The 60,990-nt window shown below is 46.5% G+C and overlaps 1 protein-coding gene across 2 annotated transcripts; it reads left to right on the top strand.

The window, feature by feature from the left end:
* Positions 1 to 2,238: 2,238 nt before the first annotated feature.
* Positions 2,239 to 55,032, top strand: PTPN9 (protein tyrosine phosphatase non-receptor type 9). 2 transcript variants are annotated; one of them, XM_090028372.1, is made up of 13 exons: positions 2,239 to 2,521; positions 21,719 to 21,862; positions 25,552 to 25,641; positions 26,554 to 26,678; positions 32,839 to 32,944; positions 34,532 to 34,642; positions 37,263 to 37,591; positions 38,342 to 38,435; positions 38,938 to 39,007; positions 41,396 to 41,474; positions 42,313 to 42,463; positions 43,130 to 43,337; positions 44,105 to 55,032. In XM_090028372.1, the coding sequence occupies exons 1-13, from the start codon at positions 2,489 to 2,491 to the stop codon at positions 44,317 to 44,319; spliced, it is 1,755 nt and encodes a 584-aa protein (XP_089884498.1). In that variant the 5' UTR covers positions 2,239 to 2,488; the 3' UTR covers positions 44,320 to 55,032. The 2 variants fall into 2 exon arrangements, with proteins under 2 accessions (XP_089884498.1, XP_089884499.1); XM_090028373.1 differs by lacking the exon at positions 2,239 to 2,521 and adding an exon at positions 21,474 to 21,612.
* Positions 55,033 to 60,990: the final 5,958 nt, after the last annotated feature.

Genomic DNA, 60,990 nt, shown 5'->3' with positions numbered 1-60,990 from the left:
CAGGGAGATACCTCTGTATGTCTCTGAAAAGAAATTGCATCCGGTACAGGACATGATATACACCCTGACAGCAGGAATGATTCTCTACACACAGCAGGTCTATTTATCTTCTTGCCCCAACTCTACAATACCCCCATTCTTCCCAGAAAATGCTGGTTTCTATGCTGGGAGTGTGGGAGGCTCAAGATCACTTGATTGTAAAACCAATGTTCATGAGAGAGATGGGCAACAGTAATGTAGTAACTTCACTGGAAATTGCTTGGAAGAGCTTTGGCCTATTACCCTCTTCCTTCACACACAGCTAGGAAATGACACCCCGAGTGTGTGAACAAATTCAAGTGGCTTGAATGTTACTCAGATGATTTCACACAGCTGGTTATTATTAGTGTGTGAAGAAATGGTGTGTGGCTAAACTACTTGCCTTTCTCTTTCCCTTCATAGTGAGAAGGGGGTGGGGGTATGCAAAGAAGCAAGTTGGCCTGAGATGTGGTGGTTTAAATCAGGTCTGTCCAACTCATTTGGCCCTGTGTGCTGGATCTAGACTACAAGTTTCGGGGGCCAGATGGTCCATCTTCAATGGTAGGGCAGCAGTAGCTCAGTGTGGCTATTGGAGTCACTGCATTGGTGCAAGTTTGGCTGCCACTCGCTCTTCTTTTTCCCCTGCTGTTGATTTGGTCACCAACAGTGACCTAAAACCCCAAACTTAGCCCGGGGCAAGCAGCAGAGTTCATACCTTAGACTCAAGAGCTGCTCCAGTACAGCAGCTCTGACAACTGCAACAACAAGCTCCATGGGCTGCCTGTTGAACAGCTCTGGCTTAAACCAGTGGCAGGAACATCTAGCTTTACTGATTTGGACTGAGAGAGTTCCTATGAGCCCATAATGAACCAAGGGCTTCAGTGTGCTAAACCCTGTAAAAGCAGAACAAAAGAAATGGTCCTTGCCCCAAAGAGCTGACAGTCAAAGTCAAGACAGGAACTGACAAGAGACCATGGGAGATAGGGAAGGAATAGAGATGGTGGTTGTAAACCATGGGGAAGGTATAATCCACATCTATGAGCAACACTTCCCCAAAGGAACAGTCATTCTGTACATCTGAGTTCTCTCTTAATGGCCACGTACCAGAGGGGGAGATAGTGGTGGATTAGAGAAATCTGATTCCTGGATAAGGGTGAGTTGTGCAGTGGCCATATTTTTTGCAGAACCTGAACTTGGGGGCTGAAATGTTCTGCCTCACATCAGATCTGAGTCTGTGGATGCATACCATAGTAGTCTACCCTAAACTCATCTGTGTGTATATTTGAGTGTGGGCCTTTAGATACAGAGAGGAGGCATTTGATTTTTGACAAGAGAGCGCACATAAGGAGGATGGAGGAAGTGATGTGTTCAGAAGCAGCATTCAAATCTGTATCAGATTACAGAATACAGCCACGAAGCAGGGACCTATAGCTGAACTGGTGAGCCAGATCTTTGAGCCCAAGGTGACCTTTCTGTGTTCAGCAGCTGTTTAGTTTCTCAGGACTTCCACTCCTTGCTCCCCAAAATGCATTTTTTTCACATCTGCTCAGCTCTCCTGCAGGCCCTTATGTAAACAAGGGACTTGCAACTACTAGCATTTTAACCACCATATTCTGGAGATCATCTTTGCATTATACAGCCTGGTAGGTAAACACTGACAGCTGCTGGGGCATTGCTTATCCTAGTCCCTGATGCTTCAAGCAGAGTACCCATATTGCATGTACCAAATAGATCCATTGGTCTATCCTGCCTTTAAAAAAAAAACCCTCTATCTTGGCAGACATAGGCTGGAGGGAGGTTTTTTGGGTTTTTTTAAAACCCAACAGGACATCCAACATGGGTCTGTATTTAATCCCCAAGGCCTTGACCCCAGGGCCAATAGCCTCCTGGAAGGAAGATGCAGCATTCGCTGCCTAGCGTCCTGCTCCTCCGCTTGCCGGCGTGGGCTGCCGCCCCAGGGCACGACTTCGCCCGGGCCTGCGGAGCTAAGTCCCGCTCCCCGCTGGGCCGGGACACGCGGGAGGGCCGCCAGGAAAGCCCTTCTCCCCGCCCTACACGGTGCCCGAGGCTGCAGACAGGGCGCGGGGGTGAGCCGGGCTGCCGGGCGCCTCCAGGCTCCGCGGGCGCAGCCCCGGCCCCCGCCGCGCTGTGAATGGAGGCGCGGGGGCTCCGCCCGCCGGGCCGGGGGGGAGGGGAGGGGAGGGGAAGGGGCTGTGGCCGCCTCCTCCCTCGCTCGCTCCGCGCCGCCGCCGCCGCCGCTTGCGAGGCTCGGGGAGCGACGGGGCCATGCGGGCGACGCGCGGCGGTCGCGGCCTGGGGCGCGCGCGTGTGGCTGCACGCGGGGGCTCGGGCGGGCTCTAGCCGCGGCCGGAGCCGGAGCACCAGCCGCAGCCGGCCGCGTCGGGCGAGCGGGAGGCGGCGGCCGAGCCGGGCCGGGCCGGGCATGGGCCGCTGAGGCCGGGGGAGCGGGATGGCCGCGGAGCTGAGCCCCGAGGAGGAGCAGGTAGGACCCCCAGGCCGACCACCACCCCCGCAGGGACCCCGAACCGGCGCGTGCGCAGTGTGGCCCTGGACCCGGGGGGGGCACCCGCGCCTGCTCCAGTGCGTTTGGTTGGGGCGGGGACGAGACACCGAAGATCGTTCTGTGCTCGGGCGGTTGCGTCCCCGCGCTCCGCTTCCTGCAGCCCCGCGCGAAGGGGAGCGGGCGGGCGTCAAAGATCACCCACCCCTTTGCATCCCCTGGCCGGTTTGAATGAACCCACCCCCCTGGGGCACGATAGCTGGACCTGCCACCTCATGTGGTCTTGCGGGGTCCCCCGCAGCGCCCGCTGCTTGTCTCTGAGCCTGTCACAGGCCCTACATGTGACCTTGGGGAGGTGACTTTGTGCCTCAGTTTACCCATGTGTCAGACTGGGATCTCCACAGCAGTGACTGGGTTGGGAGCCTGGTGCCTTGTTACAGATGCCCCGTGATGCCACCCCTTGCTTTGAAACACGCTGGGGCAGTGATCTTTGTCTGGAATAGTTGCCTTGCTTCTTTTAACCTTCCCCCCCCCTTTCCTGTTTTGTCCGCTTGGTTCAACTCTGGAAGGCTGAAGTGGAGATTTTTCTGCTTCCCACGCCCTGTCTCTGCCCATGACGTGCACATCTTCCTGCCACCCTGTTGCGTCAGTGCAGGAGGATGCTGTATGCTTGTAGAAACAGACCCTCTGCTGTGACTTTGCAGGGCCCGGGTTGCTAACCTCATCCTGGCAGTGACCGGAGAGCTATTAGGGAAGTGTAAAGCCAGCCCTGCTTTTCCCAGGGCCCTGTGCCGACTTTTCTAAGCTGCATCTTTAAGTCTTCTACATCTGTGGTTTCTGCCTGCTGTGCCTGGCCCTGCCTCTTTCCCTGCCCTACTGTACTTGCTCCCTCCTACCTGCTTCTCTTATTCCTCTCTTACCCTGGCCCTCTCATGGGATCACCTTTCAGTGCAGGCTGAGACCGGATGGCTTTGAGCAGTTCTCAGACCAGACAAGGAAGTGTCTCTTCTGCTAGTTTCAGGAGTGAGGAAAGGGAAATACTGCTTCCTCTGCTGACATAGAGACCAGAGCTGTTGTGAAAAATCCAGGCCTCCTGGTTCTTGTTTCAGTGGAAATCAAGTCTCAGCCTGGCCCTGGTCTTGCATCTGCAAGCAGATGTTTGTGCTAGGCCCTACCAAAGTCAAGGCCACGGGACTGTTTGTACCTTACAGTAGAAAGTTCAGCCTTGCAGTTGGCTGTCGTATGTGAGTAGAGTGAAATCTCTAGAGTGGGACTGTAAACAGTAGGGGAAAGAGGCTGGATTGTTTAAATATGATTTTTTCAGGCTTACTTTGCATATTCAGAGTGATTTTTCCTCAGTCCACCAGAACACCCTCCAGTGAGAGAAGTGGTATTATCCATGTCTTCAATTAAGAAGTGGAAAAGCTTGGTGACTTGCCCTGGCTCCCACAGGAGCAATCCCAAGGCTGGGACTGGAACCCAGTGTTTGTACCTTCCAGCCACATGCCCTGACCTCACCTCCATCTCTTCTCTTAGATCACAAGAGAGGTTTGTAGTAATGAAATTTCAAGATAAGTTTAATCAGATCTCTGGCTTTAGGGCAAGTAATCCTGTCAGGGAGTGATTACCGTGTCACATCCTCAAGCTGGTGGTCAGGTGCATTATGGTGGTTTATTTGGTCTTCCTCTCAATTATTATGTAGTGCTTGCTGTTTCAGACTGATCACTGTTCTGATATAGTTGATCCTTTGTTGTCTTACTCTGCCGTTGTTTCAGAGCGAAATGCCTGTATAGAGTCCAAGGTGTTTTAAAACTCTTGTGAACGCATGTCTACAGTGAGAGAGACCTTGAAACAACAGCAAAGAAACTGAGGTGGATATTGCCCCTGTGGAAAATCAGAGATTGGTTTAAAGTTTAAGAGCATGGCTGTAGATTATTTTGTTAACCTTCAACTCTGCAGTTGTAGACAGAACCTCATCTGCCTTAGGAGTTGCAGGTAAACCTCCTTCATCCCTGTGTCTGAGAAGAGACATCCTAAATGAATGTTGGGTTTAAGGAGCAAAAACTGTTTAAAAAAATCTGGGCAGTGTTTGTGGGGCAGGGGAACGGGGAAGAAAAAATGGCTTTTCTGAAGGGGGAAAAAAGTAACTTGGTAGTTTATTTGTAGAATTAAAGCTAAAAGTACAGCCTGCTTGTTTATATCTGAGAAGCGATCAGAAGATGCTGGTGTTAGAACAGAGGTCTGGGATTGCTCTGTAGTCACATCACATTCCTGCTGCCTGCCCTTGTAGCAATGCAGGCTGCCATTTTGATTCGCCTTCCTTTAGCCCGTATCATTCCCTCTGCTCGCCTCCCAGTGAAGCTGGTAGGATGGTAGCATTCCACATCGCTCCCAGCAAGCAATTGGCACAGTTTCATTTGACCAGTGCTGACACCCCCACCCCCGGTTGCTGCTCTTCTCTTCCTTTTCCTGATCAGAACCATACAGGGTGCAGGGATCGGTATGTAAAGACAACACACTTTTTATTTTCTTACTCTACTAAAGGAATGGCCAACATGGTCAAACAGGGTACTGAGTCACATTGGGGAAGGTGATAGTGGCAGAACATCACTCATTCTGTATAGAGAACTATAAGGCCCTGTCCAGTAGTATAATGTATATGGTTCAGTGTTAGATCCATTTCCTTACTCTGGATTATATTCTGATGTAATTTGTCCAAGATATGATGATCCACAGGCTTTTCTCTTAAGAAAATAGTGAGAATTTCCTGCCCCTGTTGGATCCTCCATCTCCTGAAAATGGTAGGGTGTGCAAGGAGACTCCCTTAACTCTAGCATTTTATCACAGTTCTCCATTCATCCAAAAAATGGATGAAGTGACCACGCAAGAGAGAAGGAGCAATTGAAAAATATTTTATTTAAAGCAGGAGTGTCAAACATCCCTGGTCTCCCAGGTTGGATCTGGACCATGGGGCTCTTTGCCGGCCAGATCTGGACCTGACAGAGGCAGGGTAAGTGTCAGTGGTGAGGCAAGTGGTACTGTACCAGCACAGCCATTGCTTGTCCTCCTCCAAAGGGTGTCCCTAACAGGGTCCCATAGCTCTGACTTGTGTGCCAGGCCCCGCTTACAAATTCCTAGGTCCAGCCCAGCCCTACAGACCATATGTCTGACACCCTTGATTTAAAGGATGCTGTCAGACTGAAAATGGGACTTCTTGCTGAAACTGTGTCACCTACGCTACTGGGAATAACACTAAAGGCCCCAGTCCCCACCAACATTTTTATGCTTTCTAATTTTAAGTGTGTGATCTGTCCCAATAGAACAGTACTCATGGTGCCTTAAGGCAAGCATGTGTGCAAGTGTGGCGGTAGGGCTGAGATTATTATAGGGATGAGCTTTTTGGGTGGGCGTAGAACTTGAGACTTGAGAATGGAGAGGGACTAGATTTTAAGAGCTAGACAATTGCTTGGTAAAGGGGCAGTTTTACATTTAAAACAATGCACCTTGTGGTCTGTTCTTGCCAGTTTTCAGTAGGTCAACAGAGGCAGTCTTAGTTATGACTTGAATGAGACTTCTAAGAAGCACTTATGGCGTGTTGTTTAGGGAGTAGACAGCATTTTTGTGTCTGAATTGTTCCCACATCAGTGTGCTGCCTAGCATCACAGGGCACTGTGCTTCTGGACATGCCCTTTAGCAGAGGAAACTTTAAAACTTGGCAGATGGAGGTCATGGCAAACCTCAAGGTCACTTTTACAAGAGTTGAGATTTTTGCTCCAATGTCTCTAGGCTAAAAAGTCATTGCAGTCTGCTGGCCTAAATAGCTTCTGGAATGTCAGTGGGATTTATTGTTCACTTCCTGCTTTAAAAGAATGTGTGATGATACTTTATGCTGTTGAAGAATTGCTGTATTTCCCCCCAGTATGGAACGTATGTTAGCTGTGGGTTGTATGAAGCATTTGAGTCTACAGTAGGAAAACGCTATATGGGGGGGGGGTGTAAAAAATGATAGTTCCATAAGCTGTTATAGCATTTTGATGTTATGTAAATGGAGGCACTGTTAGTCTTATCCCTGCTATATTTGTATGGGTTTAGTGGAGGAAAACTGGGTCATCTTGTCATATTGCACTGATTTATAGTCCTATAGCTTAGAACCCTACTATTATGCATAAGAGAAGGGACAGCATTTACATTTGCTCCCTACATGGATTTCTTGTTACTTCGGCTTTCTTGTTCTTGTGCAGTTAAAATGCCACCATTATAATGGGCTTTGGATTTGACTTTTTTTGAGGGGGTGGGCAGGAAGGGATAAAAGACCTGTTGGAATTATTTTCTGAATTGGCCTGCAAGGCCAATGTCCTCTCACCAATATCTCCCTAAAAATGCTCAGCCCCCACATCTGCTGTGACAGAGGCAAGAAGTTGGATTGTTTGAAGTACAGGTAAATTAGGCAAGCCAAAAAAAGGGGGGAGCATGTAACATGTTTCAGTTATAATATGCAAGTAGGCAAGTCCACCTTATATCTTCTTTCCCCCTGCTGTTGTTTGTTAGGTACATGGCCCCCATTAGTGTAAGATATGAGCCCTTCAGTCTGTAGTAGGTTCATCCTCTCAGTGTACCTGTGAGCTAGGGAAAGTCAAAGACACAGAGATTAAGTGATATTTCCATGGTCATATAAGAAGTCTGTGGCAGAGGAATTGAACTCAGGTCACCCCTGGCCCAGGTTAGCTTTCCACTCTTGGGCCATTCTTCTTCTCTCTTCCTAAGTTTCCAAATGTGTGTTTTCTGGGAAAAAGACTAGGTCTCTTTTTGAAAACGAATGTATGTACCTGTACAGCTCCCAGTGCATGCTGGAAGCTAGCGCAGTATAAATACCACTTTAGTAATCATTCCATTTTACAAACATCCCATCAAAAAGTGCCTGCATCTTAGGGATGAGTGCATTATTGTATTTTCTTCATTAAACTGGTAATATAGTAGAGAAATGCCTCAAGACTCAATATAAATGCTAATCAGAGACATTTCTCTATGCCAGCCAAGGATCTTCCTTAAACTTACGGTTTTAGATCTTATGTCTGTGTTACATTAATATAACCCAGATGGTCCTTCAGATTAGTGATCAGGAAATTTGAGCTTTGTCATGCTGGGAGTAAATGTCTGAATTGTTTATATTACTAAACAGGATGCATTTTATGCCTTTTAAATGAAAAAGCTAAACAGAATTTCTTCATGCTCCCCCATCTCTTTTCCAGATAAGCCTTATATTTAGGATGAAAGCAAGCATGAGAAATTGCGGCCCTCAAAAAGTATTGGGGGGGGGGTTAGCTTTGGAAAAGTACCAGACATTAAAAATGAAGCTTTCTAGTAAAAGTGCTGTATCATTATAACTATAAATAAAGACAAAGTACTTTAACGCAAGAGATACAAAACTTGAAAGACAAACAGTCAGGAAATGAAAAAGTTAAAAACTGCTTTCTAGCCACATTTCCTCAGCCCTGGTTTTGAAAAGGAGCCAGAAACTGACCTTCTCTGTTTGCACCCCCAGATAATGACTGGCAAAGTTTTCAGGCCTGTAATTATTTGTGGCTGCAGCTTCTGTCACTTGGATATCTCAGTGGGCTGCCCCCTGTGGAGATGCTGGTGGGGTCAGGGTCTGTACAACACAAAACTGTGTCCTGAGAATTGTATTCATAAAGTAAGGGAGGCCCAGTGAAGGCAGGCTTGGAGCTCAGGCCCACAGTGTGCTAAGCTATTCATTTCACAGCTGCAGGAGCAATCTAGATTTCCACATGTGCAGCAAAGGGGAGTTGTCTTTACCCTGAGCAACTGCAGTTCCTGGCTGAATGGTGCATCCTCACCATTGTAGTGACTTGCATACCTTGAATTCAGTTTCCTTGTTATGGATTTTTGCAGCTCCATAAACTGTAGCAGCCTGTCAGGGCTTTTATTTCCACATGGAAAATGTATGCTAGTGTAAGCTTAGGTATGAATTTAAAGTACTGTCGTTATATAGGTGTAACTCCCTATGTGGATGCTCTTACTCCACTATAAGATGAGCAGGTTTTTTAGGTTAGTCTATCTCACTGTAAAGCAGGTTAAGCTAAGTCTCCAGACAAAAATGTGTCTGGGTGGGGAAGTTGCAGCCATTTAACTATACATGTATAGTTATACTGGGAAAACTTCCTATAAAGGAGAGCCCTGAGGCCAGTGGTTCTCAACCTTTTTAGACCCAAAGCACCCCTCATTAGACTAAAGGCATTTCCCTCCATAACTTCTATGAACTGATCAGCACCCCTTTTTGAAAACAAATGTATTTATTACGGTACTACTTACCTCCTTGCAATGGGGGTAGGGGAATGGCTAGGCAGGGATGAGTCTGCATTCATCTGTTTATGCCCTTGCATCTGGCTTATATCCTTGTACCTTGTGGCACCCTTTAAAGGATCTCATGCACCCCAGGGTACCCTGGCACCCTGAATCACTGCCTTAGGCACACAGATCCTATCCTCTACCTCTGTCTAGTTACCGTATCGTGCGGTTCCACAGGTATTTACCACACTAGCAGCTGAACACAAAACAAAGAACAGATGCAGCGGTATGTATGTCAACGTAGAAACACTTCCATTTGACTGTGGGAAGTCTCTTCTCTGTAAGAACTATGTTTCAGGCAGGCTATGTTTCAGGCCAAAGGTTCTCAGACTTGGCTTTCTGCAGTCCATTTTAAAGCCTCTTTTAATTTAAGTGACAGCAGAGTAGGCTTGGAATTGAGTGCTTTTGGAAATGCCACTTGTGAAACTCTATTTTAGGCTAGCTTATTTTTTTAATTGGATGCATTTTTTGTCTTTTGGCTTTTCTTAATTCAAAAATGCATACATCCTTTAATAGCATCTCCAGCTGAAAGGGGATTGTTGAGAAAAATAGATTGTTGAGGAAAGCGAGAGTGAAAACAGAAGCCCTAATGAAAGGGGTGTTGCTTCCAGAACTATAGAGTGTGCGGTTTTGCAAGCCATAACACTCACGGAGAGACTGTTTCCTGGCAATAATGAGTACAAAGGCAAAGCACGATAGGAAAAGGGTAGAAGTTCTACATAGACGTCTAACAAAGAATTATATCCTTAGCTGGAACGGATCTGTTTCAGCCAGAAACTGCATTGAGATCTCTTGCTTTTCCCAGCAGTTGGCCTGCTTGTTTGAGCTACAGGCCAACCCGCCTCGTTATCATTAGCAAACTTGTAACCAGGCATTTCCAAAGGGTGACCCATTGGCTACTTGTGGCCACAGAGTATGCAAAGGGATGTTTAATGATCGCCGTCCTTGATAGAAGCAGCTGATCAGCAAGACTGTAGGTATTGAGTGTTCAGTAGTCATTTGAGTTTGGCAGTGACACTGGAGTCGTCTTTTTGTATATGTAAAGGCCTGTTCTGTGACCTATATTGAACATCCATTTTGTTATGCACCTATGACCAAAATGTTATGAATCCTTGCCTTAACACATTCAGTGCAAAAGGTGAATGTGCCCAGCTTCCTTATTCTCTGTGAATATTTTCCATTAAAGCAGGGCCTAAGCCCAGCTGCCATTTAAATGCTGGCATTTAAATCCTCTGTTCCTCCTACAGACCCAAGATAGTACAATGGAGTCAGTGGTAATGTAAGATTTCCTGCAGACCTCGAGGGATCAGCTCTGGAGAAGCAGGGATGTGTAGTTCAGGTTCCATCACCATTCACTCCTCCTTGAGTGAGCGGGCCAACAAGGGTGTCTTGTGATGACCTTATCTACTGGGAAGGGAGAGCACTGATTCCTTTCTCAGAAATTACTCAACTGAGTTCCTCTGTGAATCCCAGAATTTATTGATTCCAGGATGCACTGGTACATGTGCTATATCATCTGATTTTGTTACATAAGTTGCTATACAGCAAAAAGTCCCAATCCTTCTGAGAGAGAGACCCCTTCCCCCCCTCCCCCATTCATCACCTAAGTTAATTGGCCCCATGTGCATAAGTATTTCCCTTTTCAACGACTGCTGGGGACTGACTGAAGATTTAAAGAGGCTTATTCTGGCAAGCAGAAAGTTCTCCCTGTATAAAATAAGTTTCTGGCTACTGAGAGAGCTCTGCTTGATTTCAGCTGCCTCCTCCCATCAATTATAACTGCAGGCAGCTAAGAGAATGATCCTCTTGCAAATATCTTTCCCCTTTAGCTGTTCTGAATATTATGCATCAGCATGTGTTTAGCTCAGCAAAGAAAGTAAGATGCTGAGTGTTCTCAGAAAATCATTTTTCAATTGTAGTATAATTTCCAAAGCCACCTTTTGTAAATCAAAGGCATAGCACTATTCTCTGTTGTGGGCCATGCATCTTTCACATTGGTGGTTATGACTGAACAGCACAGGTCTAGATAAGATGTAATCCTGAACTCCTATATAAGCTGAGTACATGCATTATGCTGGTGGGGGGTTCTCTTGGGGTGGGTGGGAGGAATGTAATGAATCTGTTTCTTACAGAGAAAGTCCCCAAGGTGCATTGTGAAAAATAAAAGTACAGATCCCTGCTGTGAGCACTGTGTGTTTAAAGCACTCTGTTGTCTACTTTAACCCCCCAGGGATTATCCACGGTGCAGAGGGCTGTCTACTTGGTACTGAATCATCATAGCACCTCTGTACTGCCTCCTCTCCACGGCCTGCAGTGCTTGGAGAGTAGGGGGAGGAAGGACAAAGATGGGACAGAGCATACTGCTTGCTATTCCCATACAGAGTCTAGGGAAGATGGTTGTCAACCATGGTGGTGTGGCTCCCTGGGGTGCCACACAGCTTCCACACTGTTGGATGTGCAAACACCTACATCTGCCTCATAAGATAAACCCAGAGATTTCATAGATTCTGTAGACATTAGGGCTGGAAGGGACCTCATAAGATCATCGGGTCCAGCCCCCTGCCAGAGACTCCAGGTAGGATTCTGTAGTGTCAAAAACGTTCTGGCCTCTTGTGGTTTTTCACAGTTCTTTGCAGCAAAAGTACTCTGTTTTTCGACAGTCAAGACATGAGAGCAAGCTAAGAGCTGGCATTTTCTGAGGGGCATTGAGTCTAACCTTGCACAGTGCTGCTTGAATCTAAAGGGGTTGAGAACTACTGAGCTAGACATAAATATGAGCAGCTCTGAGGCTACTCTAACTGGCATCAAGGACTGGATGGGCCCCCACTACATCTCTGAAATTCAGCAGAGGACACTCAAAGCTAGCTTTGTCCTCTTCCACTCAGTGAAGGAACAGAGGTCCAAACAAATGTTTAAGCAACCATGTTGTTACTGACTTGTGCTGAGTGAGTAATCCAGATCCAAAACATCTGTTTTCTTCATGGCTGAAAAGTGTCATTTTTCTCCCCTCCCACACAAACAGATAGCTCCAAAATAACTAAATGTGCTTTCTGCAAACTTCTGGATGTGGGGGTTGGGATTCAGAAATCTCTTCTGAGCTGAGCTCCCTGTGTGACAAATTTCAGGTAATTCTCTGAGCAAACTCCAACCTGGTAAGGGTTAAGGTAGAAGCTTCATCTGATAAGGCTGAGGTGCTCTGATATTTCTGTGGATGGTTGGGGTTGGTCACCTGTGCTGCCAGCTTTTGTTGTGTTGCCTGTCCAGTGGGAAGAATTCAAGCTTCCCTTTTTCCTGCCTCCTTCCCTCTCCCTTCTTTCTGCTTATGCAATTGGGCACTCTGTCCCAAACACAAGTACCATCTGCTGGAAACAGGATGTGCCTGTGTCAATAACTGCATTAGAATGTGCTGCTTAGCACCTGTTTGCATCCCTTGGGTCTCCAGCTTGAGGGTTCAGCTGAGATAATTTTGGAGGAGGTGTAGGGGGTTTGCAGGAAGGAAAGACAGCACTACCCCAGCTCCCAGAGGGAATACAAATAGAAACATGCATAGTTAAAAGACAATGATGGAAAGAGGACCATCAAGCATGTGACACTATTGCAAATAGCATCCCCTGGAGAAATGACTTCATGTTACTGAAAGCATGTTTAGGATGGCAGGTTGCAGGCTGCTTGGGCTCAACCTGAAGTCTTGGTCAGTGCTGACTGGGGCACTGCCAGAATCTTTTTGGGAAGGTCCTAGCTCACAGCACTGTTTGGGAAAAGCTCCAGAGTCCTGTAGGGTTAGCTGCTATGGACTAGTCGCTCTTCTGAAAAGTGCTAGCTGCTGGAGTCCCAGCCAGCTTTGATATGTACTGATTGTGAGGAAGTTTTTGCTGCTGGAGTCCTCTCTCAGTGCCAGAAGAACTGTATTCTAGCATGGCTTCTAATGGGTTTGTGGGACACAAAGGCACCTGAACTTAGGTGGACAGAAGGGAGAGACTTCCCACCAGTGCTAATACTGCTACAGCTCCATGGCTGACAGGAGCAGAAGGAGCTTTGCTATAGACCAGCCCCGCGACTGAACACCACTGTATCGTAAAGTTGCAGCCTTGATTGTATGATGGCCAGTACTCTCAGAAAGATGGGGCTGGCCAGGACCTCAGGAGGTCAGCTAGTGCAGGATTATCTCTGTCTAAAGCAGTCCAGATAAATGCTTGTCTAAGCCATGCTCAAAAATGTTTAGTGATGGAGACGCCACCCTCTCGCTCTAATTATCCATTCCTTTAACTACCCTCATGGTTATAAAGATGTTCAATAGGGACCTGGTTTTGGTTGGAGTCTGGGCAGTGGTTCAGTGAAAATAACAACCGTGTCTACACTAAAGCTATGCATTTGCCAGCCTTGGGGGGTGGGGAAGGGAGGTGGTTGGGCGGGTGGTGGAGAGGGGGAAGGAGCATTTCCCTCTCCAGTGCGCTTGTTTAAAAGGCAGCATGTACACAGAGTATACTGTGTGTACGCACTGCTGTAGGAGCAGCTGTGCTTATGGATACCTAAAAAGCGAAGGGTCCCGCTGACTTGTTAAGCAAACAACTTCAGCAGGGTAAAGCAGGGAAGTGAAAATGGAAGGACCCTGGTTTCCTTGCAAGAGCAGCGGTCTTGCCCTCCTGGTGCCCTTTCAGCTGTGTTGGGAATGATGTCAGGCTTTTCTTCAGAGCCCTACATTTTCCCAGCCTGGGCCAGTCACACATGGCTGGTGAAGTGCTGATAAACTCAGGCCCTTCACTTCCTCCCCTAGGAAGTCATTAATGCTGAGGAGCTTTTCATGCTGAATAGCTCAGAATAATTCCAGTTAGTCTGGGGCTTTCAGGCTCTCCAGAGCTGCCTGACACGCTACACTGCCACCTCAAGCGTCCAAATTTTTTCCTGTTCCCTCTGTGATGTTAGTACTTGAAAGCCAGCATTAACTGTGTTTTGTTCTTTCTTTCTTTATTTCTTGTAGTGTTTGTTGTTCTTGCACAATGCTTGGTATCATGGAAAATTCCTTAATTTCAGAATGGCTCTTCCTGTTTGCTGCTTTGGGATGGGTGACTTCAGTTCATTATGCCTGTTTGTTTGGCTGTGTCCTTTCTGCTGGGGTTTGTCTGATGGGGCGGGGGGAGGAGGAAGCATATTTGAATCCTAAATAGGTGAAGAAAACACACCACCACCAGACAGATGGCCTGTGTGCTGGAGCCAAGGGGTCAGCGGCATTGTGAGAGCATCCTTTGTGTGTGCACCTTTTGAAGCAAGAAGTTGCTTGAGGCAGTAGCCATGCCAGTCTTTGTCTCTGTTTGTCTCACAGTCTCTCCCTCTTTCTTTTCTTCTCTATCTCTCTCTCTCATCAGGAGTTGAAAACATGGAGGAGGAAAATGCTAAGGAACTCTGAGCTTCCAGTACCGTGGGACAGTCTGAGAGCTACGTTGCATTAGAAAAGATAGGTCCTACTGGAGCTAGGAGCTCCTTGGAGTTGTCTTACTGCATGCTATTTAACAGCTGTAAAAATGTGGGAGGTGAATTGAGAATTTTAATCTTAATTTTTTCTTTTTACTACAAAAGACATGGTGCTCTGCCATCTGCTGTTCAGTGTGGCAGTCCAAAAAAAAGCCAATAAGTGAAAGTGGAGTGAGAGAAGTTCAACTTTAAAAAGCAGAATCTTTTATTCTCCATCCCCACCCATTATATTTAACCCTTTGTGATCTGATTAATACTCTTCTTTATTAAGCTTTTCTTAATTCTTCTGGCTCTTTCAGGGCTTCTTTTTACCCAAAAGGTAGTTTGGTTTTATGCTGATGTGTGTAGGCCTGCTTTCATTTAAAGGTGGATCTGTGCTGGCACACTTAGCAGGAGTTGTGTGTCCCTAGAAAGTTAAGCTGGAAGGCATTTTAACCCCCAATACAATAAATAAACTGTTTAAGATGAAGTTTAGCTACTCCGGGGAAAATATAAGAAACACTTCTTTTTAGATGGTGGGTGCTACCGAATAAGGCACTGGATTGGGAGTCGAGAGATCTGGTTTCTATTTCTCTTTGCAACCATCCTGATTGTGACCTAGCACAAATTACCCTGTTGTACTATTGATTTGTCTTGGCCACTTGGATTATGAAGTTGCCAAGGCAGCGAGTGTCTAAGTAGCACCCAGGATGGCGAGACTGTTCGTAGTTGGGTCCTCTCTGACACTACTATGATTAGGAGCTCCTTGGAGTTGTCTGGCTGTGCACTAGTTAAGAGCTATGTTTTGAAATTTTGGCATGGATTATTGGAAGTCACTTGGGTGATCAAACGGGCACATTCCTTACACAGACAAACCAGTAAAATTCCGTCTTCTGCTAAGTGCAGTCAGCTTTCATTGACTTGAGTGGGAATTGTAGTCACATAGCTCACATCAGAATTTGGCTTGCAGTTGTTCACACAATACGTGTGTGGCATTAAAAGCACAAATAAAGACATTGTAAAAAAGAAATGAAAACATTGAGTTTAACCTGTCAAGACCCTTGTTGAGAGAGGCCTGTGTTGTTCCTGTGAACGCAGATGTCCAAGTTGCAGCAAGGAGCAGTCATCTCTTAGGCTGCCTGCTTGGAAGGGTTTCCCTTGTCGCCAGTGCCTGCCTGGGAAACAACAGAGCAGTGAACCTTGGGTCTTGGCAGGTAAGTAGAAGAGGAAATGAATTTCAAAGATTTAGCTTTATAAAGTGTGTAAGCTTTTGGCTCACCCCTGGGTTCTGCGAATGAAAAAAAAAAATTAAAAAGCATTTAATTTCCTTTTATTGGGAATTATTTTTCCCCTTCAGAGTTTTATTTAATGTGCGTTATGTCCTATGCTGAATGTGTGGCTGTAATGTGTTTTACACTGCCCTGCTCCCGTAGCTTCATTGTCTAGGTACATAGATAACTTGCATTCTCAGGTTTTCATGCTGCAGGAAAGCCCGGGAGTGTAGCACTAATCCTCTCCACTGCTGACCCAGGCTTAAATGTGCCAATGCCGAAGGAGACACTGGAAGACACAGAGCTGAAGCCAATGAAAATCCAGGGCACTTCCACTGACAGAAGTGTGCAGTTTTGCAATTGTGCTGGTTCAAAACCCCTTATAAATTAACTTGGGCCCTAATCTGACTTTGAAAACTATATAAATAGTCAAAAAACTGGAGCTGTTCAACTCTGATTGGAGTTCTTTATTGTTCATTTGGTTGCCAATTTGTAAAAGTGACTGATTTATCTGGCTTGTTGGACTGGGAGCTTTAAAGGAGATTTAATTTTTAAAAAAGATTTAGAGCTTTATGTTTTCCACCATGGACCATGCAGGTTTTATGAGAAAAAAACACAAAACGTGCCCTATGTGAATCACTTTGCAAGCATATTTATTCTTCAGATGTAAAAGGCTCCTCACTGTTCAAACTTACAGTTTCTTAAAGAAAAGAAAAAAAAATACATCCCCAGCCTACTGGCTGGTTAGGTTTAGCTCTCTCAATCTGTCTTGGATACTTGGTCACTTACCAGTTTATTTGTTTTTGGGCCATCTACTGGGCTATGCATTTTTCAGCTCAACCATACTATGGTCCAAACCCAGTAAATGTTCATTCACATAGACTCATAAAGACATAGGGTCAGAGGGGACTTCAGGAGTTCCTCAAATCCAGCCCTTTGCCCAGTGCCTGCTCAAGGCTGCATTATCCCTGTTTGAATCATCCCAGACAAATGTTCATTTGACCTACACTTAAAACTGCTGCAGTCTCTCTATGTGTTGTGTCCCAGTGCTTGCCTACCCTCAAAGTTAGAAAGCTGTATCTCGTATCTCATCTAAAGCTCCCTTGATGCAATTGAAGTTCCTTACTTCTCTTTCTGTTCTGTGTGAACCCAGAGCCCACGTGTTATTTTCTGCACCCTCCAACAAAACTGAGCCACATGGACAAGAAGGAAGACTTCTGAAGACCAACACAGTACTATGTTCAGTTGTTCTGTCCTTTCTTGATTCCATCCCCTCGCTGCGCCCCTTTCTCCCATCACCAGTGGAGTTACCTGTTTCCCTGCTAGGCATTTCTACATCTATTTGGGAACAATAATTTGCTTCTCATTATTTATACCTATTTGGGAACAATAATTTGGTTCTTATTATTCATTAGACCAAATTTTTCTTTCCCAGGTTGAAACTTCATTAATGTTTCTAGCATCTAAAAATTTTCAAATCTACTTCTGTTTCTACATGTCCTCTTGGCTGTTGTAGAAGCCCATAAAATGCAGGAGGAGGGAAGATCTTGGAAAGAAAACAGTTCTTAGCCTCCTGTGTTTCCCCAGCTCCCGTTGAAGAGCTGCTGCTACTGCTGTGATTATGCTTTGCACTACTTTGGAACTGTCCCAGTTTAAAGCTCTGTCTGAGGAATGCAGGCGCCACCTTGCTAGGGCTCTGGGGCGTGCCATCGTGAGATCACACAGCCAGAAAGGAGATACGGTTCATCTCCTAAACCAGAAGTGTAGCCACCATCCTGCAACTCTGTTCACACTAGTAAGCTCTACTAAGAGCCAGAGTCTGTTGACATATGCCCAGTGCCATGCTATATTACTTCTGGTTCAGATAAGCTCCCAAAATGGAAGAAGCGTAGCCACCTCTGTGTGACATACACAGACACTAGGGCAGTACAGGCAGTCTTGGACTTGCAACACAATTGGTTCCTGAAAACCGCACCTTAAGTCGAAATGTAACTCGGAACCAATTTTCCCATAGGAAACAATGTTATAATGAGGGCTGGTTCCTGAACCAAGGTCTGCTACCCTATTTTCACCAAAAATAACCAGGAATTTTGTACTCAATCGATTATAGATGAGTAATATAGCTACATTAATGTATTTATATTTTAAATAGCAATCATATTGATTTGGAAGGACTTCTTTGAGGTGACTTTGCTGGACTTTTTAAAGGGTTCTTGGCTGGAGTCTTCTCAGGAGTCTTCTCTGCAGGTTTTTCTGGACTCTTGTCTGCTTTCTTAAAGAAAGTGTCCAAGGCAGTTTGGACAAATGTTCTCCAGGGAGATGGGCGACACGGCAAACTTGTTCGCTGATGTGGTGTGGCGTCGGATCAAGTGTTGTAAAGTCGAAACTGAGGTCTGAAAGTTGAAACAGGGTGTCAATTTATAAATGTTGTAACTTAAAACCTTGTAAATGGAGGACTGCCTGTATTGTTCCTGTTCATGCTGTCATAGTGTTGCCAGCTTTAGTATAAATACAAAGTAAGGTCCCTGCTTATCCCACAGAACTTGGCTAATTGTATCCACTTCTAAGGGGTTACTGCAACATTTACAGAGAGGAAGTAGCAGGAGTAATGCCTAGGAGAGGGTGGCAATAAATGTGTCACATCTATGAATACCATGCCATTTACAACAGTAGATTAGATCATTCACCTGCTGTACCAGCCAATCTGTAAAAACGGTTCCTAAGTTCTGAGCCAGGGCAACAGGCTGGCCAGCAGGAGGCAGCTTCAGACTGTTATTTCTCTGGAGTTAGAGATGCTTTCAGAGTTGCTTAGTATTTTTTTTAAAGTGCAGCTGTTCAGTGTTTGTTTGTATTGCAGTATGGTATTGAAGTTATATTCAATCTCTGTGCCCCACTGTGCAAGAGGCTGTACAGACACTTCTTGAGAATCAGTCCTTGTGCCAATGAGCTTCCATGTCTTGTCTCTCTCATCTGTTCATATTCTAAGTGGAAAACGAGGCACGGGGAGATTAAATGGCTTGCCCTTGGTCATGTTTCAAGTCAGTGTCAGAGCCAAGAATAGAACTCAGGATCCCTGAAATAGTCCAGTGCCTTATTCACTAGCAGGTCTTAGGCCACTTTGAAGATGTTAAACCAGTTGTGGTCTCTCTGGTGAACAGTCCAGGGTTTCAAAAGTCATCGTGAGTCAGACCCTAAAAATATGTCACTGTAAAAAATAATGCATTTTGGATTCTTTTTATTTGCCATCTGTTTAAGTTTTGAAGTCACATCCCCAAACTCCTCTTGCAGTGATTAGAGCTAGAAACTTTTAAAATGAAAGCCATATTCACATGACTCCAGGTGCTAGTACTGTAAGAAGGACACCAAATATGATCCTGGCAGTAAAATAATGAGGACTGGCACTGCTGTAGCCTGAAGCAGGACAATGGTGTAGATTAACCAAGCAGTCTTCTGTCATGCTGTGCAATATACCACATTCTCCAAAGGGCTCTTGGCATCTTTCTTGTTTCTCTTCATTGAGACATTGTCAGTTATTTATTTTTTAAATTAAATTATTTTCATCCCAGCAGGGGTGGAAGTTTTTCACTGTGTTTTCACAGCAGAAAACATGGGGTTTTGTTGTTATGGGATCTTTGCAAAAGCTCATCAGGAGGTCAGCAAAAATATTATGACTACAAAAGTGAACCATCATCTTGGAGAGTCCACAGGGGAAAAGACAGCCTCTTAGGCAGCCCCTGCCCAGGGTTACAGACACGTGGGCTTGTGGAATTCACTGGCAACGTGAGGTGTAGCAAGCAGCAGGATCTGGCCTCACTGTGTTGGCTGTAGTTTTATTTCCTCCTTCCTTGCCCTTATTTTCCTTTGTTTGCTTTGCCTGTGCTGTCTAATCCTCAGACCACTACTGACTGCTGCTCCTCTGGTTGTGTAGGGCAGCCGCCTCTTCCCTCATCGGTCACTTTGTTTGTCTCAGTCCATCAAGCTTGTGTCTCTGGTTTGGTGCCTAACTGGTTCCCAGTTAATGTGGTGTTTCAGAGGGTGGGGACAGGGTTACTAAAACCTTCTGCTGATGCCTCTGTCTTTGTCATCCACCCTTTTATATGGTGTGTCTGTCTGTCATTCTTCCTGCTGGGTTTTCAGTGAAGGGATGCCTGGGGTTGGGGCTCTTAGTTGCAGCTGGTTTTTAGGCCCATGTGGCACTCAGCTCTGAGCTGTTGTCTCGTTATCTTTAAAAAGCAAATACCTATGGGATTTGCCTCCCAAACCCCATATAAATACTTCTGATGGGCATGCAGGATCTCCTGCTTGAATATACTTCTTGGCCTGTTAGAAACCCAACCCTTGGATGTGCTGCAGCAGCCTCAAACTCATATATCTTACCTAGAGCTTTTAGTTTCTTGCTGTTCCGTGTCTTTGCCCCTGTATCCAGAAGCCAGAAGCACTGTCTTTTACTTTCCCACAATGTCTCGGGTCTTCTGCCCTTCCTCTTGGCTTTTACTAAGCCATTTGCTGAAACTTTGTCCCTCATTTTCAGTTCCTGCCACCAGGTTGTTTCATCCTTTGCTGTCCTGATACCGCAACTTCCTCCTCTCCTATCTTCTCATTTTTGGCAGCATCCCTTGGCATAACCCTTTTCCCATCCAGAGCTCCTCTGCCCTGACCAGCCTCCCTTTTCCTTGTCTCTGCACTGGCCTTGCCCTTTCTTCCATTCCAGTATGTGTGCCCTCCTTGTGGCCAGGGGCCTGTCTCCAGAGGTCCCCCCTCAGCCTGTTGCTGGGCACTGTTTCCACCCTCTCTCTGCACCCTGCTCTGACAGCTCCTGATTGTCCCACATTTTCACTCTGTGGCCTCTTCCTTACTTCACCTGACTGCTAGAGCAGTCTCCACATCAGAAAACACCTAGTTCCCTCCATTACCATGGAAGGTCCCAATTGCTCCATATAGCACTCAAGTAATTACCAACCTACCCTATGTGGGGCATGTGTTGTATTATTGGATTGTGCCTGGTTTGACATTTAACCTGTAATCTCTGCAGGGATGGTGGTGGTGGAGGGGTAGTATTTGGCATTTATTGTATGGAAATGAGTGTTTCCTTACTGTACCATATAAATAACCATTGTGGGTCAGAAACATAGCTTGAGGCAGAGGAGAATGCAACAGACTTTTGGATCTTAAGACTGAGAACAGCAGAGCAAAGGACTGGGAACATCAGTAGCTGTGTTGCTTTGCCTTACTTTGCTGTCCTTAAAGTAAATACTTTAGGGCAGTGATGAGAGCAGAAAGTTGGTGCTGGAAGGAGATTAACTTGGGTCTGAGGGGGGGATGCCTCTCAGGGCATGGCTGAGAACAATAACCCCTGATGATAAGGGAAGGAGGCTGGGACTGCAATGCCTCCAGCCACCATGGGGCCTGCCAGGTCATTCTGAGCAGGTGTCCAGCAGATCCCCCTCCTTGCTGGCTGCATTGCCACCCTGTGGGCTTCCGAAGCACAGTGGGTTTGCAGGCTCAGCCCAGGGAGGTGGGTATAACTGATCACAGGTAGCCATGATCCGTGTATCTTATAACTCCCTGTGCCTCTTTCAGCTGCCATAGCAAGCAGCCCCAGTTCTGGAGGCCTGCATTAGAGGAGAATAGCAACTGGATGCCTTAGCTCACAGAGCACCAATGAGTGATCCTGGTTCTTTCATGGCTCAGTTACAGAGAGCACTAGTTTGTTCTGACTGGTCTCATTGGCTGGCAGGGTTTGTGATGAAAAGTGATGCTGCAGCCATTGGTACAGCCTGCTGTACAGTGGCCCTGCAGAGTATCCAATCATTTCATGCCTTTTTCTCTCTGGTTTTACAGACTGCTTTTGGCTGGGGATTTGCATTAACCTGGGAGCTCAGCTCCCTGTTCATTGTTTTCATCTTTATCCATCATGTATCACCTCCTCATTTGGTCCTGCTTACATTTCTAGATCCAAAATGGGGTTAGACTGGACTTTGGAATAGTGTGTGTAACAAATTACTCCCTTGCCTTGGGATTTAACGTGTACAAATACTGGTAAGTTTCTGTTCCCTCTCTTCTTACCATGTGTCTCTGTCTCTTTCTCAAATAGGCTACCAAGCAGTTTCTGGAAGAGATTAACAAGTGGACCGGACAGTACAATGTGTCTCCGCTTTCCTGGAACGTTGCTGTCAAATTTCTCATGGCCCGGAAGTTTGATGTCCTCAGAGCCATTGAGCTGTTTCACTCCTACAGGGTATGTGAGCAGAAATGGTCTTGCTGGGAGGAGAAACGGGGGTGGGGAGGTTGGATGAGGCATTGGTTTTCCCTGCTGTTCAGTGATTTCATGCACAGCAGAAAAGCTGTTCTCAAGGGGTGGGGAGGGGGGTTCTTTCCTTGCCTTCTGACACGTGCTGTTTTGGTGAAAAAGCTGATCTGTAGCCTTGCAGATATGCAAAATCACTATGAAAATGTACCTGCCCAGGTATTCAATATATTCACACACACCCCGCCGCCATTACTGTGATGATGATAGCAAGAAAAAAAATGTTGTTTTACTCGTTTGTCCTCCAGAATTATTCTGTCAGATGTTTCCCTTCTGCTGCTGCTTGATCACAGCTTGTTCCAGGAAATCTTTACAGATCTATGCATCCTAGGGATTGCTGATATCTGCCTTGTATTCAGGCCATGCCAAAATCCAGCATTCTACTCCCTCACCCCCCACCTCACCCATGTCTAGGAATTACTGATCCATGCCATGCCATGCCAAAATCACCTTCATCTCTTTTGCTTTTCTAATTTTATGGAGGTTCTTCTACTTTCATTCTTACCAGAGCATCTGCTTTTCCCAGAAGTGCCTAAAGCAACATGACTAATCCTCTTCACTAGAAGCTGTTAGAGGATGTTTACAGCTCCCTTTTTGGAAAGCAGAGCTCCACATTAGGGGCCAGAGCTCAAGTGAGGTAAAGGTTTTTATTGCTGATTGATTTTTTTCCTTCTGAATCTAAAAGGAGCTGCATGTCCCCTTTCCAGTCTATGAGAATTTAGTCAGTCTGGGAGAAACTATTTTACATGGTTTATCCCATGTGAAAGTTAAGAGTTAATCTGGATTCACTGAACCCACAAAAGCCACAGCAACAGATGCAGTTCTTAGCATTTCAGTCCACTCTTCTTCTATAGACCCTAAAACCACATCCCTGCCCCAGTCTGCTGCTACTGGGCCCTAGCACAGCTCTCCTCAAAAGCTAAGGGAAGGCACAAGGAAGTACTTCACTTTAAGCTGAGGATCTGTAACTACTCTGTGTAAAATATTCTTTGTTTTTTGCTTCGGGTGTGGTTGCTAAATACCCGGCAGAGGAGGTAGCCAGATTCTCTTGTTCAGGCCTGCAGGCATATGGAGACAGCCAGGCAGGCCTTGGTTCCCAAAGTAAGTAGGGATTTGGAGAACTTGTGCTTTTGAGCTCACAGCTGGGAACTTATATTAGAATTAGATCTTCCAGGCAAAGGTGTAACCCTTTCTGATTTACCTGTAAACTAGATCTAGGAGGACATCCCAAGCATCATTGGTTGCCCTTGAACATTTCAGTTAACTTATTTAAGTAAAGCTACCTTTGAAAAGGGAGGTCGAGGCTTGTAAGCCCTCCATCATTCCAGTGGTGATTCACCACCTCCAAGAAAATTGTGGGAGAATATAGGGGACTGTAAAAGGCCAATTTATGATTCTAAGTCCCAGAAGAGTGTCAGTTCTCAGTGGAGTAGAGGTTTGGGTGACTGAGACACAGAAAGGTCAAGTGGCTCCCCCAAGGTCATAGATCAAGTTAGAGGAAACCAGGAAGGGAACCCAGATCTCCCTATTCCCAGTCCCATGTCGTAGCCCCTAGGCCATGCTTCCTTAGAGTAATGAGAGATTAGATGGCTCTGGGCTTTTTCTAGTAATTTTGGTTAGTGCCATGAACCAAACTGTATTGTGTGCTGACCTCAAGTTCACCCACTTCTCTCCTAGCTTGATTCATGTCCTCTTCTTCCTCACCGAGAACCAAAGACAGAACATCTGTGGTGCACTACCCATCCACCTTCTTCTCCACCCCTCCCCTCCCCTCCCATCTGCACAACAAGCAAGCAGCAAGCAATCCCTAAAAGCAGCTTCCTCTGACAAAACACTGCTGTATGCTTCTCCACCTGATGCTGAGCCCTTCTTTGTCTTGCATGTGCCCCCTGGCTGAGAGCAAGGAGGAACCCAGTCTGGAAACCAAACCAAGGGCTTGCTCCTCTGGGATGTGAGTCACAGATGAATGCAGATGCCACACAGTCTTGCAAAGGTCCAGGGCAGTAGTGGGAGAGCATCGATGCATGCTGTAATGGTGCTGGCAGCAGTCTTCTCACATTCTGTCACCTGGCCAGGAAATGCTATTGGAAGTGTTGACATCATTACTATGTTTAACGCAGATCAGGTGATTTTTGTGCCTGGGCTGGTAACTTTTTTGAAAGAGTCCATTAGGGTGGAATACCCCCAGGATGAACCTAGAGACAGTGAAATATCATCACTAGTGTCTTCGGTCTTAATCCAGTGAGGTCCTTATGAACATGCCTGATTTTAAGTCTAGGCACAGTTCTTTGACTTCACTGGACCTAATTAGACACGTATTTAAACAGTTTGCTGAATCGGGTGCTGATGGAGGCAAGATGGAGAACTAGGGCACTTCCTCCATGGAGCTGGTTAGCTCAGTGGTATCATGGGCCTGGACACTTGCCCACCAGTCACATCTGATAATGGCTCTGCTTTGTCACTACAACAATGCCCCTGTGCAATTTTGTGTTTAGGCCTCTGTAAAATGTACTTGGTTTTAGAGTGAAAAGCTGTTTTCTCTTAACAACCAGCCCTGCAAATCCACCCTGTTGTGTGTCAGCCTGGGTTCCTTTCCTTTGGTATGTTGCTCTCAGTATCAAAGGCTTTTCGGTGTAAATTCTCTTTTGAGTTGCATCTGGCCAGGTCTGTGGCCTGTAGGGGCTTTGTACTGCCGTTAGTAACTGAACCTGGAGTTTTGGTAACTGGGTTTGTTCCTGCAAAAGGAAAAATAGTTTGTAGCTTGCTCTCCTGTATCTGCATTACCTCTTCAGGATGAACAGGAACAAGGAGTGAGGAAAACTCATTTTCTGTGAGCAGATCCAGCTCTAATTGTGCATGCAGAGTGGGCATTACTTTGTTTCATTCAGGCCTTCTTTGCAAGGGAACCACTTTGGGCTGTGCCTAGCACGTAGGCTGCTCATGCTTGGTTGAACTGGTGTGCCACCTATCCCATGCCATTGCCCAGTTCTTACCTAAAGCTACTTACTGATGGGTTTTGTTTTTTTTTAAAGTCCTTTACTGGAAAAAGAAGCACATTGGTTGCACTCAGCTCCGCAGTATCTGTATAGATGAGACACTTCAGCAAAACTTTTTGGCACTTTTATCTAATGGCTAATTCAATCAGGTATTCGATAAGTGCCAAAAAATCTCCACTGAAGTGCCTGATCTATACAGAAGTTGGGCAAGCCAGGTCCAACTAATGTGCTGCCTCTTTTGGCCATGCACTGTGCTCAGTGAGGGGAATGCATCGAGTTTAAAGTAAAGCACCGGGGTTTTGGGGGACATTTTTCTTAATGTCTGCAAGCAGTCTAAATGTCCAGGCTGGGAGCAAGTGCTGGTCTCTCTGGTGTTTCCAGCCATCCTCCATTAGGTAAGGAGGTGACTACTGCTGGTGTCTAGATCTGGGAGTTTGTTTGGGTCAGAGGTGCCTAAGGTTTTGTTAGTAAATAGGTGGGAGCAGTGTGGGTGGCTAAGGGTGGTGACAGTGGCCCAATCTTTCTGATAATACCCAGATGAACAGGAAATATTACTAGCAGTTGATGAGAGGTTCTACAGTCCATCTGTTGTACCTGTGGTTGTTTGTGCATCTTAACCCATAGGAAACGAGACTGAAGGAAGGAATTGTGAAGCTGAAACCTCATGAGGAACCTCTCCGCTCTGAGCTGCTCAGCGGGAAGTTCACCATCCTTGTAAGTGTGAGCTCAGGCCCACTTCTCTCTCCTATGGGCCCAGTTTATACAAGTAGTTCCCTATATGCGGATGTAGGCTTGGGGCAGTTGATTTGTGGAGGGCTATGAAAAACTGTATGAGTCTTGCTAGGGAGGTAGAACTCAGTGGTAATGTTTATACCATAACATCCCCTCTAATTGGTACCCTGAGCCAGGTACTCAGGATGTTGGGTTAGTCAGATGGGACCTCTGAGAAGGGCAGGAGATGCTGAGCCTACTCTCCACCCCCTCATAGCAGTCTCTTTTCCCTCTCCCAATGGCTGTGTCAGTGTGTGATGACCCTGAGGAACAGACCTGAGGATGGCATGCACAGTCCTGAATGGGGCAGCATTTTCCATGCAGTTCTTGACATTAGGTCATCATTAGTCCTAGCCTCTTAACCTGGCTTTGTTGGGGGCAGCGGAGGGTGGGGTGCAACTATCCAGCTCATTTCATTCCACATTCTGGGGTTAGTTGCTTTCTCTGGCTTGTTTTAAGGAACTATTAGGAGAATGTAAGGAGCAAGGAGAGTGCATTCTCTTCTCCTCCTGCTCTTATAGTGCCCAGTGAGCAAAGCAGGGAAGCTCCTAAGTAAATTAATATTAAGACTCCTTTCCCCTTCTACTCCAAAGCAGTGTGTACAGTTGCATATGGTGCATTGTGCATGCATCAGCTACAGTCATGCATGCAGTGCTATATGCCCACCAGACTGCAGTACATAGCCTCCACTGCTGTTACATTTTTGTAGTGATTGGGCCCATTGTGCTAGGTTCTATAGGCTCATGCAGATCAACATGGTTTCTGTCCCAAGAGATTTTTAGAAACTCAGTTTTGGCAAAGGCTGCTTCACTTCCTCTGTCTGCTCATTATGCTTTTCTCTTGACTTTCTTCTAGAGTGTGCGGGACCCATCTGGGGCTTCTATTGCACTCTTCACTGCCAAGTTACACCATCCCAATAAAAGTGTCCAACATGTGGTGCTCCAGGCTCTGTTTTACCTGCTAGACAGAGCTGTAGAGAGGTGAGTCATAGATTTATGCACCTCAGGACTGGCCATGTGCAGGTCCCTAACACTGGCCACTCATCTTGCTTTTCCACAATGCACTTTAAATGTATGTGATGTGTACTGCAGTCTGTGTGGGGTGATTCTCTATGGTAAAGAGAATGCCAGATCCCAAGGTTTCCATCTGCATGCACTCTGCTGTGTGGCTTGTTATCCAAAATCTCCTGTTGTTGGAGAAAACAGTGTCCTTCCTGTTTGCCTCCAGTCCTTGTAGAATTTCCATTCATTGTCTCTGGTTGTATCCAGATGTGGGCACATGCAGGGACTGGACCTCTGGACCAACACCACAAGTATTCTAAAAACCCTGCTCCAGGCATTCATGACTCTTGTAACCATACAGATCTTTTTCCTCCGGTTCACACACTATTTGGGAAAGGTGAGTAACTCTGGGCTGATGTGCTTGAATGCCCTTAGCATATCCTCTGATACGTAACAGAGTGTAATGGTCAAAAGGTCTATACTAATTGACCTGCCAGACTCGCCACAAAGTCTTGTCTGGTGGAGGCAGCTGGGGGTTGGATTTCTGTCTGGTAGAAAAGTGCAGTGATGCTTTAATCTGTATTTGCCACCTGATTGATCACATGATGGAGGAAGGGAGAAACGCTGATCCTTGAGTTGATTTTTTTTTTCTTTTGTATCCCTTTGTCTGTTACCTACATGTCCAGGGCATCTAGAGTTTTAGTTGGGGCACAGTTTGGAGTGGAGTTTAAGGTTTCAGTCTCTTTGGGGATTCTCTTTATCATCTGCAACATCCTCCTGATCAAGATCTTGATCTTTAAAATGACAAAAAGCAGTAAAATGATTGTATTCGACTGAGGCATCTCCTATTTGTGGTTTGGCCCCACAGGTTGTTATCCCAATGCAGAGGAGTAAAATCTATTAAAAAATAAGCTCTGAGGAAAGCGTGGAAGAACTGAGTAGGGGAATCTGATAAGTCTTCAAACTGAGAAAGGGTTGTTAAAAAGAGGGTGGCAATGACTTGTTCTCTGTCTCTTGCTTGGAACAAGACAAGTCATAACAGGCTTAAATTGCAACCAAGGAGTCTTTAGATATGAGAGAGGTGGTTAGCCATGTTAGTCTGAAGATGGGGAGAAGGCAGAGCAGGGTGACACTAGAGAAGAACTGGTTCAGAGAGGAATGAGTTTTCATAGGTAACAGCCTACTTTGTCAGATACTAAGAATGAATATCAACAAGAGCATTCCAACTCTGAGTGTGGTTAAGTACTGGAACGGGTCCCGTAGGGAAATTGTGAAGTTTCTATCACTGGATGTTTTAAAGTGCAGATTAGATAAACGCTTATCTGGGCTGGTTTAGACAAAAAGGATCCTGCCAGAAGTGGGGGCTTAGACTAGGTGATCTCCTGAGATTCCTTCCAGCCTTATCTTTCTGTGAACAGCATGAATTGAATGTGTGCGCTGAAGATGGTGTTTTGGAATCTGCAGCCCTTGATGGTAGTATTGGTATATACACTTTCAGGCAATTCACATGCCAGGCAAGTTTATGTACTCAGTGGGCACATCTAGACATTCATTAATGCACTATATTTACAGCATGTTAAGTTTAATACTTGGTTAACCAAGTTCTAAATTGGTTTTTGTGATGTGAAAGGCAGTCCAGCTGCAGAGCTGCCCCAGCCCTGCTGCATGCCCAGGGGGTGGCAGGACTTGCCATGGCTGGACTGTGTCTGGGCCAGGCAGAACAGAGGGACCTGCTGCGGGCCGGACAAAGACCTGCTGCAGGCATATACACATACACATATATATATATGAACATACAAAATGCACATTATATATAGAAATAAAGCTATCTATCGAGAGAGGGAAAGAATGGTCTTTTGCTGGGCTCAGTTGCAAAGGCCCAGTCCCTGTACAAGAACAGCTTGCTGGACTGCAGTGAGCCAATGGAAACCCTAAGCCCAGCTTTTTTCTAAAGGAACGTCAAAACATGTAAAGGTCTCTCTAGTCTAGTGCTTTCCCTCAGACCCCAGGAAGCCAGGATCTTTCAAATCCTGAGTCCTTGACTCAGGTTCTTTAGATAGAACTAGGATCTTATCTTTAGAGATTTTAGGGGACTAGTTTTTGGTGAGTGCGGGGGGTAAGTGAGGAAAGCTGATCTCACTGAGCACTTGCATGTAGAAGAAGGGCTGTACCTGTTTGTTGTGTAATATAGTGCTTAGGAGGAGCAAACATCAGCACAATGTGGAGCTTGCCATGTAACACATGATGGGCTGGCCCTGTCTAAGGGCTTTGCATCCCTCATGAAAAACTGCAAAGGAATTGCCAGTAAAGGCTATTTGTATGCCTCTTCCTCCTCATTTTTCCCTGGATACTACAGTTTCTAGCTCCTGGAACATCAGTCAGTATTAGGAGAATCCTGGATCAGACTCACTGTAGTGTTGGAACATGGTGTCTGAGGCTAAGGCTACAGTCCCTCCAAATAGACTCGTTTGCTAGATCCCTCGGATGGCAAAAAATGGATTTGGCTGGTTTTACCTACCAAATTTGTTCACAAACATTAGCATGGGAACAATGCACCTGCATCAGGTGCACCAGCATCCCGAAGTGCTACCACACAGAGTTGCATCTTGCAGAGGATGTTTGTGCTTTACTGTATGGTGCAGAACAGATGGTCCTTATCCCAAGAGTTTATCACTTCTCTTCGTAAAGACTACACATGGTTCAGACTTAGCAGACAACTAGGGGTTAGAAAGTCAAATCTCTGCAGTGAGTGAACATTGCTCCTAGTTGGTGGTTTTGATGGATCTTTTCAAATGGCTTCACAAAAGAGGCAGTTTTGTACCTTTTATCTTGTATTTTATTTGTAATCTGACAGAACTGATAATGTGGGAGCCACCCCCCAGTTCATAGGAAGACCTGTCTCATCCCAAATAGTTTACAGTCTTTCCAAACTAAGTGCTCTGCAAGCTGAAGTTTCCAGATGGACCTGTAAGTTGCCAGGAACTGTCAGTGGGTTAAGTAAGGCCTGCTGTCTGTACTGGGATTTACAGTGGCATATTCACCTGTGAGCACATCTCTTTTGTTGCCACTTAAGAAAGTAAAATGTGTGCCTGCTCTCAGGGATTGGATGTGGGACACCGCTGGAAGTAGCCTGCATCCCTAGGGCACTGCTAAAATGTACATGATTTAAAATATTTACCAAATGCAAATTGGATCTGAAATTGTGTCAAAGAATTTGCGTGTACCAGAAGTCCCAAGTCGCTCCAAAGTGTGCATCTTGAAACACTCTGATTTCCATTTCCCATGGCTCTTGGCACTGAAGGATTTGGGCAGATTATAAAAACATTTGGAGAAGGGTTACAGTCCTATGGGTTATGCTGTGACAGGGTTTCACTGTCAAAGCACTAGAACAATTTGGATTTTTTTCAGTTATTTTAATAGGGTTTTTCCATCTTCATTTATATAGGTTCAAACATAGTAAAGTGGCTTTGCACAAGCTGACAATTAGTCACAGCTTTTAGTCTGTGAATAAAGAGGACAGGAGGCTTCTCAGAATAACAAGGATTTCCAGAATATTGTAAGTGTTAAGGACAACCTTCTCAGGAGCATCTGTTGATGGAGCCGACATCCCAGTGAAAATCAATAAGGCCCTTTGGGAAAAATGTTTTCCCATTAGGTTTTGGAAGAAATAGCAGCCCTTGTTCTGTTGTTTCTAATCCAATACCTCCCAGTAACTACCCTGCCACTACTTACCCCACTGATGCTACCGTGCCCAGATCTGGCCTGGGAGGGGTGAGTTTGATGTTCCTAGACTACACTATCAGGTTTCAAGGAATGAGCCAGTCTCTTATCAAGAATAAGGAAGAAGTTTTCCTAGGAAGCAAGTCAGGTCACAACAAGAAGTACTCTGTGGGCAGGATCCCTCTGTAAAGTTGTTGGTGCTGGCCCAGCCCAGGATGCTATTGTCTTTGTTCTAATAATCCTCCAGCAGCATCAGCATAATCATATAAGAGATTAATGCCAGGAGTCAAAATAGCAGGATATATCCCTTTGTTTTCCTTGCCACCTAAGGTTCCTGGTCTACATCTACCCCAAGCAAAACCTGGAGAAAAGATGAATTTTCCTTTTCCCCAGAAGCTCCATGTTGTGTAGCTGGTTTAATTTCAGTTCCAAAGTAATTAGGCACACACAACAATAAGCTAATTCAGTAATGATGAACGGACGTATTATTTAAAAAACAGAATACTGCAAACTCCGCTTAATTAACCACATTCTTAACTGTGTCTGGTTCGCTAGCACATGCCAATTCAGAAACAACCAGCTTGTTCTTGGAGAGTCACAGATACAAGAGCTGTTTTGTAGTCTAACAAAAATATGTAACAGGAGCCAAATCTGCCTATGTGAATCCTGATATCCCATCTCTGTCTCATGTATTACAAAAATCAGATAAAGGAGGGGTCAGACTTGCCTGTTGTTTGCATGTCGAGTTTTGTTTAAGTATTCATAACGTAATGAGAATCTTGGTTTAAGTATTAATAACAAAATGGGTTTTTACCCACTAGAGAGATTCTCTTTTCATTGCCAAAGGTATTAGTTGGTTAGACAGAGTCAAGAAGCTGCTTCTATAGGGAAGATGAGAGAAAACATTGGAAGAGATGTTAATGGATCCTTCCTAGTAATTAATTTTCTCTTGCTGCAAGGAGAAGGACGTGGACCAATGGCTTGAAGTTGCAGCCAAGTAAATTTAGACTGGATATCTGGAAAAACTTCTCCACTGTGAGACTAGCGAGGCAGTGGAATAGACTGCCTAGGGAAGTTGTGGACTCTGTCACTGGAGGTGTTCAAGAGGAGGATAGCCACTGGTCAGGGAAGATCTAGGTGTAGCTATTAGAGGTGCATTGATACATCGGTCTATGTCATATTGGTACTGATAAAAAGGAAAATTGACGCTATTGGCATGCTGATAAATGCTACATGTTGCTGTGCGCATCCCCAGGGAAGGCATGAGGGGCATGCGCCCCCTGGATCTGCATGTGGAGCAAAGGTGGGTTGCTTGCTGTGGACTGGGGCCGGGGGCAGCACTGGGCTCTTCCTGGCGTGGGGTTGGGCTGGGGCTGTGCTTGGGGCCAGTGGTGGCAGTGCTGGGAGGGGGGGCTACAGGGTAGGCTATGGCCACCCCAAAATTTGCCCTAGCCCCCTCCAAGCTCTCTCCTCCCAGTACCGCCACCTGCCCCGAGCACGGCCTCAGTCCACCTTCCTACTGGAAGAGCCTAGTGCCATCCCAAGCCCACAGTGGCAGCCTGTCCTCACCCCATGTATAGATCTGGGTGGTACACCCCCCCCACAACTGCCGCCAGGGGTGTGAGCAGCAGTGGGATGACCCCCGGATGATCCACTTGGGGCTCCATCCCCACCCCAGCTGGGCAGCCCCTGTCCCAGCCCTAGCCCCACTCCCTCCTTCAGTGAAATTTCATAGCTGCTCACAAGAGATCTTGTATCATGTGACACTTGGGCACCCACATTATTTTTTCTTAACCTTTTATTCTAGACTGCAGTCAGTAATGTTTCCAAGTGGCAGGCCGAAACAACCAGCTTGGGTCTGAGGTGGGCTCAAATTTCTGACCCGGCAGCTGCCACCTCCACTCCTCCCTGCTATGCTGTAGGTGAAGCCCCCTACTGCTAAACCCCCCCAACACTGCAAGCTGGATCCAATGATTCTACAAGCCATAGATTGCTGACCTCTGTTTTAGACTATTGTGGTTTTTACCTGTATTAAGAGCCCAGTTCAGCCAGGCACTTAAGGTGTTGACTAACTCTTGTAAACTTGAGCAGACTGAGCCTAAGCAAAACCTTGCACAAAACATATGGTGCATGCATGGATACCTATGTGCAAAAGCAACATCACATTTGTGTTTCTATGGCTATTCCTCAGTCACTAGAATAAGATCCTCACCAGCATGAAAGAGAGGAGGATCTGGTCTGTTGTTAAAAGCAAATATGTTAATTATGCTTATTAAGGTGGAGGGCAAAAAGACTCAGTATAGTTTTTAAGAGCTTTTCCCTGGAGAAGTGGGTAAATCTCTGCTGTAACTGGGCCTGAGCAAGTGATTAAGCACCCCAGTGTAGCTGATCCTTTTGTTTCTCTCTTCTGCACAACCAGCTTTGAAACCCAGAGGAATGGCCTGGTATTCATCTATGATATGGCTGGGTCCCAGTACACCAACTTTGAACTGGACCTCAGCAAGAAAATCCTCAACCTGCTGAAGGTAAAGTAAAACTTACCCCTGGTTTGGGGGGAGGGGGAAGGAAGGGAGTATCAAGGGATGAGGTCTCCTTGCTCTAAGAGTATGTAACTTATAGGAAGAGAAAGGTAGAGCAGTGGTTGGGGCTGGTGGGACATTGTTTCAGTTTCTGGTATGAACATCCTATGTGAACTCAGGCCCTTGGTCCGCTCCAGGCCTCAGCTCCCATTCTGTGAAAGGAGGTGAATAGCACTTCATGGTGATATTGTAAGAATAAGTCCATTTTCATGGCTGAGAGGTGCTCGAAAATCAAGATCATGAGGACATAACTTGTTTATAGACAGAGACTTCATGGCAGAAGGATCTCTGTGAACACGTGTCCTTGGAGAATTTAGAATTTATGATCATCTCCACAGGGTGGGAATCAAAGCCTTTGTCAACACTGTAAGTGAGGGGGTGGATGTTGTTCCATCTCTGCAACAACTTTTTCCATACAAATCTGAACTGTTTTGTTACCAAAGCTCCACAGACTGAGAGGCACTGCTATGCTATGCTAAACAATTGGGACACAAGGTGGCAAGTCACAGTATTTGATATTCCTTTTTGACAGGTGCTCTGTGCAGCTTTGGGCAATTAATTCATTGATGTTCCCCATCTCTAAACTGGGGATAATCATTCCTAATCATCTACTCCAAAGGGAACTTGTGATGATCAGTTAAGTAGTAACTATAAATAAGATCTTGAACATTAAAGGTCTTATCCATCCCCCATCAGTCAGTAAAGATCTTACCATTAAATGCAATGGCTGTTATATCAGGTCTATAAAGTACTACTTAAATGTGAAGTGTGTAGGTTTTATAATGGGCCTGCTTCCCAATTGGTCAGTTATCATAAAACAAATCCAAGTCTATACTGACAGTTCTTGATTGCCCCCCTACCAATAAGGTGAGAGAGAGAACTGAATATTAGACATGGAAGATACCTTGGATTGAGCAAACCTGCTAACAGTTAAGACAGAGCTATTAAGTTTCTGCATGTGCATAAGAAACAAGTGGTTGAGCTTTTAAAGAGAAAGAAAACATCCCAAGCTGTGTATGTGTGACGTACCTGCGTATTTATACTGTAGTCATCACCAGGGCATCTAGATTATGCTCCTATAACTTCCTAAAGAACATGGAGCAGAAAGGAGAACTTCTTCCCTCCAGCCAGATTGCCAGAACTGCATTGGTTTGGCCTGATCTGATTTTCAGGCCTGAACCGCAGGCTCCCCCTGCTGGTCGTGAAGAGTGAGGGCAAGGAATTGAAGAAGCTTGGGTTTTCCCAGCTTATCTTTTTCTGTAGACCAGCAGTTCCCAAACTGACAGATTGTGCACCACCAATTTAAAACGATACAACCTTAAGTACCACCAGCAAACTTTTCAGTTAAGCCTTAAGTACCACCAGAAAATTTTTGTCATATAAAGTAATTATAATAAATCTGTTAATGCATACCACTGGCAGGTTGTTTGTGTACCACTGGTGGTACCCATACTACAGATTGGGAACTACTGCTGTAGACACCACTGATAAATGGTGCTGTGGCTTTAAAACTCCTTTATATACTCTCTGCAGGGAGCCTTCCCAGCTCGCCTCAAAAAGGTGTTCATCGTGGGAGCTCCTATGTGGTTCCGAGTCCCGTACTCCATCATCAGCCTCCTGCTGAAAGAGAAGCTGCGGGAGAGGGTGAGTAGCATGAGGCACCTCAGCCTGGTCCAGACTTGGGAGGAGTCCAGGCTCCAGACTGCTGGCACACATAAGAGAGCCTTAGGTCTGAGGAACTGCTTGTAATTGCTTGGAAGCAGGATCTTGCATGAGAGAGAAGAGACCTCTTGGCTTTGCTGCTGCCTGTGCTGTAAGCCTTCTTGTAGCTTCTTATCCACCCTTCCAGTGAGGCCAGGTGGAGGGTTCTACATCCAGGAAGGCTGCAGGGATGCCAGAGCAAAGGGGTGAATATACCCTGGATGCAAATGGATGTCCCTCAGTTGCTGTCAGCAGAGCTGTGCCACTCCATCACAGAGGTAGACTTAGCCTAGGGGAGCTTAAAACGAACCAGCAGTTTAACTTTCAAAAGCATGAGCCCATGTGTACCCCAGTGCCTATATAACCCGCATTCACCCATGTGCCAGTGGTCAGTGTGGCCCTCTGTTATTCTATCAGCATGTTTCTTGCTGGCAAAGGTACTGGGGCTTGACTGGGCCTAAATCTTCAATCTAAATCTCTCATTATTTCTGAATCTCTTTGTTTGATTACAGCGTCCCTGAGTAAGTGGTCAGAGCCTCATTGTGCCAGGTCCTATACAGATTTTTTTTTTCCTAAAAAAAAAACTGTGTGTGTGTACATGTGCATGCACACATTATATATACACCTTCTAGCAAGCTTTTCTTCTCATACCTTAACTCACAAAACAAAACCCATAAATGTGTTACAATACTTGCACCTGTGGACCCATGCAACTGCCCATCAGCCTCCCTACCCAGATCACACTGTCCCTTAGTCCACACCCTGGTTAAGGGGTTTAAAGTCTCAGTTCATTTTCTGTCACTGTCTCTCCCATTGGAGGATCCGCTGCTGCTGTCCTTGTTGCTGTCCCCAAGTTGGGTTTTCTCATCGTCCTCTTCACTGTCATTGTCTGTTCCTCCTCTGGATGGGTCTTGGAAGAACCTGTGCTGGGTGTTCCTTTGCCAGGTGGAGTTGGCTGCATCCTCACTGTCCTCTGCTACCAGTTTCCAGTAGTAGGACTGGAGTTCGCGCAGTCATTTTAATACAGTGTAGCACTTCAAGGTGCATGTGGCTGTACATCAGGAGGTTCCTGGATTTCCACAGGGCAATAGCATCAAAGGGAAAAGGAGTGAATGATTAATGTTAAATGGAAGTTAAGTGCTCTTTTCACACGTGTGGGCAGGGCTCCTGTTTTTAAGGTTCCTGCCAAGCAAAGCACTTAAACCCATGCCTAATTTTAAGCATGTGAATAGTTTCATTGAAGTCGGTGAACACACCCACACGTTACTACTCTGAAACTAAAAAGAGCTCTATGGGAGCCTTAAATGAAAGGGCCCAGTCCTGACTTCGGGAGCAGCAGAGGGGCCTCAATATAATCCTGAACACACCAAATACAAAGTCTCAAGAGCCAGGTCCTGTGCATTCTTGCAAGGGTGGATTGTACCCCACACACCTTCTGTCTCTCTCTCTCTCTGGGGTCTTCCTTTAGTGCCTAATATCACTGTAGCCAGATGGCAGAACAGGGAACTGCATTCCTTCCAGTGGTTTGGGGCATTCGTATAACATCATCAAAAGTTTTGTAAGGAATACAGCATCCTGCTTTGGTTTACCAGAAAGGGTTGTGAATAGTGTCAGTTTGTTCAGCATCTGGATCTTGGGCACTGGCCAGTAAACTAATTTAAAAAAACCCTCATCTTCTGTTCACTTGCAATTTCTAGTCCTGCCTGTGAATTCTTTTAACCACTTAGTCTGAATCCATTTCTTATTTAGTAAATAATAAGGACAGTTTTGATTTCCCCTGGAATCAGCAAACAGGATATCATAGTCAGGATATTGCATTCAGGCAGCTGTTCAGAGGAAAGGAGGAGCTTAAAGATTTACTTTCTTTTCTAAATACAGCACCCAGCATGTCATAGGCTCTTTCAGATGGAGCTCAGATGTTGTAGGGCTCCTTTTCTGGAATATCCAGCAAAATTTTGGGGCTGTGACAAAGATGTTCTTACCACGCACATAAAAAGGAGTCTTACCTAGGAACCTCTAGTACCCTGACATCACTGCTGGTGGAACCCTGCCTTTGTAATTAAATGCTTCCCTCTACCTCCTATAATGAAGTGACTTTAATGTGTGACTCTGTGTAATCATACCTGCCTCCCAGATCTGCCTGGGGGCTTGCATGAAGAGCATCCCCCTGAAGTGAGTCTTTTACTGGCTGTAAGTCTTCACTCTTGCAGAAAAGCTGTCTCTCTGGACAGCTTCATCCCATTTCCTCTGCTCTGTTCAGGCAGAGATAGGCAGACTCCCCCTTCTGGATTGTTTCAGAACAGCTCTGTTCAGTGGTAAAAACTGATTTCTAATCAAGGCAAGTAAAAGAGCTATTCAAAGATGCTTTAAGGACATTTCCAGCCCTTGTAGTGGCTTCAAGAACTTCCAGGTGAGCTCAGACTAACACGGCTAACTACCACTCTTCCTTATAGCCAGGCAATATAAGACTCGTCCCAGATGGGCACTGTTTCAAGCAAACCCCCATGTTTTTCCCTCCTGATGTGTACAGGCTTTGCCCGTGCTTCTCTCCCTTCACCTCCAGGTGCAGATGGTGAAGATGGCAGAGCTGAAGGAGCACCTGCCCAGGGAGTGCCTCCCTGAATACCTGGGTGGATCCCTCAGGCTGGACCCTCTCAGCTGGAACTGTCGATTCCTACCCCAGCAGAATGGCCACCCAGACCCTCTGGATGAGCTCATCTTAGTGCCGCTGGTTTCCCCCAAGGACAATGGCTCAGTGCATGTTCCAGGACCAAAGTCTGTGACTGTTCAGGAACTGATGGACCACGTGAATCGAAAGCAAAAACGGGGAATCTATGAGGAGTACGAAGATATCCGGCGTAGAAGCCCTGCAGGGACCTTCATCTGCTCTTTGTAAGTGTGAAGAGGAAGAATTTATGGTGCAGTTCGGCATGGGGATGGCTGTCTGGGAGCTCAGAGCCACCACTGGGTTCCTATGGAAATCATCCCTTTGTCAAAGAGGAAGGGGCTGGCTCTTCCACTCTTCCCTGCTCTCCCATCTTCCCTCGCCTCCTCATCTGAGTGGCATCTGCTCTGACCTTTTCCTTGCATGGAAAGCTGAGCAGTGATAGATGCAGAATGATGGAATGAGGTTAGAGAGGGGACTTCTGGGATCAGGATTTTCTCCTCATGTGTCCAAGTTTGGGTGGCTTGGGAGGGAGAAAACAAACCTCGTTGTAACTGGGCCAGCCTCTTCCTAGAGATCTTCTTTACCGTTTGAAGTAGCAATTGAGAGGAAGCAACCCCTCCACATGGTAGGTTCAGTAAAGGCATATCAGGGTGGATAGTTCTCAATGTAGACTGCCCTGTAGGGCCTAGCCTGGCTTCACTAGCAGATTTTGGACTCTCAAAACCTTTTTGGTGCCATTCCAAGAGCACATGGGAGGAGAAACTATCACAGGAAGACTAGCCAGAGATGAGAACTGGGTGCTACTTTGGCCTTAACCATGTTCTCAGGAGGATGGCCTTTCTCCAGGTAAGGAAAGCCCTGCCTATGATGACAGCAGACCCCAAACTCAGAGCTGAAAATGTGACCTATAGCTGTGTGCAGCTGTGCTCACCATCTCTGTTCTGGCTTGTCCTACCCATTCTCTGCCCCTACAGGGCTCCTTATAACCAGGAGAAGAATCGTTATGGTGACGTGCCGTGCCTGGACCAAACCCGAGTGAAGCTGACCAAGCAGTTCAGTCGCCCGGAGGTGAGCAGGCTGAATCCACTTCCACTTGACTCTTCTGGGTTCCAAGCTGGGCCCCTTCCCCTCCCCGGAGGGGTGGAATTCACATATGATTTCTCTGTGGGAGTCGTGCTTGCCTGAACTGAAGCTAACCTGGGGGGAGTTGGTGTTAGTCCCCTGGCATTGCTGTACTGAGTGAACATGACCTGTGTTTTATCAGTAAGGTTGCTGGATAGCTGACAGTTGTGCAGTGGCTCACTGTGTCAAAGCTTTGTGTGTTTGTGGGTGTCTCTTTTTTTTCGTTTTGTTTTTTTAAATCCAGTACCTACAGTCAGTGGTAGCAAATGGAGTTTGGGGATTGGGGGAATCCATAATACCAAGCCACCTTCAAGTATTATCTCACGGCTTTATCTCTGTGGTTGCTTACTGCAGGGTTGATAACTCCTTTTCCCTACACCTGGACATGAATTCTCCAGTTTGCTGTGCTTCACAGGGGTAACATTTTTATGCACTTTTCTCTCACCAGCTGACAGACTACATCAATGCTAGCTTTATGGATGGCTACAAGCAAAGGAATGCTTACATTGGTACTCAAGGTAGGAGCCTGCTGTTTCAAATGGGGAAGTGCAGGGCCAGTATTTTCCTCTTCAAATGCAGTGCCTTTCACACTCCCTAATACCGTTGGGTTGGGGCCAGTCTATACTCAGAGGATTCCTGTGGTGAATGATTTATTAACTTGTCCCTGAGAGGGCTGGAGTGCCCCTGGCAAGCAGCTAAAAAGAAGAGGGGCTGGAGATGTGTTATGGTTGAGTTTGCGTGTTGTGTCATAAGTTGTCTCGGTGCATGGCTTCCTGCTGAGAAATGTGGCCACTCCTTTGAAGAAGGGCCGCACAGAATGGGCAGAAGTTGAACATACGGAAAAAGCTCAGTGGGAAGTCCCTTGATGTGAATGGAGAAATGCCCACTGATTTTTTTTTTGGATAAGATGAGGTTCTTCCTAGTCAGGGAAGCAGTGAAATTGTTCTGGACGAATCACTGTGCCTCTCTGCTTTAGTCAGGGATGGCCCTGCCTTGAGCAGGAGGCTGGACTAGGTGACCTTGTGAGGTCCCTTTCCAGTCCTACTTTTCTGTAATCCTACAGGGCTATTTGTTCCTTGTCTCTACAGTTCCCTGCCTGTCTCCTTACAACTGGGTGCTATGTGGGTGAACTCATTAATGTATGTGCAGCTTTTGGGTGCTACATGACTTCCATAGAATGGAGGAGCATCACGGCCCAGCAGTGACCAAACATCCCCCACTTGCTTGCTTCAGGCCCAGAGGGCTAGGGCAGAGTCCTGGAGCAAGAAGGAATAGGAAGGACCCTGGGGCTGGGGGACATGCAGCTTGGCAGGGAGTCAGAGACTGATCTCAGCAACAATGTTCAAAAATATTGAACAGCTGCTGTTCCTGTTCAGGCCAGTGGGAGTCAGGGGTGCTCAGTGCTTGGGGAAAGCAAGCATTCTTGGGCTGTGCCATCAGGGAATGGTACTGTATTTGAAATGCAGCCCTTCATTAAACATGGCAAATATTTCCCTCCTTTTAGGCACAAGAGTGCATGGCAACTTAACTTCTTACCCAGTATCCTGGGACTGTTTGGAAACAAGCATCTTGGCTAAGGCAGATGCTCTCTCCAGTGACTGATAACTACAGCCTCCCTTTTCATGGCACCACCTACCTTGTTTCTTCAAAGGGTGTGTGCTCAGCTGCATTGTGCTCTCTGTGGGTTGTAGAGTATCATCATGCATTTCCAGTATGTTTCCAAGGCTGCTCATCCAATTCAGATGGATACACTCTGGTATCTTGAGGAGAGGAGCAGCCCAGGGGGATCTTCTGAGGAGGTTTTAAGTAGGCATCTCCCTGACTTTCCATCAGTAGGAACTTGCTGGGGCTTTAGCCAGTCCAACGTGAGACTGGAAGGAATATTCTGGTTGCATTTGATTCATCCCTGTCTTGTCTTGTGCTCATTTTGAAAAATGTAATTTTCCATGTCACCAAAATGTGGCAGTGCCACTAAGGGAGACCTATCTTGTGTACATCCACTTTTTCTCTCAAAACACGTGTTTCAACTTGTCAACTCTTCAACAGGACCAAAAAAATGCACTTAAATGCAGACATGTTAACAGCTGGCTGGAAACTTGTCAGCCATTTTAAACTTTTAACTTGTATCCCATTTGACCTTTGAGGTGTAAGTATAGCATTTGCTGTGGGTCTTCCCTCCTCACTTCCCCCATAATCCAGCTGCATTCTGTAGCTGTGTTACTCTCACTAGCCAGAGGGCCCAGAAACTGCCAAGTGGTTGGGAGAAGGGAAGCAATATCACCATCCACCCACTAATGAACTATCTCTCAGTGCTGGACAGTGGTATATCCCCGAGCAGGGGTTCTCAAAGTTTTTACGCCGGGGCCTGGCAAACCACAGCCCAGCAGCCACAGCTGACAATGTCTGGAATTTCTGGCCAGCAGACAAGGCAACCCCCACCCCCAGGCAAGGGTGTGGGCTAAACCCTGTGCTGCCATGGACCCTGCAGAAGGAGCCGCAGCCTCTCCACCAGGCTCTGGGGGGCTGCATGCTTGCGTCTGGTCTGACTGTGCTGCAGACCAGCAGCTGACCCACTGCAGCCCAGGGATTGAGAACCCCTGTCCTAGAGCATTGTGTGTACACTTGGCGCTAAAGCCTTTGTAAGCTCCAGATAGCATTTTGAGGCCAACAACTGGATGGAGTGATACTAGGTTTGTAGTTGCCACCACACATCCATGTTGCCCAGTGGAAAGTACTGGAATCAACTTGGAATCTTCTGCCAAGGCAGGTGGAGAACATCGGGGCAGCAGTCCAGGTAAACAGTGTCCCAGGTCACCTACACCATTTGGCAGGATATTGGATGGGATTTCTCCAAAGTCACTGGCCCCTCCTGCCTGTGTCCTTATACGTGTGTTCTGTCACTTCAGGACCTCTGGAAAACACCTATTGCGACTTCTGGCGCATGGTTTGGGAGCAAAATGTTCTGGTGATTGTCATGACAACCAGGTGAGTGTGCATTCAGCTCAGTTACTTTCTTGGTTGAGATACAGAACTGAGGTTTTGTGGATATTTCAAATCCCACATTGCTGTGTTACAAAACACGTTACTGCTGTTGTGCAGGCTAAAGTTCAGCTGAGGTAACCACATTTGGTTTTATTAAATTCCACCTCTTGTGGTTTAAATTCACAACACTAGATGTGGCACTATCATTTTCTTCATTTTCTGCCCTAGCTTGTTTTGTAGTGGTGGCATGCACTGTTGAAGCAGCCATCCCATTCTACCTCAGACGTGGTTGCATTTTGAGGATGACCGTATTTCTTGTATGTATTGTATGAATGCAAAAAGCAAAACAAACTCTGTGTGTCTGCACTGGGGAGCTTGTAAGGCACTTGGGATCCTATTTCCCACTTCCAAAATAGGCTTCTTTAACCTTGGGCTTAACTCAAGTGGCTTAACTTCCGTGCCTGTTTCCCCATCTCTAAAATTGGCCACCCACTACTGGAGGATGCTTTGAGTTGCCTGATAATCTAACATAGCAGTCTGTTCAGTCCATGAGCTCACCATGCCCTCCTTGCCCCCACAGTCCTGGTGCAAGGGAAGATGCCCTCTCTTTGGCTGTCTCATTTCCTTCCTTTTCTACTGATAACTGGGGTATGCATGCAGCATAGCACCTTCCTTCTGAGTGCAGATTCAGAGTGTGTGCTCAGCTCTGTGTTTATGATCCAGCTCCATAGAAGCCAGTAGGTGACAAGGCTGGGATCAAATGATCTACTTCTCTGCCTCTGTGAGGAACAGAGGAAGAACCTCTTGCCCTTTTCTCCTCTTTCTATTTGGTGTATTACAGGCTGGAGGAGGGAAACCGGAAGAAGTGTGGCCAATATTGGCCCCTAGAGAAAGACTTCCGAGTGTGCTATGGGACTCTCACTGTCACCAACCTTGGGGTGGAAAACCTGAATCATTACAAGAAAACCATTCTGGAAATCTATAACACTGAGGTAACTATCCACGCCAGTCCTGTGGTGGAAAAAGTGAGTAGGGCAATATTCCTGAGCTGCCTACGACTTCAGCATAGGGAGAGATAGCTAGGCTGCCATCTTCCCAGTGGCATGGAGCTAGGAATGAGCAGGCAGAGTGTCTTCATTGCCACATGTAAAGTGTGGCTTGGACCCCAGATGTACTGCCTGATGTAGCAGAAGACAGAGATTCTCATTTCTGCAGAAGAGGAAGGCAGATGGCTCGGGCTGGCACCTAGTAGGACATCTGGGTTTGACTCTATACTGAAGCAACTACAGTAGCCTGGAGAAGCATTGTCTGGGCTGTCAGTGGAGTGGAGGCCACCATGTGACCACATGGCATTTATTAGTGGCTTACTAATCACTAGGAAGGGGAAGACCTGTGGGAGCACTGTGTGTGTGACCAGAGAAACAAAGGGAGGGGAGTGTTGGTGGTAGAAGGAAGGAGTGGGAGCATAGAGAAATTAAGGAGACCCTGGTGGGCTGGAATAGGGCTGGCTGGGGGCGGGTCCATGCTGGTGTGCTTGCATAGCCTGTCTGGTGCCTGGGGACACAAAAGCGGGAGTGTGGAGTTCCTCTGCAAGGGAGTCTCCCTGGGGGAACAGGCCTGTCAGCTGGAAGAACTGACAGTGAAGCTTTCTCGCGCAGAACAGGGAGCGGCGCCTGGTGTCTCATTTCCAGTACTTGAGTTGGCCGGATTATGGCGTCCCCTCATCAGCTGCCACTCTCATCGACTTCCTGGGAGCTGTGAAGCAGCAGCAGAGGGTTGCAGTCAGTGCCCTGGGGCCACGTTTCAAAGGTCACCCAGGAGGGCCACCAATAGTGGTCCACTGCAGTGCCGGCATTGGCCGTACAGGTAATTGTCTCTGATTCTGGAAACATACTGATTGTGTGTCTGTGGGTTGGGGGTGGGGGTTCCATCTAAATGAGGGGAGGGGAGGTACATGTTGCTGTTGTCTGTCCTAGGGGACCCCAAGGAAGTGTCTCAGTTCCTCCCATACTCTCTCTGGAAGCTCTTCAGACCCCGCACCAGGAATCCTTGCATCCCCTGCCCCTTTCTCTTTAAGATCCACCTTGGTTCCTGTCCATGAGGTGGCTTGTACTCTGCATCTGATTGTGATTCCCTCCAGGCATGGTCAGACCTGATTCTTAAAGAGCCAGGAGGAATCACGGCCAAGGATATGAGGTTACTTTTCTCCCTGAGGAAGCCAATCCAAGTGCTGGGATTCAGAGAGCAGAGTTAGGAGCTGAACCTGGGTCATTTGAGGCAAGGCAGCACTACTGATGTGGTCCTGATATGCACATTAATGCCCTATCTGGGGACCCCCCTGGGATGTGGCTCCTGGGCAGGTTGATGCAGTGTATATGATGGTCATATACATCGTCCCAGAGCCTTATGTCCCCACCTGTCCTCCAAGGACAAATTACTCCTTGCAGGAACCCTGGGCTAACGGGTGGAAGTCAAGCAGGAAATCTCAGTGGTGAAGATGTTTTTAAGGTACCTAGGCTGGACTGTCACTGGAAGTCCAGGAGTCCTGTGGTGCAGTGCCCTGGGGTGGTAGCCATCCCTGATTAATGCATGGGAGGCATTTGGCTGGAATAGCTGGTTGTTTCCGCCCCCAGGTACGTTCTGCGCACTGGACATCTGCCTCTCGCAGCTCCAGGACGTGGGCACGCTGAACGTGCACCAGACGGTGATGCGGATGAGAACGCAGAGAGCCTTCAGCATCCAGACCCCTGAGCAGTACTATTTCTGCTACATGGCCATCATCGAGCATGCTCGGCGCGAGGGTCTGCTGCCCTCCAACCACACACGAGCAGACCAGGAGAAGAGCTAATCGGAGCATGGGGCCCCCACCCCTGATGGCAGGGACTTGATCTGTCAATCACGATCAGCCCACCCTCCTCATGACTAGTCCAAATTCAGTGGAGCCTTCGGGTTGTGACCATCAGTGATGCTGAGACGGACTTCTTTGTTGTAAGGCTCCCGTTGACCTTTCTTTGGCTAGTTGGTTATGACCTGTCTCAGAGTAGCCACTGACTAGCAGCTCATGTTTCTAAAGTTTAGCACCTACCATTGAACTGTGCCTTATTAAAACCAAATCGTGGCTGCCACATGCCAGGGGTAACTAGAGAGGAGTGGGAAGAGGATTTACTTCTCACCTTGGTGTCTTTATTTTTTTTTTTTCATGGGACCACCTGAAATACCCATAGAGAGGACTTGACTTGAATATCCATCCTAGAAACCATTTCCAGTACCACCCTTGCCTAGGGTTTAGAAAAGGCATGTACTTCAGTCTTACCTGCCACTAAGCGTGAGTGTCTGTATGTATGTGTATATATAATATATCCTTGATGTGTTCAGGTCTAGCCTACATACGTATTATATAGATACATATATATGAGCGCGCCTGTCTTTAGCAGCTCGCAGGGCTCAGTCTTGTAATGTTGTCTCACTGCTGTGATCTCGAGTGACGAGTGATAGCCTTGCAGTGGTAACAGTGCAACGATGTTACTGGCTCTTTCCTTTCCTTTCACTCCTTAGACACAGCTTTAGGGATGCAGGCACTTGCCAGGAACCATGCACGCTGGTGTACAGAGCGGGGTGCGTATCGTACCAGCATGTTCTTGTTGGACTGGTGATGTGCAGGGAATCAGCACTCCTGTAAGCTGGTGAGATGCTGCCAGGGCCACATGGTGCATCCTTCTTCCCAGAGGCTGTTAGGGATCGCTTAACATGACCTGTCTTGCTATTGTGCAACTGCTCTCTCTTCCCCTTGCCTGTCTTGCTTTGGTTCAGAGGGGTGGACCAGTTTTCCCAGGAGCAGGGCATTGTGCATTTCCCCATGACAAAAGGATGTTGCTGCCCTGGGACAGGCTCCCCTACTGCTTCCAGGGAGGCCAGTTGGTACGAAGTGCTGCAGGGCAGAGGGTGCAAGCTGCTGTCAGAACTACTGGGCTTTCCTTGATGGCAGTAATGTTCTGCAGTTAGAGTTTGTGCTTTTCTAGGGTCCCACCTGTCCCAGCCATACTTCACCAGGGGTGAGTCGTGGCAGCCCCTAGTGCCAAGCAAAAGCCAAAACCATCTGAAGGTAGGGAAATCAAAAACCTCAGAGTAGCTGGTGTCCCCTTCCTCCACACAGCACCCAGTCTGCCAAGGATCAGTCCTGAGCCCATATTTTGTCCCAGCCTTCTTAAGGTGCTTGCTGCTGGGATCTCTGACTATCTATCATGCCCCCCTGTTCCCTGCCTCAGGAGGTGAGGCTGGCAGCTGAGTGGACCTTAGTAATTTTATACTGTAATAAGCTCTTTGAATGTGTATATTCTTATTTTTACAATCTTTTTTGTTTTGTTTTGTTTTGGGTTTTTTTTGGTTTTGTATTTAACGTGAACTTGATCAGAGCCAGAAATAACTATAAATGTTACTATTCGCTCTCGTATGGTGATGCAGTTTTTGTACTGACATATAAATACACCTACAGATGACCAGTGCTCTTAGCTTCATTGATGTAGCAGTTTGGGGACAGAGGGAGGAGGTTGAGAAGGAGACTGTGGGTGACAACAGGAGGAGGAGGGGGGTTAATATCATGGGCCCGATGCCCCCATTTAGACCAAATACTGGCTTCATCTCCAGTGGGCAATGATGTAATTGGGAGTCTTTCCATTAGTTCAGTGGAGGCAGGATCAGACCCTCGGGGGTGCCAGATGTTGGAGAGCTTTGGTGAGAGCTTCTTATTAGGCCTCAAACTGAATGCAAGCACCTCATGGATGACTGTTCTGATGTCAGTGAAGGCAATGCAGGTAGCTCTTGTTGGTTAGAAGTGCATTCATTTTGCATTGTCAGACTCCGCTTCTTGTGTGTGCAGTACTTGTGTGTAAAGCCCATGAGTTGAGGCTACTGCCAACAAGAAACAATCCCAGTTAAATGAGTCTCCCCTCCCGAGTCCTGAATTTTCTTTGCACTAAGCAACCTTCCCTAAAGGAGCAGGTATAGACAGTCCACCTGGGAGCAGAGGGTGGACTTTGTGTTTCAAGAAAGCTAGCGCTCCTTCCAGTAATCAGTCAGTTAAATTCTAGCATGTCTATCTCCCCCTCTTCCTTCCTCCCCACCCAGAAGAGATGCAGGAAAGGCCCATTGTCATCTTCAAGCTTTGGATAGAGGATGGCTGGCAAAAATAATCTGTGTCTTGTGAAGGTTAAGTTTGCCAACTCACTGTAATTTAATACAAAAGCCTCAGTTATGTGATTAATTACAGATCACTTCACATGCTAAATACCAGCATGTGGCAGGATTTAAATTTAATAAAGTACATTGGGGGGATCCTGGGCACTTGTTATTTAAATTGAGCTAGCGCCAGTAAAGGACTTTGGGAACAAAATGTTAGGTGCCGAGGTATCCAGCCCCCATGATGGAATCGTTAACCCTGTGTTGAGCGCCCCAGCTCCCTGCGTGCTGGCTGGGAAAGAGAAGTACCATAGAACAGACCCTCAGATAGTCAGTGGGCCACTACCTGGTAACAGGAAATACTGAGGCGGGGTGGGGTGCACACACCCAGCCATATCCACAGCTTACGTGCCCAGCTCAGGGCTGCAGAGAAGTACCTCCATCCACTTGGGAATCCTGGACTGTCCTGAAGCCAGGCACCTGTGCCTGTTCTTCCAGTGAACCAAGCAGGGCTCCATCTCTAAAACACAAGTGAAGAAGTTGGGGATGGCGCTGCCCCCCCCTTCTTCCAAAAATAGCCTACTGATTACAGCAGCTGCCCAGGAAGTGGGAGACTCATTTCAAGTTCCCTGAGGAGATACAGACCTTCATTTCTCATCACCTAGCAGGTTAGAGGCTGTTCTACAGCAGGCCCCTCTCCACCTGTCCTACTGACACTGTGCTGCTGTGCAGGCAGGAAATCAAGATGCCTTGGTCAGAGAGAGCAAATGAAGGGGGTAGGGGCATGGCCCTGTGGTTTGTGGTGAATGTACTAGGGTGGGATGAGAGGATAACTCCCTAGGGACCACTCCCTGAACCATTTCTTTGTTTATATCTGAATAAGTGGCAGCTGCCACTCCATTTTGTGAGGATCTCAGTCCTGTTGGGGTGTGGAGGGCATATGCTGAAAATGCCTGCTGGTGTGAGGCCATCAGGAGGATTAGGAAGAAGGACATTTATCTGGATCCTGATTAGGTTTAGGTGTGTACTGGAGACCAAGCTGCTCTGTTCTGACAAGACTGCAGTTCTGGACAGAGGCACAATCTTACTGTCAGTAAGAGCTGTAGCTTCAGAGCTTGATAGCTCCAGAGCTTGGTAGCAGCCAAGCTGGGATGTCAGAGGGGACACACTTAGATTTAGGTGCCCGCTTTACCACCACCTATGGAACTGGCCTTTTATTAGTATCTGGAGGTCCCCACCCAGACTGGAATTTCATTGTTGTTGGTCCTGTCCAGAGTGCCCTGGAGAGCTTACAGCCTAAAGATTAAAATGGATGGGAATGGACAGATGCACGGAAAAGGGAGGTGCCAAGGTGAGATCTTCAACCCTCCCCCCCCCCCCCCAGATCTGTGAACTGGCCCCTTTTTTTGAAATTCTCCATGTCATTTCCATGCACACAGTCCCTCCTCGATGACCACCCAGGAGGTGAGTTCTCATACCTGTCATGTGAGAGCTCATCCACATATTTTTGCTCAGATTATAATGAAAATAACTGGACAGGACTAATGACACCAGCTCTCCTCGGTGCAAGTGTGCTTCTGTATGCACATAGATACAAATGCACAAAGATGTATTAATGCTGTACTCATTTGAATTGGGAAGTGTCAACCATGTCCCTTCAACCACTGAGTTCAGTGTCTGCTATAACGACTCTGCTTGATATTTGTTATTGCTTTTACTAACCTTATTTAAACGTAGGGGTAGTTACATGTATAAGTAAAGTATGTATACTTTAATTCTCCCCACCCCACTTACGAAGGTACTAAAGACACTTAGCATTCCCTTCTTAGAGAGAGCTTGTTGTCTCTCTAAGGTGTCCAACACCTGCTGTTTGCAAATCTCAGCTTCTTTCCCCAGTCCTGATCTATGTAAAAAAGAACAAGGTGAATGTAAGGTGCTCAGACCCTGCAGAGAGATGTAGTGCTATTCTACAGCCTGATAGCCAGACAAGGTGGATCTCATTAGATCCAGCACAGCACAGTCCAAGTGCTGGCAGCATCCTAGAGGCAGAGGGAACAAGGGGCAGAGAGAGGGAAGAATGTGAAGGAATAAGTCCAAATGGTAACCAGCCTCAGGGAAGCTCAGTCTTGGGCTTGTCCCTTGGTTATACCAATACAGGCCAAGGCACTGATGCTGGGGCACTATCCAGTGCATGCTGTCAGGAGTCATTAATCAAAGACATTAGCAACTACAAAGTCCATCCCATAGATCAGGGCCCTGTTGGGTCTGTACTATGTATAATGCATGGAGATGGACAGCACTTGTCTTGATGAGCCAGTAAGATGAAACAAATGATCACCTGAGTCTCAGGCTAGTGTCTTATCTATTAGGCCTCATGACTTCCCTTGGGAAAGCTATTAGTAATTAAAAAAAAAAAAAAGTACCTTAAGTGAAATCTTGGCCCTGCTGTTCAATGGGAGTTTTGCTACCCAAGTGTTTGGGGCTGAGTCAAAACAAGAAACTTTTACGCCCGTTTTTCCTTGTTATGGTTGGTGCTGCCCTCCCCAGGTGTGATCAGAAAGGAAAGGGAGAATTCTTACTTCAGGTTTTCAGCTGCTGGCTGACCAAGACAAAGTCCAATTTGTAAACATAGCATGAGTCTTGAGATCTTCTTGAATGAAGAAGGTGGAAGCAAATGGTACCGAAAACGTCACAGTTTTAAGGGCATGGACAGGTGATTGATTTCCTATCCTAGTAGCACTTGTATCTGTTTTGTATGGCAGTGTCCATTGCACTGGCTGTTACCCCAGAGCAGCTGTATGCAGTAGGTCTCACTGCTAGGTGGTGGTAAAGCTGATCAGATCCTATTCACCTTCAGTGAAAAGTTGTCTCAAGATGGACACAGACACTTAACTTAGTATAACTCTCCTGCTTCCCAGCCCTGGACCCAGTAGCATAACTAAGGTGTGTGAGAGCAAGCACTGACTTGTGGGTGGAGGGGGGAATGACAAAAATAGCTTCCACCTTCTTAATTCAACATACAACTGCTGCCCTGTATGTTGCTGTGGCCCAGGCCACAGAACTGCCCAGCTATGCCTTTGCCTGGATGCTACATTGCTGTTAATACAGTATTGGGTCCCAGTGCCCTATCAGTAGCTCTGTTATGGGTGTGCCTCCTACTAACAAGGTGCCCCAATAAACTCTCATGCATGCCAGTGCCTCTCTCCATATGAATAGCTCTGCTGAGCTAAAACAGGACTACTCCCATGTGGAATGATGCATTTGTAGGGCTGCAGGGTAGAGTGAGTCAGAAGTTTATGTACAGGAAAAGCATCCTGCTCAAGAATTAGGCAAGGGTAGCCATGTTGTCCTACTATATCTGGATGAGCCGCACCAAAGTGGCTAGCAAGTGTCATCTGTACAGTCAGAGTTTTGTGCAGGAAATGTTCCATGGTGAGAGAAGTATGCAAAGCCTGCAGGAAACTGACCACAGCCTGCAAGTTGAGACTTGGTGCCTGTGCGTTCTTGTCAACCAATTCTTCTCACCCAAAGATGAAAATGGAAACATAACTGAAAAAACAACCCAGAGGAGGCTATGTCAATCTGTGACTCACGGGCACAGAATAGATCCATTTCTAAAGGGATGTCCTACTTTGCTTAGCAAGACTCAAACTGGGCCTGATTCTTCAGGAAAAAAAAACCAAAACAACTAACTAAAATGCTTGTGTTCACTGTAAAAGAACTTGAATGGCCAAGTCACAATGCACTGCAGAGGCATGTGTGCTTTGCTTTTTCCCAAGTTCCATGATTCAGGAACAAGGGGACATTCAACAAAATTAAACGATGCCAAATTCAAGTCTGCTCAAAGGAAAGTTGCTCACTTCAGCAAGTGATTAAAGTGTGGAACTCACTGCCACAGGGTGTTACTGAGACCAAGAATTTAATAGTGTTTTACAAGGGAGAGGTTTTTTATATGGATCGCAAGAATATCCACAGACATAATTGACAATGACAGCAATTTTGGGACAAGAAATTAAAACTTCTGCTTTAGGGATCAAGCCAACATCTAGCTATCTGCAGTCAGCGTGAGACCAAACATAGGATATCCTACCTTCATCTCTGCCAGCTCTAGGATTCTCATGCCTTCCTATGAAACACCAGGTGCTGGTCCTGGTCTGAGGCAGGAAACTGCTTCCATCGGACCCCAAGTCTGAGTCAGTCTGATGATTCCTATTACTAGAGGGTGACAAACACATGCTGCATTTGTCCTGGGAGAAACCATACTTTAAACTCCCAATGTCAACTAATCATATTCCAGGTTGATAGTTTAACCCAGATAGGCACCTCTATTGTGAACTATAAGTGTACAGATTTAAAATAAACAACATAGATCAAGCTAAATGGACCAGATTATTTATATGAATCCCCCTGGGTGTGGACAGATGCAACCTTAAGCAGTTTTAAAAGGGGGAAGAGGGTGAGTCCACTCAGAAGCATCCCTCAGCTGATCCAGTGTAAACATTTTGTCTGTGTGCTTCTACCCCAGAATGAAATGGGTGGAACATTATTTTCATTCAGCCTTCACTTGTCATGGGATAGAGTGGACAGATGAATTAATTGCTGCACATTGGCTGTAAAGCATTATAATTTTAAAGTGCTTTTAATGTTACGTCACTCAGGCCTCCTTGCTTAGATTTGATTGCATACCATTAGGAAAGAAAAGAAGAATTCTTCATACACATGTTAAATGAAACTGGGAAATTTGTTTAGATAGAAAAGGGAACTTCTGTCTCTCTTGGATGTAAAAAACCTTACCCCTTCCTATCCTTACATTTTTTCCATAAAAGCATTGGCCCTTTAAATTATACAATCACATGAAAATAACACTTACTCTTACATAGCATTTGTCCATTCATGTCAAAGCACTCTGCAAAGTGGGTCAGCCCCAATTTGATTCCATTTTTACCTGTGGGGAGACTAAGGAGAGCACTGCAGTGATGAAGGTTGAATCTGAAAGGGTCATCAACTCCCACTTCTTTAAAGTATACTTTGAGTTTCACATACACCTACTGCTATAGTCACAGGTGCTGTGTGCGTCATTTCTGCAAATGCTGCATGTTTCCAAGCTGGCCTTTAAAGAGGCTGGGGAGATCAACAGGGGGAGTTTGCCCAGGGAACAGTCACTGATTGAGAGGAATGACATATGTAGGGGGAAAAGGATGTTTCCTGTAGGAAAGTAGCCCATGTGGGTATATAGATGTTTGAATTAAAACTTTTCACCTCAAGGAGAGAAACAGGCCTGTAGGATAGTGTGCGAGGGCCTGACTTTCTGATACACACAAGCATTTCACTTGTGTTTGATTTATCCTTGTGCCAGACATGTTGTAAATTGGGTTTCAGCATTTGCATTGATGGGTGCAAATCTTTGTGCACCTTGGGTATGACGCATGCTCAAAAGTACTTGTGCATATTTGCATACATGCTTCTGAACATACAGGCAGTTTTCTACCTTTTTACATAGAAGCATGGTTCCCAGGAATGCCTCCAGGAGTTTGCAAGCTATAGGAGCTATGGGCAGAATAAGGCCACTTGAAGAGGGTACTGCTGGGAGGACTCTGAGCCAAGGGACTATGGAGACCCATCAGTTCTGGTCCCACTGTGATCGTGAAGCTCAAGTGTTCTTGAGTGCCAGTGAGTTGTGTGTGGCTCTGGGGGGGGGTGTTGATACCACAAAGCTTTAGGTATTGTGGTTTCACAGGAATGACTGGCTGTCAATGGCTTGACCAGGGATCACTACAAAACTAATCCTCAGTCAGCAACAACCCCATGTGCTGCAGGGAAGATGGAGAGGAGCTGGGCACCAAGGTCCTGACAGGGGAAAAAATCCCTTCTTCCCTTCAGTTAATTTCAAGAATGTGTAACCTGGACCGTCCAAGAGCTCTCTCCTGCACATCATTGTTGCATGGGCAACCCATCAAAGCCTGCTCCTCTCCTCTGAGCCCCAGCCAGTGGGTGCTGGGGTATGGCTCATTCCAGCTGCTACGGGTGGAGCTCTGCTGTGGCTACTTCTCTCCAGGGGATGTCCGTGAACATGGAAATTGTCTCCATCTCTGCTCCCCATCTAATGGATCCCTCTTGCCAGGTGGAAGAATCTGAAAAAAAGGGGGAGAAAGACATTGAGTTTTTCTGTTGCAAACTGTTCTTTTTAACAGGGTCAGAAGGGAGCTCAGCAGAACAGCTTGTACAGCCATTAGAAACAGGTGGGACAGCTGGTTCCAGAGCAGGACTCACCCTCCTGTACTGTTCGTGTCCCTGAGGGCAGCTGCACGCCCTTTCTCCAGCTGGCCACAGCCCTTTCTAGCAGTCCACACCCTCTTAGGCAGCAATGTGCCAGTCACTACTGCCTCTCCCAGGAACCAGCCCTGTTGCTAGTGCCAGCATCCTTCGCTTTCCATAACTGGCCCTGGTGGTAGAAGGCAGAATCTGAGCAGCTCCTGGTTGCGACACCAGAGGTAACTCAGCACTTGCTGTGTGGATGACACATGAGTTAGTTGACTACCAATGCAGCAGGAAGTTTGGGCTTTCCTGGCCCTCAAACAAGACGGCTGGAGGAAATGCTTCTCCATCCACCAGCTGCAGGATGGGTGCTGCTGAACGCTGCGTAGGCAGGCTGCCTGGAGGACTGGCTGGCACTCGGAAGCGGCAGCAGGAAATCCATGAGGGTCTGTTCTTCTCCACGTGGCAGCGGACAAACCCTCATGAGCAGGGATCCTGGTTTTCTCTGATTTAAAAAAAATACACAATTTTCAGTTACAGAAGGTAACCTCAAATCCACATTTTTCTGTGATTTAAACAAAACATCACTAATGTATCGCTACTAGCAAATTGCCCATCAAGAATGATGGGAGGGGCAGGCAGGGAAGGAGCCCTGCATCCAGCCCTGCGCCCCCTACCCCCACTGCTCCATGTCTGGCCCCGCAACCTCCCCACCCCCACTGCTCTGCATCCTGCCCCGCTTCCCCTCCCACCCTGCTGCTCTGCATCTGTCCTGCTCCTCCCTACCACTCCATGTCCAGCCCTATTACCCACCCCCACCGTTTTGAGGCCAGCCCTGCACCATCCCCCCCACCTCTTCCTCCCTCCCTGCCTGCTGTCTCCCCCTCCCTGCCAGGTGGGGGCGGGGGCGTGGCACTGTCACCCTGATCCCTCCCTTTGCCATCAGGCAGGGAGACAGGGAGAAGCCCCAGTGTTTGGATGGCCAGGGTGTGTTCACTGCTGCCACAAACTTCCCCAGCCGCAGTGCAAAGTTGGGTCTACGCAGCCTGGGCCTGTAAAGCCAATAGCTGCCCACCCTCTCGGCGGCACTTGTGCTGTTGGCCAAAAGCATGACACACAGACAGGCAGACTAAGCCCTTATATATATGTAGTGGTGTTTCATTTTAATCATGGAAAAATGTGGATTTGGGGTTACTTTTTTTAACTGAAAACTCAGGATTTTTTTTTACATTGGAGAAAACCAAGATCCCTGCTCGTGAGTTGGTAGGCTTCTTGGAGCAGGAAAGAGGTAGTGCTGGCTGAGTCTGAAGTCTGCCCTAAGGCAAAAGTGCCCAGCTTCTGCAGGTAGAACTGGCACCACATAGTACCATCTCTTGGCCATGATGCAGCCTCTGTGTTGCTGCAGTGTATCAGGGCTGCTGAGATGGCTGGCAACTTGGGCAACTCCTCCCAGTCTGGAAGCCCCATCAGCATTACAGCCAAGGTGCCAATACCAGGGTGATCAGATACGCAGTTCTCATGTCACCCTCTCTGCTGGCTTTGAGGGGAAAAACTCCACAGAAGCTCAGATCTGTGCATTCCTAGCAATGTTGCCAAGAGCTCGGGAATGGTAGAGTTCTGTGCACTCATGTTCAAGTAACATGATTCATGTCTCTGTCACCTGTATGGATGTAAAACTATTGCATTTGTAGATTCAATGTATTCAGTAGCTCAGTGAATGATTCTTTTGAAAGCCAAGGCTTCCTAAGATGTCATGATATGTATTATCCAGCTTCTAAATAGACCTGTCCTCCTAGTTATGTCCAGCTATGTGCTAACAAGTCTGCAGCACAGGGACTGAAAGGGACCAGGAAAGTTGCAAGAGCTGGGAGGGGATGGGAGGTTGGAAAGAGGCACAGCTGACGACTTTAAGAATATGATCTTGTTTCTTGGTCCATGTCTTACCACGTAGGGATTATAGGCACAAGCCTACACACTGAGGTCCAGTGATAGGAAGTAACAGGTCGCAATCAGAAAGACACAAGTGTGCCTGATGCAATGAGCAGAATGGCCCGTTCCACAATAAATTATTATTCCACTTATAACATTGTACATTTTGTTTTTAATAAAATACCTTCCATGGTTAAATCTCCTTTGTGCATCTGTCTGAGGGTTTTTATTTGCTGCACTGTTTGCTCCTGGCTTTCCTATGGGCGAACTGTGAGCATCTGCTGGAGGTTGTAGGGAAGTCAGTGCCGACAGAGAGATGGCCTATGGCTTGAAGACAACACCAATGAGGTTGTTCCAGCACCAGTTTTGCTTGTTGGAAGACTGGTAAGGACAGTATTAGGTATTGCCCAAGACAGGGTAGAGGAGTCTAGCTGCATGGTGAGAAGAAACTGAACAAGTTCCCTCTTAACTTTCCACAGAGAGAGTGAAGGTAGTCTATGTTCTCCAGGATGGACAGATGAAAAGATCTATTTCCACCCCAAAGAGTGGGGCAGGCTGTAGACTGCCATCAGTCTATAGTTATCTGGAGTTGGTAGAGCTGCTTCTGCCATGGTGGTGTAGCTGCTATAGTCCTCTCAGCAGCAGCCATTACCTGCTCACTGTGCTTCTGCCCAGACCTGGGTTACCAGAGATTTCTTCCTGATCATCTGCAGCTGAGTAAATTCAAACACTTCTTGGTACAGCTTCATTCTCTCTGTGTTTCACTAGGGTGAATTAAAATCTGTTCAAATATGCAGGTGGATACCGATATTAGAGGAGCAGTGGCAAATAGCCAGGAGGCTAGAGCTGACCTGCAAAGTGACCTGTACCACAGAACTGGCGACACTGAGTGATGCAATGAAAGGGGCTTGGGACTAACACACTCAAAACCCTGGAGCCAGTGAGAGAGAAAAGCCTTGACAGAACAGTGGCATGGAGGCAGAGTTGAATGGCTCCTCCCGTGTGGACCAACTGTCCTAAATAGCTACCATGTTCAGGAGGACGAAAACCCCAGAGCTGATCTTGCTTCTAAGAGGTGGGTCTGTATTGTGAGAGACGATGAGAAGCACTTGTCTCCCAACTGCTTAGAAAGTGGGATTGGACCTTCCTGGATTGTGGCTGAGCAGGTGGTGCATCTACCCAGCTCCACTTGGCTGTTGCCGGAGCAGTCCCTGAACTCGGCTCCCTTCCCTACCAGTTACCCTGAGCATACACGTAGCACAGCCCAAAGGACTAGATCCTGGACTGGGACTCGGGCAACCCAGTTTCCATTTCTGATGGCTCTGTCCCTCTGTGTAACCTTGGCCAAGTCACTTCCCCTTTCTGCATCTCTGATTCTCCTCCTGCCCTTTGTCTGCCTTGGGTATGGGGATTTCTCCAGGCAGGGGCTGTCCTTTGCCAATGTGTTTGTGCAGCAGTGAGCACAATAGCACCTGAACTGGCGTGAGAGGTTGCTGTAATACAAATAACAGTAAGCACCACAATTATCAATTGTTTATGGGGGCGGGAGGGTTTAATTTGACCAGACTCAAATGGAAACACTGTCCCTTTGAAACAAATGCAATGGGTAAATGTGGAGCAGGTGAAGATAAAAGTACAAGTGTTTGTTCAGCTGGAGGCTGAGAGGATCATAGTGTTTTCAGCATGCTCCAAGGGTAATTGTCCATGTTCCAGAGACTAAGACACATGAAAGGGTCCCGCAATCAGCCTCGGGACAGCTGGGAGCACCCAGCACCTCCCAGGGCTGAGCGGAACAGAGGAGTGTTGCAGAGGCAACTGTTCAGAGTCCTTGGGAAGGAGCCACACTCATTGCAAAGGCAACAGCTCCTAACAGGTGTTCCCCTCCAGCTAACTCTCTCCAGCAGGGAGGGAAGTGTTTTCCTTCCTCTTGACAACTACAGCCATCCAGGTGCTACAATTGCAAGAAGTTGCCCCAGGCATCATTCTCAGTCCTTTGGCTCTGTGCCTTATAGTACACCTGATATGCAAATTAGGGTGCTACAGTGCAATGTCCCATCACATCCTCTGCCCAGACCCAAAGCCAACTGAAGTCAGCTCCATTTAGCCTTGGGTCAAGTCCTTTCTTCACAGTACCCTTGGAGTCTTTTTCACATCCATTCTCTGAGCCTGAAAATGCTCCCCTACCCCACCAGGTGCATTTTGGTTTTGTGGTACATTACAGAATGACCTGCATGTAAGCAACACCATGACTCAGAGTGCTGCTTTGTGTGATGCCTCAAACTCACTTTTTGCTGGTTGCCCTATTTGTTAAGCTACTTTAGGGAGTTTGTTTCATTTCTAATTTCGCAGTCATCTGCTTGCTCCTACATACAATGCTGTAGCAGACAACACAACTGCCCTGAAGCTCCATGCCCAGGATCCAGCTCCTCCATTGCTAATCTGAGGTGCACAGGTACAGGCTGGGGCCTGGCTAGCTGGGCAGCAGCTCTGCAGAAAGGGACCTAGAGGTTACAGTGGACAATAAGCTGAATATGAACCAACAGTGTGCCCTTGTTGCCAAGAAGGCTAACAGCATACTGGGCTGCATTGGTAGAAGTGTTGCCAGCAGGTCAAGGCAAGTATTTATTCCCCTCTACTCAACATTGGTGAGGTCGCATCTGGAGTACTGTGTTCAGTTTTAGGCTTCCCACTACAGAAGATGTGGACAAACGAGCAAGTCCAACAGAAGACAATGAAAATGGTTTGGGGGCTAGGGCATATGATTTATGAGGAGAGGCAGAGGGAACTGGGCTTATTTAGTCTGGAGAAGAGAAGACTGAGAGGGGGTTTAAATAGCAACCTTTGACTACTTGAAGAGGGGTTACAAAGAGGATGATGCTAAACTGTTCTCAGTGGTGACAGAACAAGGAGCAATGGTCTCAAGTTGTAGCAAGAGAAGTTTAGATTAGGTGTGAGGAAGAATTGTCTCATTAGGATAGTAAAACACTGGAACAGGTTACCCAGAGAGGTTATGGACTCTCCATCCTTGGAGATTTTTAAGACCTGGTTAGACGAAGCCTTTGCTGGGATGATCTAGTTGGGGCTGGTCCTGCTCTGAGCAAGGGGTTGGACTAGATGACCTCCTGAGGTCCCTTCCAACCCTAATTTTGTATGATTATAAAATTGTATAGATGTGATCAATAGCAAAACATCTTGCAGGCTCCCAGGACCATAGGGAGGCTTTGTTCCCTGGTAAGATGCTGCCAACCCCTCTTTCCCTGGGAAGTGAGAATCTATTACATGCAAATGGACTTAGATTTTCCATGTAGCCTCTCAGCCACTAAGCAGTAGATGTACCATCATCCCATATCAGAATATGGACACACAACACATTTATACTCATGTAATCTTTCTAACAGTGTAAACGTGGAATGGACACATGCCATAAAGCCCTACGCCAATGTGCATCATGCTATTTCAGGGTAGCTACCCCTTGGAAAGCTGGAAAAACAATGCATCAGTGCAAGTTCCACCAGTATCCCCAGCTCTACGCAGTTTCACTCCCTGGGCAGACAGGTTTCTACAAACTCCACCACAAAGTGCTATGATATTGCCTACTGCAGGCTGCTATCTCAAGATTGCTGGTGTCTGTCTTCTCCAGACACTGGTATAACTTACCTCAGTGTGAAAACTGATTGTAGTTACAGCAGTGTTTATGTGTCATTTGTCTGCACAATCTGACTTTAACTCTTCAACTAGAAGGGACTGTTTTGGTCATCTAATCTAGTGGTTCTCAGTCTCTTCAAAGCCATTGCTTCCGGATGAGCTAAGGCATCTTGTCTACAAAGGCACCTGGACTTGATTTAAAGGCACCAAGTGAGGAAGGAGGTTCTGAGGTAGATAATAAATTATCCCTGACCCTCTCCTAGAGCAACTGGTCCACTTCTGGATGCTTTTCTGACAAAAAAAACCCAACGGTCTAGAAACCATCGGAAGTGTGTTACTCTCATATGTTACTCTCATATGCATGTAAACAACACAGCACTTTTAATCAAAGGTTTTGCAAAAACATAACCAATGTTGTCCTAATTATACAGGTAAAACATAGTGTTTTTTTTTAAAGTATTATCCAGAAAGCTGTATATGTGGCTATTAACATTGTCCACTTGCTGAAACCCAGTGTATTTTAATGTTGTTGATTGACATTGTGATATTGTGACACTGATTTGGGGGGGGGAAAAGGGTAATGAAAAACTGGTGCCATTCTGAAGATTTTTCTTTGGAACAAAATCAGGTCCAACACTATTTTGCAAAGCCACTTTGGGGTTTTTTGACCAGCTCTGGTGCTTCTAATGGATTAATTGTGCAAGAGAATTAGGCAAGGATATCTCTGGAGTCCTGGCCTGGATTACATTCTGCTTCACAAAATTATCCTCTCCAGTGTCAGTGAGATATGTACACCAGTGTCCAGTGCTGCTCTGAGCTGGTAAGCAGGTTTCCTTGAGGAGCAGGAGCCTACACAGTGGTTGAGACGTCCCATCCAGCTCCTGAGCTTGCACGTATCTGTGTAGACTACTGTCTGTGCAGGGCTGGTCCGACTATTAGGCGAACTAGATGGTTGCCTAGGGCACCAACATTGGAGGGCACCAAAATTATATGCAGAACAAAATAACAGGAACATCATTCTTAATAACAGCCCTGGCCAGCTACGGCTCCACCTTGGTCTAAGACCTTTGGTTTGATAAGGGGAGAAAGGCCTCTGAAAAGATCTCAGAGGAAAGATCACTAGAATTGGCTGCCACCAATTCCCGGTTACCTCCACGCAGCTACATCAAGGGACTGGACATGGCTTTAAGTGCACCTCATGGCTCTCTCAAACTCCCCTCGCAACTTCTACCTTTTCAACTCTCAAGCGGCCTTATGACAAGAGCGTACTGCTGGCAACGTCATCCTAAAAGATGAACCCCTACTCCTATATCATCTTACAGCTCGTGACACTACTTCTCAAAGCTAAAATTGATAAGGACATACCTTCGTTCTTCTATGCTGCAAAAGAGACTTGTTGGACTGGCCACTGTGTCGATAGAACATGAAATAACTGGAAAACTTTGTCTTAAAGAGTTGCAAAACTGAAAGTACAAAAAGCAAAATTCTAATTTTGTACACAAATGTTCATGAGGATTTTTTTTAATTGTACATGTATTATTATAATAAATTCTATTAGAGTTTTTGCAGTATAATTGTGTTAGGGTTAATGAAAAGTGTGAAACAATAAAACATTTTTATTGCTTTATTTTTCATTTCAAATATCAAATAAGTCCATATAAAACTTAATTCTAAACTTATTTGCCTCTGTATTGGAAGTGGTGGGGGCACCGAGGTACAGTTTGCCTAGGGTGCCAATGACCCTTGGATCAGCCCTGTGTCTGTGGCCACAGGGGACTGGACAAGAAGCAATGAATGGTATTAAATTGCAGCAAGGGAAAGTTAGTTTGGAGATTAGGAAAACTTTTCTCTCTATGAGAGTGATAAAGCATAGGAACAGGCTACCCAGAGATGTTGTATAATCTCCACCCTTGGACATTTTTTAAAAGCAGGTTGGAGAGACACTGGGCTGGGATGATTTAGTCAGGGATGATCCTGCCTTGAGCAGGGGGTTGGACTAGATGACTTACTGAGGGCTCTTCTAATACTACAATTCTATGATAAACTGTTGTCACATTTCATTTCAGAAGCAGCTGCATTTTAATGGCTGCTTAGGTGATTTATTCAGAAAGTATATTGCATGTGCTGGGCCCTCTTTCAACTCTTAAAATACACTGTGCAATTGTATGAACATGCAGGCCACCTGTCCTGATGGAACAGTGAATCATCTTTTACAGGAACTCTTTGTTATTCTTTGGATTTCACCCTATAGGACAGAAGGGTCTTGAACCTGCTGGACTGTCACAGAGGCTGCAAAGTATACAGGGATCTTGTTGGATGGAGGTGTTTGGCAAGCATGTGGCAGATTTGTCTCAAGCACTGAGGAATTTTAGGATTTTTTTGCCAGCAGGCACCAGGAAGGAAGAGGAATCTCTTTCCTAACATAATGGAATCAAACAGGTTAGTGAAAACAACTTTGTTGGGACCATGACTTGGGCTGATATCTCTAAGCACCACGATCCAAGGAAAATGCAGT

Source organism: Crocodylus siamensis, chromosome 15 (assembly GCF_052110815.1).
Source record: "Crocodylus siamensis isolate JL-2025a chromosome 15, ASM5211081v1, whole genome shotgun sequence".
Taxonomy (NCBI): Eukaryota; Metazoa; Chordata; order Crocodylia; family Crocodylidae; genus Crocodylus; species Crocodylus siamensis.
The sequence above is the reverse complement of the archived record's forward strand: the minus strand, read 5'-3'. Positions and strand labels throughout refer to the sequence as shown.

What these genes read in the sequence shown, in the direction of transcription:
- PTPN9 (XM_090028372.1), top strand. Translation starts at nt 2,489, where the DNA reads ATGGCCGCGGAGCTGAGCCCCGAGGAGGAGCAG. An exon ending in AGCTGTTTCACTCCTACAGG is followed by an intron (nt 21,863 to 25,551) that starts GTATGTGAGCAG and finishes CTTAACCCATAG; the next exon opens with GAAACGAGACTGAAGGAAGG. An exon ending in TGGAAATCTATAACACTGAG is followed by an intron (nt 42,464 to 43,129) that starts GTAACTATCCAC and finishes TTTCTCGCGCAG; the next exon opens with AACAGGGAGCGGCGCCTGGT.